The sequence below is a fragment of the Odocoileus virginianus genome, chromosome 24, assembly GCF_023699985.2.
Source record: "Odocoileus virginianus isolate 20LAN1187 ecotype Illinois chromosome 24, Ovbor_1.2, whole genome shotgun sequence".
Lineage (NCBI taxonomy): Eukaryota > Metazoa > Chordata > Mammalia > Artiodactyla > Cervidae > Odocoileus > Odocoileus virginianus.
Window position 1 is genome coordinate 21,717,136 of NC_069697.1, and position 72,089 is coordinate 21,789,224.

A 72,089-nucleotide genomic window follows, 5' to 3' on the forward strand; every position below is an offset into this window, starting at 1 on the left:
TTAGTAGGTACAGCTTGATAAGACTGTAATCAAGGTGCCCTGCTCTGCCTCAGCTGTGGAGCAGGCGTGTGACCTATGCCACTCTTTTCAAACAGCAGTGGTTCCCTGGTAAGAAAGGTAGGTGTTCTTGACACCATAAAGATCTAGAAGGTTGCTCTGGTGACAAACTTGGTTTTCCAGTCATTTCTGAATTTGGTTCTAAGAGTCTATTCTTTTTTGCTATTTCATGTCCTTCCCCCAAAATCTCCATTTTTGCTTAAGTTGCCAAGAGTCAGTTTCTGTTGCTCGTAACCGAAGACTCCTGACTGATAGAGATTCATGTAACTGAAGTTTCCACCACTACAAAGATGTTCAAAGGAACGGAGATTATTAGTAAACCCAGCAATCTGATTACATCTATGTATTTTACAAGGCTCTGTACAACAAGTCTTCTCTTCCTTACTATTCCTGCCTTGGAGTTTCTCTTCTGATTAATTTATTTCAAATATTTTATCAGCTATTACTCATGGTATGATAAACGATCAGTGAGTCATCTGAAACCTTGCTTATTCACAAATATCTTTCACCCTGACAGGTCTTATGGGGTGGGGGTGGGGTTTGTGGTCTTCTGTTTCTTGTATGAGTTATGTATTCAACTATCAGTGTGTAAAAAGAAAGGTAATCACTTGTGGAATAAAAAAATACTGTAAAATACCCAAAAATAATGGAGAAAAGGAAACAAATAATAATCAGATATTGAATTAAAGACACCATCAGTTGTCAGAAACGCTTATTTTACGTACCACTAAGAAAAAAAAAGTTGCTGATCAGTTTCAGGCACACTATCCCAACTTCAGAGATGTTGCAATACATGCGAAAAAAAGTGTGTTTTAAAGTGGTGAAATTTCGTAAGAAAGATGATAGCTAAATATACGGAACCCTTAGATAAATCTTGGATAAACTGTTAGTCGCTCAGTCATGTCTGACTCTTTGAGACCCCATGGACTGTAGCCCACCAGGCTCCTCTGTCCATGGCAAGAATACTGGAGTGGGTTGCCATTTCCTTCTCCAGGGGATCTTCCCGACCTAGGGATCAAACACGGGTCTCCTGCATTTCAGGCAGATTCTTTATCATCTGAGATACCAGGGAAGTCCACCTACATGATAAGTCCTGTTCTAAATGTTTCACATGTATTCATTTATTTAATTCTAACAATCTGAGGTAGTATGATGTAGTGTTAACACACTAACATCCACAGGTATAACTGAAAGTGGGGATCCAGCTGCTCACAGCTCAAAAGCCTTTATTAGAGGCCAAGTTGGTGGAAAGGAAAGTTTGCATTATTTTGAATGCCAGCAACTGGGGGTGGTGGGGTGGGGAGGGCAGCTTCCTGTCCAGAGGCTAAATCTTCCCTCACTGACAATCAGTGGGCAAGAGCTTTTACAGGCTGTGGGAAGGGGCTACATGCAGAAATAACACAGTCGTCTCTGATAGTCATCTTGAAATTGGTCATCCGTGGTCTGACCAGCATCATCTTGATTGTTTTGAGTACCGTTAGCCCTTAGTTCCAGGAGGGTTTGTTTCCATTTCTCTGAGGCCAGTTCTCAGAATTGTGGCAGCTTATGTCATGACTATAGTCTGGTCACCATGTAGCCAGCTTCTCCCACCTGGCAGGGCTTTCAGTGTCTGCAAAACAGCTCACAGGGAATGGCTCAGAATATTACCTGTATCCCTTGAGAAGGAACTAGAGGTCCTTGACTTTGCTTAATGACTAAACTATTATTATTTGGTCTCCTTTGACTGTTTTCCTTTATTTCTGCATTTTCTCACTTCTCTGGTTTAACTTATTCTTTGGCTAGTTTTTCAACAGACAAAAGGCAGGCAGAGGGCATGGGAGTCAAGGATCACAGGGTTCTGCTCCATTTCATAGGTAGCCAAACAGGTGACTTGAACATGTTAGTTGCTCAGTCGTGTCCGACTCTCTGTGACCCCATGGACTGCAGCACACCAGGCTCCTCTGTCCATGGAATTCTCCAGACAAGAATAGACTGGAGTGGGTTGCCATTCCCTTCTCCAGGGGATCTTCCTGACCTCGGGATTGAACCCAGGTCTCCTGCATTGCGGGCAGATTCTTTACCATCTGAGGCCTAATGTAAATTCAAATGAAAGATTTTATCTTAACTGACAATTTTATGTTTTAATCAAAGCAACAAGTAAAATTGTGTGAGAAAGTATTGCTCTGATGTTTTGTTTCAGGAGACTAATTTCTAAAATGCAACCTTCTCTTGGGCTCAAAACTTCATTTTTAGTTTTGTTTCAGTCCTTACCATTTAAAAAAGAAAGTCATTCTTTTTAATCTTTATTCTATAAAACTTATAAAGACCTTGAGTCAAAAGCTATAAATATTTTAATTCTCTACCTCCGTTGCTGGTTGTGTGCATTGAAAAGCAGTGTTACTCAGCAGTTCTCTAAAGATATTACTGGTGTGGAGGGGCTCTGCCGTAACCTGAATAAACCCCAGGGTTCCTGTGTCCAGTCTAAACACAGTGAGCATTCAAGAAACGCAGTCCAATGATGAGGTGTGATTGCTGTCTTTCTCCTTCTTGCCTTTCTCAAAAAGCATTGAAATCTGATTCACAGTTTCAGAAAATTATTTCTTAAATTTTTATTTTCCTCATTCTTCTTCTCCAAAAACTGACTCATATCTCAAAGCTTCCCAAGTCCTCTCCTCTCCCATTCTTTATATTCTGCTCCTCTCTTGGTCTTCACTTTTCTTCCCCTCCTCCTATATTTCCATTATTTTAAGTTTCTTTCAAGAAAGTTCTAGCCCTGATGGCAATCATTTCTTCCAGTTACTGAGTCTTCCACTCTTATGAGTAGTTTGATTTATGTAGGAAGAACCATGAGGTGCAAATATCAAATTAAGGGAGAGATGCTGAATAAACTTAGTAAGGTTTTCATAGAGGTGACAGGTCAGGAAAGAGGCAAGACATTTCCTTCTGTATTAATGATATTTTGCTTCTTCCTAAAAAAATGTAATGGGGTCATTTATATTGATAAACACTAGGTACCTCTTCAAGATTACAATACATTAGCATATTAAAGACACTGAGAAGACTTGCAATAAGGAGTTTTATTTATCTTTGATTAATCTATTATTTTGCAAATGTATATAAAAATGAATCTTTTTAAAGATTCACTCCACTTCCTCCCAAATACACATATAGTAATCCATGAAATGCCATTTGGATAAAGTAGCCTTAAATTACAAAAGCTATAACAAAAGTAATCAGAGGCAGACTTGGGACATCAACGTAGAATTGTAGAATGGGTGTTTCCCCGAGGACAGCCATTGTTTGCATGTGACCTGCACCTTTCACACGGCATGGAAAGCAGTGTCACCTTGCCTCTCATCTTGCCATTACAATGAGATAACTTAGCCGGAATAGCCACTGACTGACTTTGTCTGGTCAATATTTACTTAGGCACTAACTGGTTCTGCAGAGCAGTTGTCCTTGACTCTGATTTTGCCAAGATGTTCTGTGTTATTACCTCCCTGGGTATCTTGATTTACCTTGGATGCTAGCCAGACCCTAGAGCTAATGTTGGATATTAGCTCATTAGCTATTAAATAAATTTAGTGTCCCCAGGTGTGGAATGTATGATTAGATTGTAGATGGGTTTGTCCTTTGCTAGAGGTAATATGTACCTGGGTGTCTGAGCAAGTTTCCATGTGGGATTGTCTGGAAAGGATTGGGAAACAGCACCTGAAGCCACGTGCACTCACTTAGGCATCCAAAGCATGGTATAGATTCAGAAGTAGGGGCAACAGCTGATGGATAATTTACAAACTGGTGAAGTTTTTGCTGGATCTGATCACATTGGAAATCTTATACAAAGGTGTAGAGGATTCATTGTTAATTAAAAAGAAAACAATAGATAATTCTTAGGCAATCTAAGAAGCAGATTTGAATAATATGATTCTTATTGCCTACTTTCCTTGGAACTATTATAATTTAGAGCACTGCTAGAGGCCAAGATCCACTCCCATAACACTGCTTGGGGCTTCTAATTTGTTTGAGATTTGCACCAAGTCAGTATACATGACTGTATTCACTAACATTCTCATCTGAAATTCTTTGGAAGTCATTGGCTATCTTAAAGAAATTCACATCCAAGAAGTTATTCAACTTAGGCAAAATTTGGAAAAAACATGTGTCCAAAAATAGGGTACTGTACTGGTTTACTATGTTATATCAATTTATGGTAATCATTAGTGCTATCCACAAAATGTTTCCAGTTTTTCTTCCGTACACATGGCAGGATTATGGTTCTTGTTAAGTGAGGCCTTGTGACTAGCTTTAGCCAAGGAAATGTAAACAACAAAGATGCAAGTAGCATGACGCTTCCAGGCAGAAATTTTAAAGATCATTGTGTAGTTTTCCATGGTCACTTTTCCTTCTGCCTGGTCATGGCGTGGGAACAATATGAAACACAGCCCCTGGATGACCCACAATAGACACACAGAGTGAGCAAGAAATTAAAAATTGTTGTGTTAAGTCACTGAGCGTTAGGGAGTGTTTGTTACTGCCTCTTAACTTGGCCTATTCTGGCTGATACCATGCAATGGAACACTAAACAGTTCATGGAAGTAAATGGAACTAAACAGTTCATGAAAAATCATAGAGTATAAAAATTTTAGATTATAGGAAAATATACAGGTGATATATTAAGTAAAATATTAATTTTAACAAACTTTTGTTCAATTATTGCAAAATACATATGAGATAGGGATTCCTGGGATAGATTTGATCTTCAGGGTTTGAAGTTGGAAAATATTCCATTAAAATGGTGCCTTTGTGGGTGGAGACTAAAAGGTGACCTTTGCATTCAGCTGCCTCTTTGGGAACATTTAGATTTGGATCTCCAAGGCAAATATTCCTTTTCCCTAGAAAAAACAAATAATGCCCTCTTTCTAGGATCAGGAGAGGGCACTGGACCTCTCCTCCAAGGTGTGGTGAAGCTGATGATTCTTCGTACTGGGGAATGAGCCCACAGAGGGGTCATCTGGTGACCAGACAGGAACCATTCTGGCCACGGCCTCTGAACACAGACCTCAAGCTGAGACTCTAACCAGTGCCGGCTGACCTGGGAATTGGAGGGCCTGTCTTGCAGTTTGAAGGAAACAGCCAAGGAATGAGTGTTTCCCTTCCTTAGGCTCCCTGTAGACTTGTAAAATCAGTCAACTACAAAGGCTATCTGGCTGCAGCAGGCCCACCAAGGGAGAGGTCAGTCCCAGAAAAAAAAGAATGGGGGACCCTCAGCAAGGGTCATGTTCAAAGTAATTGAGAAGTCCGTGAAGATACCGGCAACACTTAACATCTGATGGAGGTGCATTCATCCCTTTCTCGGGGGCAAATTCTCAGCTCTCAGATTGCTCTGAGACTGTTGTCACGGTGACAAGGCAGGAGGAAGCAGGTGTGTGGCTGGGCTGCACCCTGGCTCACATTTTTGCTCTCTCTGAAGACAGAAGAGGATGACAAATAAGAAGGGCTCACCACAGGATGCTCTTTTCTGAGAACATGAGCAGTCCCAACAGGGTACAAGAGAAAATAGTTATCTGGAAAGGCTGCAATTAATAATGTCAGATGTAACCTTTGTTCTGATATGAAATGTCTGCACGAAGACACCACCTAAGACCTAGTGCTGTCTCTACAAGAAAGCCTTTGTCCTCAGAGGCAAAAGTCACCACTTACTCCATCGTCTCAGAGGACAGTGATCCTTCTAAGCCAGCCTGTCAGGGATCCCCAGTTTAAGCAGGGGGTCTCCAGGTTCAGTCTCCCAGCTATTAACAAATGAGCCCTTTCTGTATTGCTCCCCAAAAACCTACTGCCATGCTGACACAAATGCCACTTCTGGTCAAATTAAAATGTCATTAAAAATGTCAAATAATTACTTCAAAGCTGCGGCTATGAAGCAAAAGTAAAACACAGGTCGGAGAATTTGTGTGAATAAAATGTTCACGTGAATAGTGGAGGTGAAGAACATGTACACATATGCATGTGTGTGCTTAATAGAGAAGTTTCCACCTGAGAGGGCATTGACAGTAGCTCTAACAGCTTATATATGGCAGTGGGAGTGGAAATTCACATTTTCGTGGGTTTTTTTTTTTATCCTTCTTCACAAATGCCATTTTTTTTTCAAACATCCGTGAGCAAAAAGGGGAGGGGCATACATCACTGTTAAGCGCTTGGAAGAGGAATCATGGAGAAACACTACCCATTTCACTGATCTCGGCTCTGTGAGAGATTACACAAAGGGTTTGGACTACTTCTGGCCACACCTGGGTATGAACGTGGGAGTGGAGTCCTTAACTGGACTGGGCATTTATGTGTTCGAAAATTTGCCGTAAGTCAGAAAGTCTAGACTCCCCCTCCCCTCTGGAAATATGAGAAATATAGCACATTATGACAAACTTCAGGACTCTTTTGAAACAGGAAAAATGAAGTCATTTGGGTGACCCCTGAAGCAAGTGGGCCCGGAGGTCTTGATTAAGGCACCTAAAGCAAAGGGAAGGTGTGGTGGTTCGGCATGTGGTTCCACAGTGCCCAGGCGTCCCTGGTGGCTGAGACAGTAAAGAATTTGCCTGCAATGCAAGAGACCTGGGTTGGATCCCTGGGTTGGGAAGATCCCCTGGGGAAGGGAACAGTTACCAGCTCCAGTATTCTGGCCTGGAGAATACTCATGGCAAGCTACAGCCCATGGGTTCACAAAGAGTCGGACATGACTGAGCGAGTTTCACTTTTACTTCCACAGTGCCTGGGTCTCACCTGGCTGGGCAAAGGCAGCCTCAACTGGCAGGGAGTTCAGGACTTCAGCTAGATCTGAGTACCACCAATTTCCTACCTGAGAACAGTCATTTAATCTGTCTTTGCCTTAGCCCCTTCATCTAGTAAGCAGACATAATCATTTTAACAGCCAGAATAGCTCATAGGTACTGACTGTCTCTGTGCCTGGCCCCAGAATGAACACTTGATTCATTCCCTCTTCTTGGCAACCAATGAGGCAGGTAGTATTGGTATGTTTCACTGATTTCTAAGATGTTTATTTTTTCTTTCATGTTTTAATATTACCTGTTATTGGGATGCATCACATAATTGATAAGAGAGCATACATTTCATGGCTTAATTTATATTTTTAATTCTTTCTTACTTGCAGGGACATTGGTGGTATCCTGGATTCTTTGAGGAAACTGAGGCCCAGATAGTATAAATAACTCACCTAAGATCCCAAGCTAGAAAGTGTAGAGCTAGGGGCTTCCCGGGTGGTGCTAGTGGTAAATAACCCACCTGCCAATGCAGGAGACTTAAGAGATGCTGGTTCAATCTCTGGGTTAGGAAGATCCCCTGGCGGAGGGCATGGCAACCCACTCCAGTATTCTTGCCTGGAGAATTCCATAGACAGAGGAGCCTGGTGGGCTAAGGTCCATTGGGTTGCACAAAGTCAGACACGAAAGAAGCAACTTAGCACACACACAGCACAGGACTTGAATCCAGGCTGTTTCTAGAGTTGACTTTCCTGTAAGGAGCTGGAGATCCTGGTTTCTCCACTTACGCACTGTGTGATCTTGGGCAAGGTCTTAACCTCTCTGTACCTCAAGTTTTTCATCTGTAAAATGGTGATAATAATAATAGTGATGCTTCATAGGATTGTAATGATGATATATACATAAAGCTCTTAAATTAGTGCTTGATGTGGTAAGTTTTCAATAAAATTTAGCTATTATTAGCTTTATTTTAAAGCAAAAACTAGCATTACTTGTTAGGAATAGAGGCAATTAGAAAAAAGAAGGATGTAACTAGTAAAAGAATAGCATGTTTTTTGGCGTGTTCCTAAAATCCTCTCGGATAGACATGTTTACTATAACTGGGGAAATGCATTTGTGTTCTCTCTAAAACTGAGAGAGCAAGTAAAAGTGAAATGGGAGAATGGGTTGAGGGGGCTGGTCCTTAGAGGTGAGGGAGAAGGGGGAGGTAAGACAGACGGTTTGCCTGTGGAGTGGGAATGGTATCAGGGCTCAAGCCGGGCATGGGCACTGCCATTTGCAGGGAACTGTGTGTGCCACTCGAAGCAGTGACTGAACCCCTGACCAGAACAAAAAAAAGTGTTTTCAATCTACAAATTACTATTCACTAGAAGTCAGAGATTCCCTGTGGTGAGTCTCAACCCACATGTTCAGAAATGCAAGAAACAGGAAGGGAAGTGGACACAAGGAAAGGCAAGGTATCATGTGTAATCACAATAGGCACTGGTTTAGAGACTTGGATTTCACTTAAGAAGGAATAGGTGTGTAATGTGTTCTCATGTAAAACGTATTTCTCTCTGTGGGTCTCATTTCAAACATTTGAAAGCTACCAGACTAAAGGATATGAGATTAGATGTTGGCTGAAAAAGAAATACATAGAATATGTTTAGTGTGTTTTATATTAACAACCAAGAACCCTGCTCCTTCTGAAAGCACTCAGGGATTCCAATATACCCTGAGGCCCCTATAAAAGAGTCCCCGGCTTTGCGTCTCTGCCTTGAGGAACCTCACCACCCCTCTCCCATCCTGGAGCTGACTCTGCCTCTCCTCTGTTCAGACTTTGGGCTTTAGACCCAGTTCCTGCCTCTGCTTCCCACATCCTTTCCCATGTCATACTCCAAACCTAAACCTTCCCCAGGACAAAGCCATCTCTTGTTGATCCATGGAGCCCAGGACCTCCACACAGGATGCTTGGTCACCATGGGAGGCTAAGCTGCACCCTTTTAAATTTTTTGTTAGTGTTATTGACATGTAAACAGCAAAGAATTGGAAAAGTCACACTCCCCAGGAGTGATATTAACTTAGACCCCCTGGGGGCCCCAGTCTGATCAGCTTGATTTAGCATTCACATCAAGGGGTAGAAGGGAGTGGATCCTTAACCAAGACTCATCTCTTAGATTAGAACCAGGTAAAGAAGCTGAAACTCCAATACTTTGGCCAACTGATGCAAATAACTGACTCATTTGAAAAGACCCTGATGCTGGGAAAGATTGAAGGCAGGAGGAGAAGGGGACGACAGAGGATGAGATGGTTGGATGGCATCACCAACTAAATGGACATGAGTTTGAGTAAACTCTGGGAGTTGGTGATGGACAGGGAGGCCTGGTGTGCTGTAGTTCATGACGTTGCAGAGTCGGACACGACTGAGTGACTGCACTGAACTGAAAGCAGCTATGGAAGCATAGATCTAGCCTAATTTATACTAAACAGTGACCAATGACAAGTAATAAAGTTTTCTTCTGCCACAGGAATTAAATTAACATTGTTTTAAATGTACACATGCAAAGTTCAGAATAACATGGGATGAAAAGGCCTGTTAATATTTTGGGAGGCTCTTTTACTGGAACATAGCACAAGGCCAAGTGCAAATGGTGTGAAGCTACTGTCAACAAGATACAGGGCATGGAATCAGCCATTCCCTCCTTCCTTCTTAAGGCCACTATTCAAGCTACAAGAATTTGTGTGTTTTCTAAATTATTTTTACCTACCAGGTAAAACAATTACTGGAAATTACCAGTCAACCTCATCGGGAGGTCCCATAAGAAAAAGCAATGAAAACTTGTCTGTGTAAAATTGGAAGTTGTCAGACTGTCTTTAAAAAGGTGAGTGAAATATAGGTATTGGTAGAGTCAGATTAGTTCATTAAAATCCTCCCAAAATTAAAGAAAGTGCAAAACATGGACATCACTTCCAAAACATGGACAAAGACTTCACATGTAAGAATTCCCAAGTGGAGGCATTTAACAGGCAGCCATTGTTTGTAAGTTTACGTTGTCTGTGACTTAATTAGACATTATTATTAATGATGTCTTTTTGGTCACTCTTATACAATTAACCTTTTTCCATTAACTGTTTATTCTTCCAATTAATATGAAACAGGAAAAAACTTCTAGAACATATCCCTTGCCTTTTATTAAGAGAAAATTGTTTCTTAGATTAAGTATTTACAAGTTTACCTATGCATATAGGAACCTAACTATGGTGCATACTGAGAAATTATTGTATTGCTTCTTAAGTCTTAACAGAAATCCAGGTAGAAGTTCGCAGCAGGCAGGAGAAAAGTATGGCTAAATCCCTGGGTTCTTAAGGTATAAAGGGCAAGCTGGTCCAGCCTGAGGCGTTGAGCTGGGAGGAGACTCATGTTCCTTCATGAACATTCCTCAGAAGTGTTTCTGGAACTCCTCATTTGGAAGCTGCTTTATTTTTTTTCTTTGATTTTATTTTATTATTATTATTATTTATATTGTAGTGGTTTTTGCTATACATTGACATGAATCAGCCATGCATTTACATGTGTTCCCCTTCCCGATTCCCCCTCCCGCCTCCCTCTCCATCCCATCCCTCTGGGTCTTCCCAGTGCACCAGCCCTGAGCACTTGTCTCATGCATCCAACCTGGGCTGGTGATCTGTTTCACCCTTGCTAGTATACTTGTTTCAATGCTATTCTCTCAGAACATCCCACCCTCGCCTTCTCCCACAGAGTCTAAAAGTCTGTTCTGTATATCTGTGTCTCTTTTTCTGTTTTGCATACAGGGTTATGGTTACCATCTTTTTAAATTCCATATATATGCATTAGTATACTGTATATTGGTCTTTATCTTTCTGGCTTACTTCACTCTGTATAATGAATTCCAGTTTCATCCATCTCATTAGAACTGATTCAAGTGAATTCTTTTTAATGGCTGAGTAATATTCCATGGTGTATATGTACCACAGCTTTCTTATCCATTTGTCTGCTGATGGGCATCTAGGTTGCTTCCATGTCCTGGCTATTATAAACAGTGCTGTGATGAACATGGGGGTACACGTGTCTCTTTTAGATCTGGTTTCCTCAGTGTGTATGCCCAGGAGTGGGATTGCTGGGTCATATGGCAGTTCTGTTTCCAGTTTTTTAAGGAATCTCCACACTCTTCTCCATAGCAGCTGTACTAGTTTGCATTCCCACCAACAGTGTAAGAGGGTTCCCTTTTCTCCACACCCTCTCCAGCATTTATTGCTTGTAGACTTTTGGATAGCAGCCATTCTGACTGGCGTGTAATGGTACCTCATTGAGCTTTTGATTTGCATTTCTCTGATAATGAGTGATGTTGAGCATCTTTTCATGTGTTTGTTAGCCATCTGTATGTCTTCTTTAGAGAAATGTCTGTTTAGATCTTTGGCCCATTTTTTGATTGGGTTGTTTATTTTTCTCGAATTGAGCTGCAGGAGTTGCTTGTCTATTTTTGAGATTAATCCTTTGTCTGTTTCTTCATTTGCTATTATTATCTCCCATTCTGAAGGCTGTCTTTTCACCTTGCTTGTAGTTTCCTTTGTTGTGCAAAAGCTTTTAAGTTTCATTTGGTCCCATTTGTTTATTTTTGCTTTTATTTCCAATATTCTGGAAGGTGGATCATAGAGGATCTTGCTGTGATTTATGTTGGAGAGTGTTTTGCCTATGTTCTCCTCTAGGAGTTTTATAGTTTCTGGTCTTACATTTAGATCTTTAATCCGTTTTGAGTTTATTTTTGTGTATGGTGTTAGAAAGTGTTCTAGTTTCATTCTTTTACAAGTGGTTGACCAGTTTTCCCAGCACCACTTGTTAAAGAGGTTGTCTTTTTTTCATTGTATATTCTTGCCTTCCTTTGTTGAAGATAAGGTGTCTGTAGGTTCGTGGATTTATCTCTGGGCTTTCTATTCTGTTCCATTGATCTGTATGTCTGTCTTTGTGCCAGTACCATACTGTCTTGATGACTGTGGCTTTGTAGTAGAGTCTGAAGTCAGGCAGGTTGATTCCTCCACTTCCCTTCTTCTTTCTCAAGATTGCTTTGGCTATTCGAGGTTTTTTGTATTTCCATACAAATTGTGAAATTATTTGTTCTAGTTCTGTGAAGAATACCATTGGTAGCTTGATAGGGATTGCATTGAATCTATAGATTGCTTTGGGTAGTATACTCATTTTCACAATATTGATTCTTCCAATCCATGAACACAGTATATTTCTCCATCTATTTGTGTCCTCTTTGATTTCTTTCATCAAGGTTTTATAGTTTTCTATGTATAGGTCTTTTGTTTCTTTAGGCAGATATACTCCTAAGTATTTTATTCTTTTTGTTGCAATGGTGAATGGTATTGTTTCCTTAATTTCTCTTTCTGTTTTCTCATTGTTAGTGTATAGGAATGCAAGGGATTTCTGTGTGTTAATTTTATATCCTGCAACTTTACTATACTCATTGATTAGCTCTAGTAATTTTCTGGTAGAGTCTTTAGAGTTTTCTATATAGAGGATCGTGTAATCTGCAAACAGTGAGAGTTTCACTTCTTCTTTTCCTATCTTGATTCCTTTTATTTCTTTTTCTGCTCTGATTGCTGTGGCCAAACTTCCAAAACTATGTTGAATAGTAGTGGTGAGAGTGGGCACCCTTGTCTTGTTCCTGATTTTAGGGGAAATGCTTTCAGTTTTTCACCATTGAGGATAATGTTTGCTGTGGGTTTGTCATATATAACTTTTATTATGTTGAGGCATGTTCCTTCTATTCCTGCTTTCTGGAGAGTTTTTATCATAAATGGATGTTGAATTTTGTCAAAGGCTTTTTCTGCATCTATTGAGATAATCATATGGTTTTTATCTTTCAATTTGTTAATGTGGTGTATTACATTGATTGATTTGTGGATATTAAAGAATCCTTGCATTCCTGGGATAAAGCCCACTTGGTCATGGTGTATGATTTTTTTTAATATGTTGTTGGATTCTGTTTGCTAGAATTTTGTTAAGGATTTTTGCATCTATGTTCATCAGTGATATTGGCCTGTAGTTTTCTGTTTTTGTGGCATCTTTGTCTGGTTTTGGAATTAGGGTGATGGTGGCCTCATTGAATGAGTTTGGAAGTTTACCTTCTTCTACAATTTTCTGGAAGAGTTTGAGTAAGATAAGTGTTAGCTCTTCTGTAAATTTTTGGTAGAATTCAGCTGTGAAGCCATCTGGTCCTGGGCTTTTGTTTGCTGGAAGATTTCTGATTACAGTTTCGATTTCCTTGCTTGTGATGGGTCTGTTATGTTAAGATCTTCTATTTCTTTCTGGTTCAGTTTTGGAAAGTTATACTTTTCTAAGAATTTGTCCATTTCTTCCAAGTTGTCCATTTTATTGGCATAGAGCTGCTGGTAGTAATCTTTTATGATCCTTTGTATTTCAATGTTGCCTGTTGTGATCTCTCCATTTCATTTCTGATTTTGTTGATTTGGTTCTTCTCCCTTTGTTTCTTAATGAGTCTTGCTAATGGGACCAGCTAGACCTAATTGATATCTATAGGACATTTCACCCCAAAACAATCAGTTTCACCTTTTTCTCAAGTGCACACGGAACCTTCTCCAGAATAGATCACATCCTGGGCCATAAATCTAGCCTTGGTAAATTCAAAAAAATTGAAATCATTCCAGTCATCTTTTCTGACCACAATGCAGTAAGACTAGATCTCAATTGCAGGAAAAAAAAAAAAAAACTATTAAAAATTCAAACATATGGAGGCTAAATAACATGCTTCTGAATAACCAACAAATCATAGAAGAAATCAAAAAAGAAACCAAAATGTGCATATAAATGAATGAAAATGAAAACACAACAACCCAAAACCTATGGGACACTGTAAAAGCAGTGCTAGAGGGAAGGTTCATAGCATTACAGGCTTACCTCAAGAAACAAGAAAAAAGTCAAATAAATAACCTAGCTCTACATCTAAAGCAACTAGAGAAGGAAGAAATGAAGAACCCCAGGGTTAGTAGAAGGAAAGAAATCTTTAAAATTAGGGCAGAAATAAATGCAAAAGAAACAAAAGAGACCATAGCAAAACTCAACAAAGCTAAAAGCTGGTTTTTTGAAAAGATAAACAAAATTGTAAGCTGCTTTAGAACCTGCAGCTCCCCTGGTGGCTCCAATGGTAAAGAATCTGCCTGAAATGCAGAAGACCTGGGTTCAATCCCTGGGTCAAGAATTTCCCCTGGAGAAGGGAATGATAACCCACTGGGAGCTTGGCAGGTTACCCAGTTCATAGGGTTGCAAAGAGCTGGACACCACTGAGTGACCAACGCTTTCACTTTAGAACTTGTAGCATATTTGGGGGAATTTCTTTGGAGGTGATCAAACTTCATCCTTTAAGGATGGGTTTAATTTTCTGAAATGGCAGGAGTCAGTTGGAGTCAGAGTGACAAACCAGATCAGATAGGTAAAACAAGCTACCGCTTCAAAGTAACAAAATCTGTCCTTCTCATCTAGTTTATAAACAAACCCTGTGGGAAGGAATGTATGCTCAGTAGCTCAGTCCTGTCCCAACTCTTTACTACAGTCCACCATGCTCCTCTGTCCACGTAATTTTTCAGGCAAGAATACTGGAGCCGGTTGCCACTTCCTACTCTAGGGGCTCTTCCTGATGCAGGGATCAAGCCCCATCTCTTATGCCTTCTGCATTGGCAGGTGGATTCTTTACCCCTATGCTACTTGGGAAGCCCATTCAAGTAGGAAGGAACACACCAGTTCAGTAAGATACATGGAAAATGGCCTGAGGGGAGGAGGAGGAAATAACCAAGAAAAATATTAATTTTAGTGGCATACAGCCATGGTGAGAGAAAATAAAATAAATGTCATATTTTCATGTCTGACTTTAAAGTTTAACAGCAAGGGGGAAAATGAAGATAAGGACTACATTCTGTCTCTCTAATGAGCACTAAGTTCCAGGGCAATCAAAGATTCTAGAACTGAGAGTCAGAAAACTCTCCCCCAAATTTTCTATTCTGTGGGTAGTTCTTCTTCTTCCTCAGGACTGAGAAGTGACCAGCTCAAATTGGGGAAGGACGATGAGAAGAGAGAAGCAAAGTTCAGCACTTTCTTTGTTGGCATAAGCGTATATGATATGATAGGGAACACTGGGAAACAGAGAGAAAAAATAAAAGCCTAGCACCAAAGGATTAAACCCTGTTAATATGTTTTGGTATATCTCCTTCAAAATGTGTATGTATAATTTGTAAGTATAAATACACATTTATATAGATATAAGTAAACATATACACATAAAATGTTATTTTCTTCCAAAATGGCACACCATAGGTACTTTTTAGTAGTTTGCTTTTTCATTAACAATAGAACATGAGTATTTTACATGTCAACATAATTTTATAGGACCACTTTGCAGACTTTTCTCCAATGGAGCATAATTTGTTTAACCAAATCCTAATTTAAGACATTTACAGGTTTTTACTGCTTATGAATAATAAATGAGGTTTCCCTACTTAGGCATACAGCTTTAAGCACTTGTATAATTTCTGCCTCCCCACAGTGAAGAAAAGTTTACTGTATTTTCCTTCTAATATAAATTGAACATATTCATGACTAAAAACAACAATAAAAATATCAAACAATGCCTTGAGGAGAAAAGTAAAAGTTGCCTGAAATTCACCTTTCTGAGAAAGAAACATTTCAATGACCATCCTTTCCCATAACTCCTCGTGTATTATGTACACATAGGTACATTTATGTAAACACACACATAATCCATAAGTTTTAAGAGGGCATTTTTAAGGGGTTGGTGATATACAATTCTCTGTATCTTAAAAGCATATAATGGAAATTTCCCAGGTCAAGTAGTATAGATCATTAATTTTTAATTCTTGCATAATATCCTACTGTACAGATTTTCACAGTTCATTCAACTATTCTTTTATTAATGGACTTTTAATTTGCTACCAGCTTTTTATTATTAAAAATAATGCTGCAATAATTGTCCTCAAATATACATATGTATATACTAGGGCATTTATTTCTATACTCTAGAATCCCAGGAGTGGGATCGCTGGGTTGAACTGTATCTGCATTTAAACTTTCAATACAGATCCTGAATTGCATTGCCTTTCCTCGTTCCCATCAGTGATGGGTGAGATCGCCCTGCCTTGCCCCCTATCTCACTAATAAGAGGAGCTATTACAAGTTTATGTTTGCCACTCTGATGGAAGCATCATGGCAATTCAAATTTTCCTTTCTCTGTCTAATGTGGGAAGGTTGAACATTTTAGTGTACTTGCTTTTCTGTCAATTGCCTATTCATATCCCCAACCCCAATTTTGCTATTGGGTTAATTGTCTTTATCTTGTTAAATTGTGATTGAACTTTCTGTATAGCATTCAGTTCAGTTCAGTCACTCAGTCGTGTCCGACTCTTTGCAACCCCATGGAACACAGCATGCCAGGCCTCCCTGTCCATCACCAACTCCCAGAGTTTACCCAAACTCATGTCCACTGAGTCAGTGATGCCGTCTAACCATCTCATCCTCTGTTGTCCCCTTCTACTCCTGCCCCCAATCCTTCCCAGCATCAGGGTCTTTTCCAATGAGTCAATTCTTCCCATCAGGTGACCAAAGTATTGGAGTTTCAGCTTCAGCATCAGTCCTTCCAATGAACACTCAAGACTGATCTTCTTTAGGATGGACTGGTTGGATCTCCTTGCAGTCCAAGGAACTCTCAAGAGTCTTCTCCAACAACACAGTTTAAAAGCATCAATTCTTCTGTGCTCAGCTTTCTTTATAGTCCAACCCTCACATCCATACATGACTACTGGAAATACCATAGCCTTGACTAGACGGACCTTTGTTGGCAAAGTAATGTCTCTGCTTTTTAATATGCTGTCTAGGTTGTTCATAACTTTCCTTCCAAGGAGTAAGTGTCTTTTAATTTCATGGCTGCAATCACCATCTGCAGTGATTTTTGGAGCCCAAAAAAATAAAGCCTGTCACTGTTTCCAATGTTTCCCCATCTATTTGCCAGGAAATGATGGGACCGGATGCCATGATCTTAGTTTTCTGAATGTTGAGCTTTAAGCCAAATTTTCCACTGTCCTCTTTCACTTTCATCAAGAGGCTCTTTAGTTCTTCTTCACTTTCTGCCATAAGGGTAGTGTCATCTGCATATCTGAGATTATTGATATTTCTCCTGGTAATCTTGATTCCAGCTTCTGCTTCATCCAGACCAGCATTTCTCATGATGTACTCTGCATATCAGTTAAATAAGCAGGGTGACAATATACAGCCTTGACGTACTGCTTTTCCTATTTGGAATCAGTCTATTGTTCCATGTCCAGTTCTAACTGTTGCTTCCTAGCCTGCATACAGGTTTCTCAAGAGGCAGGTCAGGTGTTTTGGTATTCCTATCTCTTTCAGAATTTTCCACAGTTTGCTGTGATCCACACAGTCAAAGGCTTTGGCATAGTCAATAAAGCAGAAGTAGGTGTTTTTCCGGAACTCTCTTGCTTTTTCAATGATCCAGTGAATGTTGGCAATTTGATCTCTGGTTCCTCTGCCTTTTCTAAAACCAGGTTGAACATCTGGAAGTTCATGGTTCATGTATTGCTGAAACCTGGCTTGGAGAATTTTGAGCATTACTTTACTAGCATGTGAGATGAGTGCAATGGTGCAGTAGCTTGAGCATTCTTTGGCATTGCCTTTCTTTGGGATTGGTATGAAAACTGACCTTTTCCAGTCCTGTGGCCACTGCTGAGTTTTCCAAATTTGCTGGCATATTGAGTGCAGCACTTTCATAGCATCATCTTTCAGGATTTGAAATAGCTCAACTGGAATTCCATCACCTGCACTATCTTTGTTTGTAGTGATGCTTCCCAAGGCCCACTTGAATTCACATTCCAGGATGTCTGGCTCTAGGTGAGTGATCACACCATCATGGTTATCTGGGTCATGAAGATCTTTTTTGTACAGTTCTTCTGTGTATTCTTGCCACCTTTTCTTAATATCTTCTGCTTCGGTTAGGTCCATACCATTTCTGTCCTTTATCGAACACATCTTTGCATGAAATGTTCCCTTGGTATCTCTAATTTTCTTGAAGAGATCTCTAGTGTTTCCCATTCTATTGTTTTCCTCCATTTCTTTGGGTCGATCGCTATGGAAGGCTTTCTTATCTCTCCTTGCTATTCTTTGGAACTCTGCATACAAATGGGTATATCTTTCCTTTTCTCCTTTGTCTTTTGCTTCTGTTCTTTTCACAGCTATTTGTAAGGCCTCCTCAGGCAGCCATTTTGCTTTTTTGCATTTCTTTTTCTTGGGGATGGTCTTGATCCCTGTCTCCTGTACAATGTCATGAACCCCTGTCCATAGTTCACCAGGCACTGTCTGTCAGATCTAATCCCTTGAATCTATTTCTCACTTCCACTGCATAATTGTAAGGGATTTGATTTAGGTCATACCTGAATGGTCTAGTGGTTTTCCCTACTTTCTTCTATTTAAATCTGAATATGGCAATAAGCAGTTCATGATCTGAGCCACAGTCAGCTCCCAGTCTTGTTTTTTCTGACTGTATAGGGCTTCTCCATCTTTGGCTGCAAAGAATATGATCAGTCTGATTTCAGTGTTGGCCATCTGGTGATGTACATGTGTAGAGTTTTCTCTTGTGTTGTTGGAAGAGGGTGCTTGCTATGACCAGTGCGTTTCTTGGCAAATCTCTATTAGCCTTTGCCCTGCTTCATTCTGTACTCCATGGCCAAATTTGCCTGTTACAGCTGGTGTTTCTTGACTTCCTACTTTTGCATTCTAGTCTGCTATAATGAAAAGGACATCTTTCTTGGGTGTTAGTTCTAGAAGGTCTTGTTGGTCTTCATAGAAGTGTTCAACTTCAGCTTCTTCCATGTTACTGGTCGGGGCATAGACTTGGTTTACCGTGATATTGAATGGTTTGCCTTGGAAACAAGCAGAGATCATTCTGTCATTTTTGAGATTTCATCCAGGTACTGCATTTCAGACTCTTTTGTTGACTTTAATGGGTACTCCATTTCTTCTAAGGGATTCCTGCCCATAGTAGTAGCATAGATAGGGATTTTTTTAACCTAGCATTTGAATTTAAAATATCTCCCCTAAATTGTTGCCTAGTGACTTTGATTTTGGATCTCTTGTACCAGAAATACTCAAAATTTGATGTGTGTGCAATATTAATGTGTGTATGTGTACTTGACATATTCCTGTCTTGGAAAAATTTCTCCAATGCATATGTTACTGAAGGTACTATTGTTTTTTCCTAAACTCATTATTATTTATTTTTACTTTATCCTCTTTAACACATCAGGAAATTACTTTTGGAATTAATGTAAACTAGGGGCCCCAAACTAATTTTCTTCTAGGAGTATATCCAATTGGATGAGACTGTTAATTAAATTTCTCTACCATAAACCACACACAGACATATCTGCATTCTATACAAATTTTACTGACTTTTTGGTACAGTTCTATGCCACAGTTGTAACTTTTTTATTATTATTATTGCTTTTTAAGTAGTTTTAATTTAGGGTTTTAATACCACTGTTCTTTATTCATTAATTTAAGAATATTTTGTCCAATTAAAAATAACATTATACCAAATTTATATCTGTTTGGGAGAATAGATTTCTTTTTGTATAATAATAAGCATTCCTTTCCAAGAACACAGTGTAGACTTCTATTCATTCAGATCAAATTTTTGCCCTCCAGTAGGATTTTATTTTTTACATAGATCTGGTTTCTTTCTTGCATAATTTCTGTCTATTTTGTAATTTTTGTCACTATTATGAGTGGATTCTTTTCCTCATTTCCATTTTTGTATGGCTGTTGCTTATATAGAAAAAGCTAATTATCTTATATCTTTATCTTGTATCCACCCAGTTTATTGAATTCTTTATTACTTCTACTTGTTTTTTCATTAGAGTTTCTTGTTGATAGAAGTATGAAGTGATATTATCAGCAAATTCTTCCCATATTTATATAGTGAATTTATGCTTATTGCATTTGCTAGACTTTCCAAACAGTATTAAATAATAATAGTGACAGTAGGCATTCCCGTCTTGTTCTTGATTTTAATGGAGACAACTTTAACCATATAAAATCAAGTGCATTTGCCCCATATTATTAGTTAATTATGCTGCAGTAACAAAACAACTCTAAAATATCAGGGCCTCATAACAACACAAGCTTATTTTTAACTCACATAACATATTGGGTGCTAGTTGGTTGTGGTTCTGTGGCATGAGTCTTTTTTTCAGCAGCGGGGGGTGGAGAGAATATAAATGAAAGATAGAGTATATATCTGGGATCCTTCTTTCTGTAACAGAAAGAAAAGAGCAATGCCATACCATGAAATAGTTCTTTTTAAAAAATTTTTTAATCGAAGGATAATTGCTTTACAATGTTGTGTTGGTTTCTGCTATAAAACAATGTGTGTGTGTGTGTGTGTACATATATACATGTATATATATACATACACACACACACACACACCCATATACTGTGTTTAGTTGCTCTGTCGTGTCTGACTCTTTGTGACCCCATGGACTGTAGCCTGCCAGGCTCCTCTGTCCATGAGGATTCTCCAGGCAAGAATACTGGAGTGGGTTGCCATGTCCTCCTCCCGGGGATCTTCCCAACCCAGGGATCAAACCCAGGTCTCCCACATTGCAGGCAGATTCTTTACTGCCTGGGCCACCGGGGAAGTCTACGCAGACAGACAGACAGACAGACAGACAGACACACACACACACACACACACACACACACACACACACACTCCTCTTGAGCCTCCCTCCCACCTACCCACCATTCCACCCCTCTAGGTCATCACAGAGTGCCAGGCCTGACTCCCTGGGTTATATAGAAGCTTCCCACTAGCTATCTGTTTACACATGATAGTGTATATATGTGAGTGCTACTCTCTCAATACGTCCTAGCATCTCTCTCTCTGCTGTGTCCACAAGTCCATTCTCTATGTCTGCGACTCTATTCCTGCCCTGCAAATAGTTCATCAATACCATTTTTCTAAATTCCGTTTGCTCGTGCTCAGTCATGTCCAACTCTTTGCAACTCTGTGGACTATAGCCTGCCAGGCTCCTCTATTCATGGGATTTTCTAGGCAGGAATACTTGAGTGTGTTGCCATCTCCTGGTCCAGGGGATCTTCCCAATCCAGGGACAGAATCCCTATCTCCTGTGTCTCCTGCATTGGCGCAGGTGGATTCTTTACCATATGCATTGAAAGAAAGTGGAAGTTGCTCAGTTGTGTCTGACTCTTTGCAACCCCATGGACTGTAGTCCATGAAATTTCCCAGGCCAGAATACTGGAGTGGGTACCCTTTCCCTTCTCCAGGGGATCTTCCCAACTCAGGAATTGAACCCTGGTCTCCTGCATGGCAGGTGCGTTCTTTACCAGCTGAGCCACGAGGGAAGCCCAAGAATACTGGAGTGGGTAGCCTATCCCTTCTCCAGTGGATCTTCCCCACCCAGGAATCAAGCTGAGGTCTTCTGCATTGCAGGTGGATTCTTTACCAACTGAGGTATCAGGGAAGCCCACCATATGCATTAATATACAATATTTGTTTTCCTCTATCTTACTTCATTCCATATTATAGGCTCTAGGTTCATCCACCTCAGTTCAAATGACTCATATTTAATGAAACCATCCTTAATATTTCTGCTCAGAAGTGACATATATCATTTCTACTCACCTTCACAGACCACAGAAAGTCACACGATCCAGCTTAATGTCAATGTCATGAAAAAGAATAATCTAAACAGGGAAAGCAGCAAATAATTGGAAACAATAGTACAGTCTACCATATCTACCCCAGGTCCAGAATATTCTCTTTCCTTCCTTTTGTTCACAAAATAAACATGTCCATTCTTCCCCCAAAGTCCTATATAATTATGAGTGATAAGTCTATTCATGATTTTATAGTAGTATCTATATCATATTTGGATGTGACTACTCTTGATCTTGAAGCCTAGAAACTATTAAAAAAAAATTCCCTCTCTCTCTCCATATATATATATGTGTGTGTGTGTACCCTTAATGCCTCCAACATACAACAGTAGAAACATACATGGTACACCTTCTATTTACACTCCCATTGAAAGGTAGAAAGATACATCAGTCACTGATCATAGCAGTTCTGAAATCTCACCCAGGAAATGCTGTCAGGACCTCAAATCCTGGGTAAAGGAAAAATTCTTTTTTTAAAAAAAAAATTTTTTTTATTGAATGGAAGATTCTTTAAATTCTTCAAATTAGTGTTTTCATCAGAAAATTACCCAGAAGTAGAATTACTGAATCATATGGTAGTTCTGTATAAAAAGCTCATATTTTCCATAGTGGTTACACTAATTTTTGGAGAAGGAAATGCAACCATTCCAGTATTCTTGTCTGGGAAATTCCATGAACCTTGCAGGCTGCAGTCCATAGAGTCACAAGTAAGTTGGACATGACTTAGCAACAGAATTTCACTTTCACACCAATTTATATTTCCCCCAACTTTTCTCCTCACCCTTGCCAACACTTGCTATATTGTGGTCTTTTTTATAATAGCCATTCTGAGAGATGTGGGTAATATCTCATTATAGTTTTGATTTGCATTTCCCTGATAAGTGATGTTGAGCATCTTTGCATGAGTCTGTTGGCCATCTATATGTCTTCTTTGGGAAAATATCCATTCAGGTACTCTGATCATTTTCTAATCAAGTAGTTTGTTTTTTGTTTTTGTTTTTAATGTTTAGCTGTACAAGTTCTTTGTATATTTGGATACTAATCTCTTTTTGAATGTGTTATTTGCAAATGTTTTCCTCCCATTTAGAAAGTTGCCTTTTTGTTTTGATGATTCTTGCCTCCTGTGTCATAGATTAATTGACCGTATATGTATGTGTTCATTTTGGGCCTCTTATTCTGTCCCATTGATCTATGTTTCCAGTTTTGTGCTAGTACCATACTGTTTTGATTATTCTAGCTTTATAGTTTAGTTTGAGGTCAGGAAATATGTTACCTTTAGCTTTGTTCTTCTTCCTCAAAATTGTTTTGGCTATTTAGGGTCTTTTGTTCTTTCATGCAAATTTTATAATTATTTGTTCTAATTTTGTGAAAAATGCCATTGGTATTTTGATAGGAATTGCATTGATTCTGTACATTGCCTTAGGTAGTAAGGTAATTTTAAAAATATTCTTCCTACCTATGTAGATGAGATGTCTTTCCATTTGTTTGCATCATCTTCAATTTCTTTTGTCAATGTTTTATAGTTTTTCAACTTTAGGTCTTAATCTTCTTGATTGGATTTATTCCTAGATATTTTTTCCTTTTGACACAATCATAAATGGTTTTGTTTCTTATTTTTTCTTTCTATGAAATACTTTGCTGTTAATGTACAGAAATGCAACAGATTTCTTTGTTTTAACTGTATCCTAACACTTCATTGAATTTATTTATTAGTTTTTAAATTTTATTGGTGGAGTATTTAGATTTCTCTATATATAATATTATATCTGCAAACAGTAAGTTTTACTTCTTCCTTTCCTATTTATATTCCTTTTATTTGTTTTTTGTTTCTGATTTCTGTGGCTAGGATTTCTAATGTTGAATATGTTGAATAAAGGCTGTGAAGGTGGCATCCTCATCTTGTTCCTTATCTTAGAGGGAATGCTGTCATCTTTTCATCAGGAGCATAATGTTGACTGTAGGTCTGCCATATGTGGCCTTTATTATGTTGAGGCCACCAGACTTCTATGCTCCAGGTGTGCTCCTTACATTGGCTTCCTGGGCCCTTCTGTTGTGGTGGAGCTGACTGCTGTGGACACAGTAAGTAGGGCTGGCTCCGTCCAGATTGGCGACCAGGCTGAATCTTGTGTGGTGGCTGCTGTTCTGCTGGCAAACTGGGCCAGGTCCTGGGGGGAGACCTAGTGCCAACCTGCTGGTGGGCAGGTAAGCCCGCGGGGCTGACAGGCTAGAGGGAGGATTACAGAATAGCACTTGCCATCATCACTGTCCTTGTAGTAAATTGCGCTCCCCCAAATAGCTACCACCCCTGTCTGTATCCCCGGGGAGAGTCCTAGTTGCTTCCTGTCTCTCCAGGAGGTTGTCCAAGTTAAGCCAGAGATTCTGACTCAGACTTCTTTCAAATTACGGCCTCTACTCTCTACTCAGAGCATGTGAGATTTTGTGCACACCCTTTGAGAGGAGAGTCTTTGTTTCCTACAGCTCTCTGGCTCTCCCATACATGAGCCCTGCTGGATTTCAAAGCTAGATGTTCAGGGGGCTCATCTTCTTGATGTAGGACCCCCAAGCTGGAGAAATGGATGTGGGCCCAGACCCTCACTCTTGGAGTGCAAATTCTTGGGAGAACTTAGGTAATTGTGATAATCCTTCCATTTGTGGGTTGCCTACTCAGGACATGGGTCTTGCATCTCCACCTCTCCTACCCATCTCATTGTGGTTCTTTCTTTATATTTTTAGTTGTGGAAAATCTTTTGTGCTGGTTTTCAGGTCATCCTCATAGATAGTTTCTCTGTAAATAGTTGTAATTTTGGAGTGCCCACGAGGCAAGGTAAGCTCAGGGTCTTCCTACTCCATTATCTTGGCCACACTTCCATTTTCATTACTTTCCTGGCAGTTTATTAATATCCATTTATTACTGTCTCATTTTTATCTGAAAGCATACTAAAATTAAATATTTTCTTTTTTTCGTCACATACTCTCATGATTTAGCCTCTACTTTTAAACTGAAGGCTTCTCCATTTCCCTTCAGGTTCAGATATTCAATGTATCTCGTGGATACAACTAGCTCAGTGTGCTTGAACATGTTAGCATTTCTCTCAATCAATAATAACTGTATTTTTCTCAATTATTTGTACAATTCCCCTACCCCATGTAGATGCTCAAGCTAGAAAATTAGGATTAATTCCTGACTCCTACCTCCTCCTCACACACATATCCAATCAAACACCAAATCCTGATTATTATACCTTCTAAAGTAGGTTTACCTTCCTTTCATCTTCTTCATTGCTGCTGTTGCTGCCCCAGTTTTACTTTCATCATCTATAGCAGATTATTACAAAGACTTTATATGCAAGACTTTCCTTTCTTTTCCCTGCTTCAAGCCCCATTCCACCTGAAATATATCCCACAAAACCTCGAGGCTGATTTATCTAAAAAGAAAATCTCACCACATGGTGTCCTTACTTAAAAATCTTTCAGTGCTCCTATTTTAAACACAACTTTGACATAGTCTATTAGGACTTTTATATCCCCTCCTGAAGAGGAAAGCAGCTAACAGCATTAATAAATGAGTGTGAAACATTTAATGAGTTATTCTGTTACTGTGTCTTTGTACTTACAGATAGATAGAAAGCATTGGGAGAGAAAAGGTCTAACATGTATTCTCTGTCTACTGTGAACCAAGTCCTATGCTAGGGTTTTATCATTTCATTTAATCATTATAACATGGTTGTGAGATAGGCATGTAGGAAACATTTTCAGTTATGAGAATCAGAATATCTCACTGATGGTAGTTTAAACCTCAAAGACAGTCAATTCTCTCATATTACAATAAATGTAGAAGTTGGCATTTCATCAGTTCAATGATGCCATCAAAGACTCTTAGAGTCTTTCTACTTTTCCATTCTGCTATACCTAGCAAATTGCCTTTTCATTCTTATTCATGTTTCTTCATAGTGCAAGATGGCTAATGAAGCCCCAGATTTCAGAGAAAAGAAAGAAAAGAGGTAATACCAATGAGATCTCTTTTGGAGCTTTAGAAGGAAGCTGAAGTTCTCTCAGAAGCCCCCAACAGGTTTCCATGTACCTCTCATTGGCCAGAACTGGGTCAGTGGCTACCCCTATCTGCAAAGAAGATGAAAGAGCAAGAACTTCGGGTCTTCCAGCCACTATGGTGAATTGCAATAAGGGCTAAGGAGACTAGGAGTGACTGGAAAGTGGACCCAGGAGGATGACTTCACAGATCTCATTATCTCCAATTTATAGATAAGGTCAAGGTTGCCTAAAGTTCTACTGCTGGTAAGTGATAAGTCCTAGGTTTTGGATTGAGTTTCGTTTCCAAAGCTTGTACTGTCTTCTTTATATTACTGCAATCTTTCCATATACTCTTAAGAGTAGAATTTCAGATATTTACATATGATTAAGGGACATTTCTTGGCACCATTTTCCCCAAAGTCACATCACACCATATTCTCAGGCATCGGATGGAATCACTTAGAATATTCCAAAGATGAAGCCACCCTCTTGCCTCTTTGATGAAGTCACATGTAAATTGTGTTCCTTTTGTAAATGGAAACTTTAGGGACTATATTAAACCTGTATTAGATGGGCTTTGAATTATAATCTTAAAAAGAAATTGCATTCAAAGTATTTAAACCCCTACAGTATGCATTCTCTAATCTTCCTGATCCCCAACTGAGAATCCTTGTCAAAATTCATCATTTAGTTGTGAATAAGACTTGAGTCATAGTCATCCTGACCTTTGTACATTTCTCTTAGCCTAATGAATAGCCTGTAACTTATTTAACAAAGATAGTTAAACCTCCTCTAATATGTCAAAGAAAAAATTTTAAATATTCTCCCTAGGAACAGGTTCATTTCAACATAGAATTTCTAAGGAGAGAACATCTCATATGAAATTTTATGTCTTAACTTTCTTTCATCCTTGCTTTCGTAAAATGGGAATCCACAGGGCAGGAATCTAGTTTTTGGCTACTGAATAACAAGAATTCAAACTTTTTAGTTTTTAGTTATTGTGCTGTGATTATGACATCACAATGGGAAGATTATGACTTCAGGTCATAAGGGGAAGAAGTGAATATATACAGAAAAACATAAAATGTGTATAAATTCTGACTCCCCTGGAAATCACTCATCTCTGAGAGTAATTTTCAGTTCTACCTGCTGAAAACCAATTTTCTATAAAAATGAAACTACAACTTAACATTTAGGGTTACAAAAAAAGTTCTCAGGAACATGTAGATGGAAATTTTTTTATATATATATCTCAAATCTTTTTCTTCTGAAGCACACCAATCTCAGCCATTAAAATGAACTAAAGAGTCCTGCATCCATCATCAAATCCTGGATAATCAAGAACCTTCATGTCACTCTCTGAGTACCATTGGGTTAAAAACTACTGCATTGTTTCCAGCCTAATGGTTTTAATGATGTCTTCATTTTTTCTTTCAAAGTTAGACAGTCAATTTTCCTATAATGAAAGCATATTACTATTGTAGAAATAAAATACCTTGCATAGAAATTTACAGCTTTGAATGAGGAATAGTCATTTCTTCATACAGTTCTTTCTCGCAAAACCCTTTGATAGATTTGAGTTTCTATTATGTGAGTTTTCCCGTGGGAATAATGTTAGAAAATACAATTAAAGCAGGCATATATATAATATAAAAAATCTTGAGACTCTAATAGATGGTACAGAGATAAAAGGAACACATTACAGAAGCAAACCCTGAAGCATTCTTCAAACTTGGTTTATGCCACAACAAAATGTTGCTATAGAAACATGAAATCCTCAACAGAATTCCTGGAAGTTAAAAAATCTGCCTGCAGACTTGCTTCCAGATGCTGACTGGCTGGCTTGTTAAATAAAACTTGGCATTTATTGTATGGGAGATTTTATCTCAAAACATACTATGAAAACTACCTGGTACTTTAAGTGCAGTGCTCACAATGGGGAGAAAAATATTAATACAGTGAGAATGTCTAGTCTGGTAGATATGTCAGGATTTTGGATTCAGTGCCTGTCAGCCTGATGGTTTCCTCTTCTTCCCTCATCAACACTCTATAAAGAAGTAGCTCTAAAATAGGATTAACCCTTCCTAACCAGGTGGTGGGAAATCACTCTGTTAATGCAATTGTTCATCCCTATTAAGCAGGTTAAGTCGTTCTCACTACTAGTGAGAAAACCAAGTTTTCCTATAGATAGTTTGGGGCTCTCTTTAAGAGTAATTTTCCTGTAGTAATTATACAGCAGTTTGATCTCAGAAAACAGACTGATTAATTAGGAAGCAGCTAAATGAGTTCTTTTAACAAGTCTAAAGATATCCCTGCTTCTTTTCTTATCCTCTTCAATCAAACTGACAGCTTTTTAAAAACCCCCTTAAATAGTGAATGCATAACAATTATGTTGGAACTCAAAGAGTTATCACTGGCCTTAGTTTAAGAAGGGGTTTTACAGCCTATAGAAGAGGAGTACCCTATTCATTTAAAGTTGCTCTGTCAGAAGTTTCCCATGGCAGACACCACCCACTTCTCTCGCTTCCTCTCATCCTATTGTTTTACTTCATTTGACTCCTTTGACCGCCACTGGAGAAAACGAGCTCATCTCCATTTGAACATTTGTCCTTAGGCTGGGAGCTCAGCCTTCCACTGAGATAACTTCTTTGCTTGCCACCTCTTGCTCACAATTACAGAATATCCAAATTTTAATAAATGTATATACATAGGGTAGAAAGTTATTATCTCTTGTGCCCTTAAAAAATGGGGATGGGGGAGCCCCATTCCTGAAGTGTGGGTTGTAAATAGTGATTTCCTTCCAAAAAGTACAGTATAGAAAAGGGTGGGGGGGCACAAAAGAGTGATCTTATAGTGGAGAAGCAGGATGGAATCTGCTTCAAGGCAGGTTGTCAAGGTCAACATCGATAGTCGTAAATCACATTAACTGTATGCACCATTATTGTGATATGATGAAAATGGCTCTTGTCTCTGTGATCCTCCTCCCCTAAAACTTCTAATGCTAAGCTAATCACGAGGAAAACTTCAGACCAATCCCAATAGTGGGGTATGCTGTAACATGACTAACCAGGACTCTTCGAAACCATCAAGGTCATCAAAAACAGGGAAACGATGACAACCTGTCCCAGCCCAGTGGAGCCTAAGAGGACATGATGACTAGTCATTAAGGAAATCTGAGGGAACCATGGACTTTGGTCAATAATAATGTATTGATATTCATTCATCCTTTGTAGCGAATGTGGCACACTAATGTAAGATGTTAACAGAAGGGAAACCGTGGGCTGGCTGGCAGCTCCGTGTACTCTCTGCCCAATTTTCTGTCAATCTAAAACTGTTCTGTAAATAAGCTCTATTAATGAAAATAAGGGAGAGAGGGGAAAGACTGGGGAGCATGGGTAGCTATCAAGGGATGGCAAGCCCAGTATTCGCCGTCATTGAATTTGGGGCCAAAGTGGGTCTCCAGGATGATGGGAGGCATCAGTCCCCCCTGAAGACTTGGCCAGGCTGAGATGCACTGGACGCAGGTGAGAATGAGAACCACGTGTTCTCCATCTCTGTGCCTCCAGTCCAGCACAAACCCTTCCACGTGAGCACTGATGTTCATTAAGTATCCGCTGTGGACGTGACACTGCGCTAAGCGCTTTAGGTACGTTGTCTCACATAGGTGTACATGGGAGGGAAACCCAGGCACAGAGAATTTAAGTCGCTTACCCAAGGACACACAGCTGGTAAATGGCAGAGCCAGGATTTGAACTCCGGCAGTTTGACTTCAGAGTCCCATACTGTGTGTCACCACTGGCAGATTCTCAATAATGCAGATAGTATGAAATGATTTTCTGTTGTCCATGTTACACTTCAGGTATGAATCTCTGGTTTTGAGCACTAAAATTCTCAAACTATGTTTGGCAGACCCAGTTGATCCTCAGCATCAATTTGTAGTCCTGAGGTTTGACTATGAAGACAGGTCACTAAGATCTGTGAGATATATCAATTTATGATATCACTGAGGCATGGACCAGAATCGCTCTGCTGTGAGGCTAGATGGTGGCATTCTGTTTAGCAGTCACTTGTTTGGGGCACTTTCAGATCTAATGCTTGTGGACCTGGATTCTCAGATGCAGCCTCTTTGGCTCCAGCATTCAGCAATTCCGCACACTGATGGAGGCTTCCTCCTCGGTGCATAGGCTCAGGAGTGATACTAATGACAAATGTGTACATGGATTTCTATCTTAATGCCTGATCGACAGTTCTCACAGCACCACTGCTTCCCAGGTGGTGCTAGTGGTAAAGAACCTGCCTGCCAGTGCAGGAGACATAAGGGACACAGGTTTGATCCCTTCCCTGTCAGGAAGCTCCCATGGAGGAGGGCATGACAACCCACTCCAGTATTCTTGCCTGGAGAATCCCATGAACAGAAGAGCCTGGTGAGCTACAGTCCACAGGGTCGCGAAGAGTCCGACAAGACTGAAGTGACTTAGCACACATGCACAGCACCAAAGCACAGGTCATTAAATAGATGTGAGTGTAATTGTGAGGGTAAGATGTGAGGGTAATTGAACACATGACCAAACACTTTTCCTGTATGCCTGGGTATCATGGTTTCCCCAGGACAATCCATCTTATGACTGTTATTTCCAGAGAATTATTAACAGTGCCCTCTTTAGTTTTCAAAATGTTCACATCTGAATGATAACTTACACAGCCACCATGTCTATAATACAAAGATAGATAATCTGCCACTCCTGAGCTAAAAGCTCTCGAGACCATGCCAACTGCCTTTGCAATATGTTGGTGACAGCTGGCCCTCTTATTCCTAGAGCTTTGGTAGAGTGAGTTCATCTGAACAAAAGTGATGTTGAAAAAGAAATCAGGGTTTTCAGGGGTATAATTATTTATTCATTCCACATAGATTAATGGTTTTGCAACTTTGTTCAATTTCAGCTATATTTCTTTAGCAGCCAAAGAGTGCAGCTATTGCAGCAAGCATATTTATTAAGAAAGAAATATATTTTGTCATCATCACCTAAGCTCCAAAACTAGATGGTTGCCCTTAAGTGACAGGTGACATCATCCTCTTTGAGGATGGTCAACGTGGTCAAGTGTGAAGCCACGCTGAGCACCAGGGCATCAACAGCTATCTTCTTAGAACAGGGCCAAAGGAAGGAACCTTGAATTCAAGCCCACCTGTCTTCTAACTTCAAGGTGTGGGCAGTTCTCATGCTTGACATACATCCCAAATTTCTTTTCTAGGCTCATATATCTTGTCTTACACTGTATACTTTTATTTATTTTTTACCAGGGCTCAAACCCTCATCCCCTGCATTGGAATCACAGAATCTTAACCACTGGATCGCCAAGGACGTCCCTGAGTATCCTAAAATTTGACCATGTTGCTGTATCACCCATCACCATGGACCTCTTCCCTATTTCTTTACTTTTCTCTTCTATCTAGGTCACCTTGCCATGTCCATCTCTTTATCATGTGCAAGATTAACAGATTTGATGAACACTATGGGTTTTCCCTGACAAAACCTTTTAATCTAAGTACCAGCTGTTAATTCCCATCATTTGCTTTCTCTCAAGAATTTTAAAACTTCTTGCAAAAGCCTCTTCTCACAAGGTGACATAGCAGCCTCCAAGAAATCCATGTACTCAATTCTAAGTGTCAGCTAAAGCTGTTGATAAAATGTCTTCTGTGTGGTAAAGGCCACCGTGGCTGATTCTAACTAATTGCAGTATAAATGTGAATCCAAACCCACATGCTAGCAAGTCTATTGTTACTAATTTTGAGGAGATGTTTTTACTCGCTCAGAACCTTGGTCAAGACAGACACATTTATTTCTCATCTCTCTTAGGGAGCAGTTGTTTTCTAGCCCATTCTTTCAGGGTCCCAGATTTATATCGTCATCTCATCCCCACCCCTGACTTTAGCAAGGCCAAGATCTTGTTTTTGTTCCCACAGAGCCACTGAAACTACGTTTCTTAGTTCTGAAATTGGCTAATACCGTCTGAGTTTGGGCTTTCAACTTCTTTGTTTTGGGTCCCCAAGGATTTCTCTTACTTTTTCTCATTCTCATTTTTGCATTTGAGAATATATTGATTATATTTTAACCATCTTTCCCAAGTATACTGTAGTGGAAGGAATTTCAAATTACCACCATATTATAAATAATGGAGGTTAATATTGATAATTCTATCAGGGAAGTACAGGAGTGTTTTTTTTTTTTTTATTGCTGCCTTTAATGAGGTTACCATCTTGTTGGGCATTTATTTGGAGATATCTTAGAAAGAAATAAAGAAATATCTTTTAACAGTAGACTCTCCCAGGCATGTGTCAGTTGTAACAAACACACTGGGTTCATGGCTCTTCCACCATATCCCAGCTTTGCAAGCAGGAGCTTTGTCATGGTTGCTTGGGTTAAGTAGATTTATCATCCAAGTGAGCAGTAAGAACTTAGTGAAATACATTTGAAAGTCAGGGCAAGAAAACCATCTAAGATAAAAAGTCTTTTGAATAATGAAGGAAAGATGTTCATTTATCACTGAGACCAGGATATATTCCTTCCCCAGTCAAAGTTGAGAAATCCTATAGAATCCTGGGCAGGGGCGTGAGGGTGCGGGGAGTGGGGGGGCATCATATGAGCAGTGTTTTTCATGGAGTGTCTGACCAATAGATATCAGAATCATCTCAAAAGTTTGTTTTTACAAGAAGAGTTGAGAACTCTACTCTCACCTGTTCTGATTCAGTAGACAGAAGCAAAATCTGGAAATTTGTATTTTTAGCAAGCACCTCTGGTAACTATTAAGTACAGTGAAGTGGGAGAAGCCATAGTGCTGACTGTGTTTGCATTTGCGAGAGTAGGTTGCCATCATTTCAGGAGCCCCGCTGATCCATTTAGCAGGAGTAGAAAGAGCCAAACAGTAGAAAATCCATTCGCGTCCTTGAGATTGAAAGTCTCCAAGTCTGTGCTGTGTTAAAACCTAAACTTAGCGCCATTACAGAGAAAAACAGACTCAGAGGCAAATGGACAGACAGACAGCCCTCTGTGGTTAGTTCAGCAGCCTTGATCCAAATATGTGCCCATCTGGATTCTCATGACATCAGACCTGGTCCACAGTAGAATGAAAAATGCTTAACAAGAGTCCAGAGAAATACACCCACAACCATGAAAGAAGAGCTGCTGGAGTAAGAACTAGACTGAATCCTCACTCCAGGCCCTCCTGGAGAGGATCTGTCCCCACTGTAATTGAGGAAGGGATTGGTCATTAGTGCCGAAACCACACACTATCTAAAGCCATGTGTCATTTACTGTCTATTTCATACAGCATATTTTCTTTAACCATTCCTTAACAATACATATATTTCCTCCCATTATGTGATTTTAATCCTCATCCCTAAGTTAGGTCTTTATAAAACATAAGCTAAAAGAATATCTCTGGACAATTTACATAGCAACACCCAGAATCCCTATCCTGCTGCCATCTACTGAAATGGTGACCAAACAGGGACTCCTGGAGCACTAGTAGGAAAGAAAATGCTGCAGATTATATGAAGTGTGGGAAGAGAGGAGGGACCCAAAATCAATGGATTAGGCAGGTGATTAGGTCTATTAAAAAAAAAATTGTGAATGCAATGGTCCTTTAAGGAATGTTGTTAAAATAACTGTTTTAAAGAGTGCCATCCATTTGGAATTGTTTGGGGGAAAAGTTAAGAGGAATTTCTAATGAAGAACCTTGCTATGATTGTTGCCTTAGGCACCATTTTTGGTTTACAAATTACATGCCATTTTACAGACAACTAAAGAAACACAGTCCAAATGTATTATTCTGTTACCCCGTGTTTTAACAGTTCCATATGGTTATCATCACTCGGCTGATTTCTTCAGAAACAATTAAAAATCTTGTTAGACGCAGGAAGAAACCACGTGAGCATGTTTTTCTGTTGCTAGTGACACTGCATCTCCTCCGCATCCCTTTAGTCCGTAACAAATTACTCAGCCTGCTGGAGCAGGTCCCTCAAAGGCTGGGAAATGACATCCCTTGTCTGAGACATCCCCTCTAACCACAACTAAAATCGGGCCTTTAGGCAAACAATAACACAGAAAGAGATCTGTTTTATTTCTGTGGCACCAAATGGCAGTATTAAGAAATGAAGCCAGTGTGAAGAACAATGTAAAAACCAGCTTGAAATGCAGTACCATTCAAGGTAAAGAAATTGACAATAAATCAGTAATACGTAGACCTATCTGAAAGGACGTATCGGCCAGATAGGCTAGATTTTGCTGTAGTAGCATCCATCCCCAAATCCCACTGAGATGATTACAAGGGTTTGCTTCTCACTGATGCTATCAGTCAGGGTAGGGGTGAATCCAAGTTATTGACAGGTCATTACTCTGAGCCTCAGGCTGACAAAGAAGGAATTATCTGGAAAGTCATTAATTGGCATGGCAGAGGGAAAAACAATGTGCTAGGTTTGTTACCTTTATTGTCTTGTTCAACCTACCTGCCATCCAATGAGATAGGTAGTAATATTTCTATTTTGTAGATGAGGAAATAAGTTTAGAACACTCAAAGAACTTATTCAGAATGAGTGACAAAAGGAAAATTCAATTCTAGGTCTGTCTGAATGTGGCAGGCAGGCTCTAAGATGGCCCTCAAAATCCTCACACCTTGAGATTCATGTCCTTGGGTAAGTGCCTCCCCTTGAACATGGGCTGAACCTAGTACGTGCTTGCAACGAATAGCATATGCCAAAGGTGACAGACTGTTGCTTCCAGTTTAGGCTCTAAGAAATAGTCACTTCCACCTTACTGACAGACTCTCTTAGCTTTCCCTTGCCAGCTTTGATGAAACAAGTGGCCAGGTTGGCTAATTCCACTTGGCAAAAGCTGAGGAAAACCTCTGTCCGACAGCCCTGAAGGAACTGAATCCTGACAATGTCCATGTAACTGAGATTGGTTGAATCTTCAAGTGAGACCTCAGTCCTGTTCAATGCCTTAATTGCAGCCTTATGAGAGTCCCTAAATTGGAGAATCCAGCTAAGCCATGTGCAGATTCCTAACCACAAAAACTCTGAAATAATAAGCGTGTGCTGTTTTAAGCCACTACGTTTGTGGTGACTTCTCATACGGCAATAAGGAGACAATGCTCTTTCTACGGCACGAATTAGCCTCTTTTTGGCAGAGTATCCCACCCAAGCCTGTTCTTCTTACAGCCTTTGTTTTGGTTGATAACATTCTATCCGTTTGGTCTCCTAAGTCATAAACTTGAGAGTCCCCCTAGATTCTACCTACTCCCTCACTCTTCACATATTTTCAGCAAGTTTTGTATACACTAGATTCTATGCATCTAAAAAGATGTTTCCTGTTCGATTCCACAGTTCAAGTCAGGGTATAAAATCACCTCTTACCAAGACTTTCCCATAATGGGGACACCTGCAACCAGACTTGCTCCCCTCGAATTCATCCTCTAACCTATCGCTGGCTCCTACATTTCTTCTAGAATAAGTCTACGCTTTACAGCATCCTAATAACATGGTAGTGCAATGATACTTTGCTACAGACTTCATGTTACCTTCAGAAGCTTTCTCGCATCAAGGTCCCAGGGGAAAAAATGTTATCTGTACTGTTTCAGGGAAGGATTGTGAGATGGGAACAGGGAAACAAATTCAGCAAAACCCTGGCTTTAAGAATTTGGGCCAAAATCTTGAAGGACTCAGGGCATGTATCTTATACCATGTAGTTTTTAAAGAATACATGATCAGTCCCAATTCGTTTTTCCCATCCCAGACTAGATAACGGTTCTGGAGACTGAGGCAAAGGAAGGATGCAGGGAAAGCATGAAAACCTTAAGTTGTCTGTGTTGCTTCCTGACTCACTGTCCCCATCCCAGTCCCAGGGAGAGGAATCATAGTGTTTGGGGAATCAGAGAACAGAGAGACCTGCATCAGGCTTCTTGGGCTAGAAGGAGGGGGCAAACCAAGGGCAAGCCTGACAGAGTTCCCTGGCACCAAGCCTTGCCTATGAGCTCTAGAGACACAGCTGAGTGTGGTGTCTAGACAGACGGACAAGTGGCCATCTGAGTAGACTCTTAATAGGAGGCCAGATAGGAAGGAGGGAATATTGGTGGATGCCAGAATAGGCAGATGGAGAAGAAAGACAGTCATTTTCCCTCTCCCTGTCCTCCATCCATTTTTTTTTTTTTTTTAGCACTTTGGTAGTCCCCAAACTTCGACCCAACCTAGGGATTGGGGGAAGTTCCCCAATTATGATTTAGCATCCACACCTGGGCAGGAAAGAGATTTGAAACATAGATTTCACCCTCTCGCCAAGATTCTTCTAAAATGCTTCCTGTTTCTCCCCCTACTTGGAAAGAAAGCATTTAGAAACCAGGTGTTATCCTAAAAGTTTGACACTTTGGGTAGGAATTTTATTCTTGAGTACTGTGGGATGATGTGAGAAGACCCCAGAAAAAGAATTACCCAAAGGCTCAGCCCCAGACGCTTGACCCCGTCATCCTTCCCAGAGTTGTCTCCACCACATTGCTTCCTTGTCTGCCCCTCATTTGTCCTCAAGGCCTTTCCTCAGGAAATCTACTCCCCTCCATCTACAGAGACCCAGGAAGAATCACATCCATGAAAACCACTGCAGGCCCCACTCCAGTTGTCTCTTCTGTCTGGTGCGAGGACCAGGGAGAGAAGAGGACACTCAGGTTCCTTCTATTTCTTTTTTTTAATTCCTCACCACAAAACTCTCTATTGCCCAAACTATGACCAGCAAGCAAGACCTTTCCTTGTAAGCAACCTCAACTCTTGAGCTCCCACTGGACTTTTATAAGAATCTAACGGCCTTGGGGGGCCCGGGGTGGAATTTTTGGGATTTGAAAAGAAGTTGGAATTACAGACCTTGGGGAGTAGGTCCATCACTATTTGAGTGTGATGAAATGTTCAGAGCCCAGGGACAGAGAGGCTTATGGGCTATTAGAAAAGAGGAAGAAAGCAAACCAGATAATTATTCACTTAGAAGTCACTTCCTGATGCTGCTAACCACTCCATCCAATGACCTTCCCATGAGAGAGAATGATGGAATCACTTATCCTGTACAACGTAATCAACAAGCACAGTTTCAGGGAGATATTTCATGCTTGGTCCTTTGGTCGGGTCTTAGCACATATTTAGATGTTTGTGTGTTTATAAACCTGCGACCTTAAAGCAAACAGTGGAGAAGGTGTGTTGCCATTGGTATGTGCATATGTGTGCATGTATGTGTCATCCCTGTTAATTGAAGAAAGCTGACAGCAACGTCCGCCTCGGTACAGGATAACTCGCTGCTGTTTCTGCTTCCTCCTGTTCCATGGACCTGATTCCCCTACCTCCCCAATCTTCTCATCTGCTTTTAACCTGCATTGCTCCTCCACCTCAAGGCAAATCCAAGGTCTTCCCAACCACCATTTTCACTCACTTCTAGTCTCTTCATCCCATTTTGGGACATGATACGACCCTTCCTCCCTCCTCTCCTGTCCTCTCCCTAACAGGTATCTGCTCTGTAGCCAACCAGCTCTGCCTTTCAGAGAAGCTCTCTGTGGAGCCAAAATTGCTGCCTTCATTTCCAATATCTACTGTACCAGGGGGCTTAAAAGCAACAGAAACTTGTTCCCAACCAGGGGGCTTCAAAACAGCAGACATTTATTGTCTCACAGTTCTGGAGGCTGGAACTCAAAAATTAAGGTGTCAGCAGGGCCATGCACTTCAGCACCTCTGAAGGCTCCAGGGGAGACTCATTCCTTGCCGCTTCCAGCCTCTGATGATAACTGTCGGTCCTTGGTCCGCAGCTTCATCACTCCAAACTCTGTGTCTGTCATCCCCTGCGGTTGGCCCTGCATCTCTGTGTCTTCAGGCAGCAACCTCCTCTGTGTGTGTGTCTGTGTCTAAACGTCCCTCTTCTTCTAAGAAAACCAGTTATATTGGATTAGGGCTGACCCTAATGATCTCATTTTAACTTGACATGTTATAGGGTTATATCTACAAATACCCTATTTCCAAATAAGGTTACATTCACAGATACCGAGATTTAGAACTTCAACATGTTTAGGGAGGTACAATTCAACCCTCACTGATCCCATATCCATCTCTGAATTAAATTAAAAGCAAACAGAGTTTGATTCAGGAGGCCAAATCAAGAGCAGAATCTATGCAGGCCCAGGCAGGAAGCTGGAAGTCTTTGGTCAGGGGATGCTAGGAAGAACCCCAAGGGTGGTCCAGAGGGGGAGGAGTCTAGGCTGTAGATGGGCACAGCCTCTCACCCCATAGGCACTGCCCCCTGTAAAGATGAGCGTGAAGGGGAGAGGGTCTGCACAGGGCCCTCCAAGGAATGACCAGCCAAGGTACGTTCCTAGGAGGGCTTCATCAGCATTACCCAGGAGCTCCTTAGAAATGCAGAATCCTGGTCCCCACACCCAACCAACTGAATCCGAATCTTTGGAAGTGAAGGACGGGGTGGCAAGTATCTGGGTGTTCCCCAAGTTCTCCTATGATTCGTATGCATGCTAGAGCTTGAGAGCTGCTGCTTGGGAGCTTGGGTCCCAAGACAGAGTCCATCTTGTCCCTCTAAGGGTCTGTGGGCATCACCAACAAAAGATATACACCCTCTGCTAGTCATTCAAATGATACAGATATCATTATGTAAAAAGGCAGCCCAATTCTTTGGTGAAAACATCTCTAGAGACAAAACTCCATTTCTTGTGTTGAGCAAAAATCTGCATCTCTGTAGTTTCCACCTCTGGTGAATGTTATTCTCTGGAACTCCAAATGAAATTCATTCTCTTTTCTGAAAAGAACAGGTTGAAGGTATTAAAAAATAGCTGTTGTGTCCTCAGTTTTCCCTTCCGAAGTCCACCTTTCTAGACTCATGTTTTTTAATGTAGTGGAGGAAAGTGAAAGAAGTGAAAGTCACTCAGTCGTGTCCGACCCTTTGCAACCCCATGGACTATACAGTCAGTGGAATTCTCTAAGCCAGAATACTGGAGTGGGTAGCCTTTCCCTTCTCCAGGGGATCTTCCCAACCCAGGGATTGAACCCAGGTCCCCCGCATTGCAGGCGAATTCTTTTTTTTTTTTCCATTTATTTTTATTAGTTGGAGGCTAATTACTTTACAATATTGTCATGGCTTTTGCCATACATTGACATGAATCAGCCATGGATTTACATGTGTTCCCCATCCCCCCTCCCACCTCCCTCCCCACCCCATCCCTCTGGGTCTTCCCAGTGCACCAGCCCTGAGCACTTGTCTCATGCATCCAACCTGGGCTGGTGATCTGTTTCACCCTTGATAGTAAACTTGTTTCAATGCTGTTCTCTCTGAACATCCCACCCTCTTGCAGGCGAATTCTTTACCAGCTGAGCCACAAGTTGAGGAGGAAGGTATGACATAAAGGGGATGCCAGGACTGAGTGCAGGACATTGTTGAGTTTATTTTTGGTGAAGTCATTTGACTTGAAGCCTTAAATGATGTTAAAGGAGAATATGAAGTATTTTTTTAATGTTTTTCAAAAAGAACCATATGTTAGAAATTACCTTCTCAGTTAGATGACAGGAAGGATAAGGATCCCAACCAACTTTTTTTCCCAGGTGCCTGCTCATAAAGGCAAAAAAATTCTAAGACTCACTCAAATTCCTACCTACAAAGATGGGAAATATTGGAGAGAAAAATGTGGGAGATTTTGAAAAAGGTAAAAAGGGATTACTGGATATCTTTTATGTGGAGCGTCAATGGCCATCAGATTTCATAAATGTGCACACTTTTGTCTTTGACTAGACTGTTTACAACCCTGCAGAAATAGAAGTTAACTTGTAGAGAACAGATAGTAATGCATATAATGCTTGCTGTAGAAATGCTAACTGTGTCCAGGAGAATACAACTGATGTTACTCTCTGGATATTGCCCCATTCTGCTAGTCCTAACATTATAAATTCATTTCCCAAATTCCTCATCTGTCCATATATACGTGGTGTATCTGAAAGAGAGTTTGTAATACTGTCCTGATTCCCTCATTGATTAGTGCGTTAAATAAAATCTTAAGACACTTGTTTTTTATTTGGATAAAAGTCACCACTGTACCTTATTTTGAAAATTAACATTCAGCAATAGTTTTCTTTATAATTAACTCATCTCTCCATCCATCTTTTGGCTTTTTAAATTGCTCACACGTTGTAGATACAGTAGCACCTAAAATTCCAATACTCTTACTGTTATAGTAATATAAGGGGGACCTCTTCCAGGGCCTGAGAGTGGGCTCTTGTCTAACATTCAGAAATGAATTATCTGAGGAGACATGCATGCTGTACTGACAAAGCAAAAGACCTTATTGGGAAGGGGCGCCTGGGCAGAGGACAGCAGAGTAAGGGAACCCAAGAGAGCTTCTTTGCCACGTGGCTCAGAGTCTCAGGTCTCACTGTAATGGGTTTAATGTTGCAGATTGTCTCTGGCCAGTCACCTTACTTGTGCCCATGTTTGGTCCAACTCCTGGCAGTGGGTGCCCCTCTCAGGCAAGGTGGTTTCTAGCGCAAGGGTTTCTTGGAGGTCCGCAGTACATATTATGGGTTGGCATCTCCTCCCCGCTTTGGCCCCTCCCAAATTCTTCTGGCTGGCCAGAGCTTTTCGGTTCTGTGTTCCTTCGTGGGACCTCCCAGTGTGACGTAACTCACATAAGCAGTTATAATCCTGCATGGCCGGGGACAGACACTTTCAGTCAGTGGTTCTCTAATACCAGCATGAGCTTGGAAACTGGGCTGGCCGAGCCAGAACCCAAGTCAAGTTACTCGACCTCTCTGTTCCTCGGTTTCCTCCCAGGGTTTTGTGATGAATACATGAGTTACATAACTAACGTATCTAGAAAAGTGCGTGGTACATTTAAAAAAGAAAAAGTCTGTTACTTTTTTCTCCTTCGGGTTGCAAGGAGAAAGAATTTCTCTTTCACCGAGGACCCACTCCTCCTTACGGGTCTTAAAGCCATAGCCAGTTCGTCTGCTGCTTCTGTAAATAAAAACCAATTTCTAACAGGAACCTTTTGGTATCACTACTTTCTAATTCTTTCCTCTATATTAGTGTCAAGTAAGGATTTATATCACAATTTTTATTTGAGGGAACTCAATCTTTTTTTCAACAATGATTTAACAAATCACCAGTCACCCTTATAACAGCCCATCAGATGGATCAGGTACATTTACTACATTTACTTATTCTAAACGTCGAATTGTAGCAGCTTCCAGGAGCCTGCGCTGAAGCTGGGTGGAAACATCAGTCAGCCCAGTAAAACTGAAAAGACTGTGCTGTCTTTTAGGTGTAAGATTAGGGAACCTACCTGAATGGTCCCTTTCGGGCAACAAGGAAGATGGGTTTGTTTTAGCTTCCTTAATCTGTTTCTGAGCTGCGGAACTCTTTCTTCAGAACTGAGCTCTTATATTCAAGCTTTCTAGCAAAGGTTGTTCCTGGAATACTATTTAAGTCTCTGGTCCCAGCTTTACCAGTCAGGATGGGCTTGGCTTTGTTACCGTTACAACAACAACAACAACAACAACTAACCATTCTCAGTGCCTTGAACAAGAAAGTTTTCTTTCTAGCTAACGCTACATATTTACTTTGCCAACAAAGGTCCATCTAGTCAAGGCTGTGGTTTTTCCAGTGGTCATGTATGGATGTGAGAGTTGGACTGTGAAGAAAGCTGAGCACTGAAAAATTGATGCTTTTGAACTGTGGTGTTGGAGAAGACTCTTGAGAGTCCCTTGGACTGCAAGGAGATCCAACCAGTCCATCCTAAAGGAGATTAGTCCTGGGTGTTCATTGGAAGGACTGATGCTGAAGCTGAAACTCCAATACTTTTGCCACCTCATGCGAAGATTTGACTCACTGGAAAAGACCCTGATGCTGGGAGGGATTGGGGACAGGAGAAGGGGATGACAGAGGATAAGATGGCTGGATGGCATCACCGACTCAATGGACATGAGTTTGAGTAAACTCCGGGAGTTGGTGATGGACAGGGAGGCCTGGCGTGCTGTGATTCATGGGATCGCAAAGAGTTGGACACAACTGAGTGACTGAACTGAACTGAACTGAACGCTGCATATACAGCATATATTGATAGTGATCTCTGCTCCATGCCACCCCCGAGTCCAGAGCCCAGGCTGACAGAAGCTCTCCCATCTGGGTTTCTCCAGACTCAAAGCAAAATGAAGAGAACTTGGAATCTCACAAAATGGCTCTTCAGTACTTCTGTACCAAATTGACCAATGTTATCTCTGCTCATCTTTCAGGGCCATGCCTAGTTTCAAGTGTGGGCAATGTGCCTCTCCCCTGTGCTGAGAATGGAGGGGAACTGGATATTACTGAAGGACATAGGAATGTTCACCACACTAGTTATGGCTCCCCAGTCTTGACTGCATTATTGCTCTTCTCCCGATTTATTTGCTTCACTCTCAGCATTCAGAATAGGATGTAATTGCAATTCACTTGGCCTGACTTCTAATATAACATCCCTAATATTATCTGAAATCTGTAGGGAGAAACGAAGCTTGCACCTTCAAACTTCAAGTGTTCTCTAGTAGGCGCCTTTGATATTGTTGAGAGAGAAAGTATGCTTGTTTTTCCAAGTTCTGCCTCACCCAGCCCCCACCTGGGTCTAATTGTAAAGTGCATCTGCATGTTTTAAAAGCTCATTATGTAAATGTATCACAGTCCATATCCATCAACAGATAATTAAGAGACTATATACATATGTATGAGTTGGCTTAATATTGCTTTAATGAGGAGGTTTACTAGAAATACCAAATCAAGGAGGCAAGAAGAAAAATGATCATAATAAAAATGAGTACAAGTTTCCAGCAGTTCCTGGTAGTCCTGAGAGTTGCAGGAACACCCAAAGGGCACCTCACATTTCCTACTTGCCCACCATAAATGGGAGGAAGAAGCTTGGAAAGAAGTAGAAGTGTTGCTCAACACATCTTTGAAAATAAGGTTATACTTTTTAATTTATTCCAAATTAAAGATTTTAGAGGAGCCAGAGTCTCATGTTTTCACCACCTGTAAAAGCAAGGTCATGGCAGGGAAGTGGTCAGAAGTCTGACATGGCAACCCCCAGTCGATGCCAAAACTGCAGAGATGGAGCCACCAGACTAGCCCATGCGGCTCCTCTGCATAAATTAGAAAGGCGTCTCCTAGGAGAGGAGGAAAACCAGTGGGAAACCCTTGGCTCCCTCTAGCAGGCAAAGCCCTCCAGGTCCACGGCTCAGTGAGGAGGTGACGCTTTATGTAGAGACATACGCGACCTTGTCCCAGGTGGACACAGCCTAGTAGTGCCAGGACACGTGGCTAGGTGAGCAGAGCATGAGCTAGGATTTTTAGCCTTTACTTACTCTCTCAGCAAGGCTTCTTGTCCAGCACATAATCCATACAACTGCAACAGCAGTCCTTTCTAGAAAACTCCAAAGGAGTGACTCCCACCAAGAACTGGCCCGAGTTCATAGGAGCAGAGGACCCTTCCCCATTCTACCTACCAACTTGTCCCTTTGGTTTACTCAACGGTGGCTCAGCCCCACCTTTGGGACCCTTCCACCCCACCTCTCTTCTCCGCTCATACACAGTTCATTGGCCAAGATTCAGTCAGGTGGTTCTACTGAGTTACAGAGGAAGCTGGGCATTGTGGTCTTGCTGGGTGACCAGATGTGGCTCACTGTGATCTGGTGACTAGGGAATTCGAAGGCAAGTCATTTTGTCCCATTTCCCACACATCGGAGGAGTAGGGACAAGAAACTACTCCCCTTCAGTAAAGAGAATGATGCAAAAGGCACTCCTTGACCACAGCAGTCCTGTTTTCTTGACTTGATCTAATTCTAGCCTCTGGAAAACACTGCCTTGTCTATCATCCCCCTGGCACATCTGAACTAGATGCTGACAAGTGTGGTCTCCTAGGAGGCTCCACTGCTTCGGAATTCCAAGTCCTCCTGGGTGAGTTTTGAGGCCTGAGATTGTTTTACAACTTCAACAAAGACTTTTACTTTTTTTTGAAACTCAGGTTTGTGGTTTGTCTGACAAATGTAGTAGCTCTTCTCTTCTATTTGCATTTACTCAGTATTATAGGGCAGGGACTACATCCATGTCCTTCCTAGACATACTTCTCTAACCTGATGTATGTCTTTGCTTCCTTATATCTCCCAGTCTGTCTGTCCCTCTGTCTCCCGAGTGAAAGACACATGTCACATCCTCCCACATTTGCTCACTCCCTTGGCCACAACTCATTCACATGGTCCATGTAACCGCAACAGAGCCTGCAAAATAAGGAGTCACTGTGTCCCCAAAAGGAAACAAAACGGGATTTGAATCCATGTCATTACTTCCTCCTCATCTGGCCTGGGTGGTAAGTTATCCTGATTGGCAATCTCTGCTCAAAGCGTGTATTTAAAGTGAGTAAGGCTTCTCTGAGATAAGAAGGGCATTGTTTCTAAAAGAAAATGGGATTAAAAGTAGATAAACAGATTCCAACCTGGATAGAGGTTAAATGTTTTGAAAGGACAACAAACCTCGGATGGAATCTTGACTGCAACATTTATGAGCCTTGGGTGTCTGGAAGAAAGTTACAAGAATTTCTGGGCTTCAGCTGCCTCATTTGTAAAGTGCAGGTAATAACAGTACTTCTTTCATAGACTGTTGTAGGCTTATGTAAATGCTTGTTACATACTTGCACCATGCAAGAGGAAACATAAGGATATGAGAGTGTAGAGGGTATAAGCCTCAGTCTATATATTCAGTTGTGCAAGAAATTTTACTCTATTTTCCTGTATCTGAACCTAATGTCTGTGTTAAATCTCCCTTTCTTTCTGAAAATGATGGAGGCTTCATCTCAGTCGATTCATGGCTTCTCCCTGGGCTCTGAGGAAGTTCCAGGGAGCTGATGTGGGCTCGAGATGGCAGGTCTAGATGGTAGGCATCTCTCCTTCTATGTTGTTGCTTCTTCCCAGCTACCAAGCACCTGCAGATCTGCCAAGTCCCTGAGTCATGTCTGGATTGCTCTACCATGCTGGGTGCCATGGCCATATATTGCCCACAGCATCCTGGGACCCCAGAAACCCCTTGGGGTTGCCTTGGACCTGTCTGTCTTGACACATTGCACAGATACACCTTCTGCTCTCGTGTCTTATTGGCTTAGGGACGTTCAGAGTCTTCCCACTCCCAGCAATGAGGCTCAGATCCACTCTGCTCTCGGTTTCCCAGTCTTATCCAGAGGATCCATCATTCAGCTTCAACAACTCCCTTGCTCCCATGACTCTGTTCAGCGGAAAGGGCCCAGCTGTATCTAAGACCAAGGTGTGCAGCACTAGCTACATGTGATCATTCAAATGAAAACTGGGTAACATGCCAGATTAGCAATGCTAACCACATCTTGAGTGGTCAACACTGGTCTAGGATCTGTGCCTTATATCTGGTCCTAACCCTGTCCGGCGCCATCTCAGAACCTGTATCTAAACTGGGCTGGAAGCTTTGCCCTTTGTACATGATCATACAGTCTCATGCCCATCCTGCCTCATACCTAGGTCTATGCTAGGGAGGCCAAGAACTGGCTCTTTTGTTCTCCTTGTTCTACTGTATCATCTCTCTTCTGAGGCACAGAGGATGAGATGCTCATATTACCATCAGAGCAAGCAATTTGTCTAGTTTGCTGGGATTGAGAGAATTCCTGGGACATGAAACTTTCAGTTTGAAAACCAGGAAAGTCCCAAACAATCCAGGATAATTTGGTTACCTCGATTCCAGAGAACCACTGGTTACCAAGGAATGCAGGAAAGAATACAAGTCTTTATATCTCAAAGTTGCTTCAACCTTGTAGCTGATATTAATCTGGTGAGGATTTCATTTCACCCTTCAAAGTTAGATTTGGATATTATATTTCTTCTCTTTCTAGAAGCTTTTCTGACTCCCACTCTCCTGCCTCTCTCCCTTCCTTGCCCCGTGACTCTCACGGATTTCATTGGTTCCACCTGGTATTTACTAAATACACATCTTCAGATCACCTTTCCCCTTACCTGCCTCCCTAGGAAGACTGTTTGAGTATCTGATATTTTGCCCTTTCTGGAAAACTATTGATCCTGAGGGTCATGGAAAGAGTGAGCCACATAGAAGACTTCTGTAGGGCGTGCAGAAAGAGCCAGCTCCGAAGAGCCCCCTTGGACATTAAAGTAAGACCTTCAGTGGATTGTTAATAGCTACCTTTTGGCCCATTTCTAACTCACATAATGATAGTTTCCAACACAGAAGCTATTACAGAGCTCAGTTCTAAGAGAAGAGACTGCCAGGAACTGCCGTCACTCACCTGCCTTATCCCCCTCCGTCTTCTCCCTGACATTTTCCTGCCCTGGCTTATTGGGTTGTGTGAACTGTCTAAAAATACCTTGATAGCAGAAGCTCAGAGGGTCAAAAAAGGAAAATGAGTCACTGGGTAAGACCACGAATGTTCTTCTTTCACCCAGTTCCTTCCCTCAGCCAGATTCAGACTTGGGGAAACACCAGCTGATATTCTATCAGACACTTTGACCTGTGAATATGATTTGTTCTGTTTTCTATTCCTGCAAAGTTTTTCTCCCTGCATTAACCTTAACCTGTATGGTCCACTCCAAGTACAACCTCATCCAGGAAGCTGTTCATGATTTACCCTAGCCAAACTGTTTGTCTCAACTGCCAGTATAACAGAAGACTAGAAAAATAAGGCTTATTGTATAAACTCACCCCAAACTTGAATCAAAATCTTAAGAAGAGGGTACAGAAAATGTGCAATAAAAATGTTTTTATACTGGGATATAGTTGATTTACACTTTGTATTTCAGGTATACAGAAAATTGACTCACTTATACATATCCATATGTCTATTCTTTTTCAGATTCTTTTCATATATAGGTTATTAGAGAGTATTGAATAGAGTTCTATGTGCTATACAATAGGCCCTTGTTGATTATCTACTTTTATATAGAGAGCTGTGTATATGTTAATCCCAACCTCCTAATTTATCCCTCTCCTCCACCTCTCCCCTTTGGTAACCCATAAGTTTGTTTGCTAAGTCTCTGCCTCTGTTTTGTAAATAAGTTCATTTATATCATTTGTATCATTTTTTAAGAATCCACATATAAGTGATATCATGATGTTTATCTTTCTGTGTTTGACTTCACTTAGTACGATAATCTCTAGGTCCGTCCATGTTGCTACAAATGGCATTATTCTTTTTATGGCTAAGTAACATTCCATTGTACATATTCTTTATCCATTTATGTGTTGATGCACATTTAGGTTTCTTCCGTGGCTTGGCTATTGTAAACAGTGCTGCATTGAACATTGGGCTGCATGTATCTTTTCAAATTATGGTATTCTCTCAATATATGCCCAGGAATGGGACTGTTGGATCACACAGTAGCTCTATTTTCAGTTTCTTAAGATATCTCCACACTGTTCTCCATAGTGGCTATACCAATTTACATTCTCACTAGCAGTGTAGAAGCATTCCCTTTTCTCCATACCCACTCCAGAATTGATGCATTTATTGTTTGTAGGTTTTTTGATGATGGCTATTCTGATTTCTATGAGGTGAGACCTTTCTGTAGTTTTGATTTGCAGTTTTCTAATAATTAGCAACAGTAAGCATCTTTTCTTATGTTCTTTGGCCATCTGTATGTCTTCTTTGGAGAAATTTAGATCTTCTACCCATTTTTTTTTTTTGTTTTTTTTTTTAATTGAGCTACATGAGCTGTTTGTATATTTTAGAGTTTAATCCCTTGTCAGTTGCATCATTTACAAATATTCTCTCCAATTCTGTGGGTTGTCTTTTCTTTTTTTTTTTTTTATTATTTCCTTTGCTATGAAAAAGCTTTTAATTATGTCCCATTTATTTTTGTTGTTATTGCTATATAAGGTGGATCCAAAGAGACATTGCTAAGATTTATGTCAGAGTTCTAAGAATTTTATAGCATCTGGTCTTACCTTTTAGTCTTTAATCGATTTTGAGTTTATTTTTGTTTGTGGTGTTAGAGAATGCTCTAATTTCCTTCTTTTACATGTGGCTGTCCCCTTTTCAGCAACACTTACTAAAGAGACTGTCTTTTCTCCAATGTACACTCTTGCCTCCTTTATCACAGATTAACTGACCATAGGTATGTGAGTTTATTTCCAGGCTTTCTATCCTGTTCCATTGATCTATAAGTCTATCTTTATGCCAGTACCATACTGTTTTGTTTACTGTAGCTTTAATCCCTATCAAATTATCAATGGCATTTTCTGCAGATATAAAACAAAAAAAATCTTAAAATTTGTGTTGTACCACACAAGATCCTGAATAGCCAAAGCAATCTTGAGAAAGAAAAACAGAGCTGGAGAAGTCAAGCTTACTGACTTCAAAAAACATGCATTTTAAACAAACACTCCAGGTACTTCTCTTTTAAAAATTTACTGATATAGTCATGTGCCGTCAAATTCACCCATTTAAAGTACACAATTCAATGGCCTTGAGTATATACAACCATTACCACAATCAATTCTAAAACACTTTTATTATCCCCCAAAGAAACCCCATATCCTTTAGCTGCCACTCCCCAATTCCTACTCCCCTGTCCCAAGTGTGACAGTCACTGGTGATAGTCACTGGTCTATTTCTGTTTCTATAAATTGACCCATACTGGACATTTCATGTTAAGGCGGTCATACAATACGTGGTCCTCTGTGATCAACTTCTTTCACTTAGTGTTTTTAAGATTCTTCAATGTTGTAGCGTGCATCAGTACTTCATTTCTTTTTATGCCTGAACAATGTCCTTTGGTGTGGATATATCATATTTTATTTTCCCACTCATCAGTTAATGAATATTTGAGTCATCATGCCACATATGGTGTTGCCTATTATAAATGATATTACTATCGACATTCAGATACAAGTTTTTGAGTGGAGCTGCATCTTCATTTCTCCTGGTTTTGCATCTAGGAATGTAATTTCTAAGTCATGGGGTAATTTTATGCCTAACTTTCTGAGAAACTGTCAGGCTGTTTTCTACAGTAGCTGCCAACATTTACATTTTCACCTGCAAAGAATGAGAGTTCAGATTTCTTCTCAACCTCACCACATCCTTACCTGCCTTTTAAAATTCTAATCATCCTAGTGGGTATGAAATGGTGTCTCATTTTTGCTTTGATGTGCATTTCCCTAATGGCTAACACAGGTGCTTCTTACAAAGTTTGAAAAGCTTTGGTACACTGCCCCATAATACGTGATGGAGTTACCTGTCTATGGTCCCTGTGTGTGTGTGCGTGCATACTAAGTCATATCTGACTTATGACACTTCAGTCTTATCTGACTCCTTGTGACCCTGTGGACCATAGCCCACCAGGCTCCTCTGTCCAAGGGGATTCTCCAGGCAAGAACACTGGAGTGGGTTGCTGTGTCCTCCTCCAGGGGATCTTCCTGACCTAGGAATCAAACCTACATCTCTTATGTCTACCTGCACTGGCAGGCGGATCTTTACCACTAGCACCACCTGGGAAGCCCCCTTATGGTCCCTGCTAGACAGTAAACTTGCAGAAGGCCTGGAGTGCACTGCCTGGCTGCCTAGATCCCCTTCAGCGTTGCCCAGAGCCTGTCACATTATAGATGCTGCATAAACAGGAGGGAACTTCTATTAAGGGCCTGTACTGTGTCAGGCATAGATTATACAAATTAACTCATTTAATCATCACAACAACCATTTGAGGGAGGATCATCATTACTGCTGTCTTACAGATGAAGAAACTGAGGCACAGAAAAGTTAAATAACTTGCTTGTATTTGAACTCAGGTTGCATGATGCCAGACTGAACTGCCTCCCTCAGTAAGTACCTCTTGAATAAATGAATGCATTTCAAACTCTGAAAAAAGGAGGAGACTGCAGACTGCAGAGGCAGGGCTCACTCCACTATCCATTCACCTGAACAGCCATCTTTCTGGAAGAACAGCACTGGGAATTTGAACTGCCTTGCTCCTGTGAGTGACATCAGGACCCTTCACCTCAGTTCCTGGTGAAGGACATGGACAGTGGCACTGGCTTGCATTTTTTAAAGCAGATAGATGCTAATCCTGATCCCAAGCCCTTCCAGGAAGTATCCATGATGGAGAATGGAAACAGACTTGAATTCTAGATGTGCACTGGCAGTGAGGTTGAAAGGTGAAAAGAAGTCTCTATAGCTCTGAATTCAACTATTTTATACCAAATGTCTCCTCTTGAAAATAGGCATGCTACAGATCAGCTCTGAATAGCCAACATGATTTTCTGCATCCTGTACAGGGTAAATCCTTCAACATATCCTACCAAGTATCACAATTTTTGGCAACTTAGAAAATGATACTCTTTCAGTCCAAGCCAGGATGCATGGGTTAGTAAGCTGAGCATGGGTTAGATTTCAGCTCACACTAGCCCACTTAGCTGGGCATCCTTGTGCAGTGCCCAACCTGATCATCCATATATGGTTTATAACACCTTATTAGGGAGTTTCACCCTGGTAAATATGGGAATCTTGACAGTTAGGAAATAACTTGTTGTTGTTCAGTTGTTAAGCTGTGTCCAACTCTTTGTGACCTCATGAACTGTAGCATGCCAGGCTTCCCTGTCCTTTACTACCTTCCAGAATTTGCTCAAACTCATGTCCTTTGAGTCAGTGATGTAATCTCACTATCACATCCCCTGCCCCTCCCTTCTCCTCTTGCCCTCAATCTTTTCCAGCATCAGGATCTTTTCCAGTGAGTCAGCTCTTTGCATCAGGTGGCTAAAGACTGGAGCTTCAGCTTCAGCATCAGTCCTTCCAATGAATATTCAGGGTTGTTGTCCTTTAGGATTGACTGGTTTGTCCCCTTGCTGTACAATGATCTCTCAGGAGTCTTCTCCAGCACCACAATTCAAAAGCATCAATTGTTTGACTTATGGTAGGTTAAGGAAATTATTAAATCAGTCAATTATTTGACTTACAGTAAGTCAAGAAAATAACGTACTGTAAGTCAAATAATGGATTGATCAAACCTCACAGCTCTTTATAACCCAGATGAAAGAAATCAGCAACAAATGACTGACAGAGACTTTGTCTGACATATGGGCTATCAGTTCAGTTCAGTCACTCAGTCGTGTCCGACTCTCTAAGACCCCATGAATCGCAGCACGCCAGGCCTCCCTGTCCATCACCAACTCCCGGAGTTTACTCTAACTCATGTCCATTGAGTCGGTGATGCCATCCAGCCATCTTATCCTCTGTCGTCCCCTCCTCCTCCTGCCCACAATCCCTCCAAGCATCAGGGTCTTTTCCAATGAGTCAACTCTTCGTATGAGGTGGCCAAAGTACTGGAGTTTCAGCTTCAGCATCAGTCCTTCCAATGACCACCCAGGACTGATCTCCTTTAGGATGGACTAATTGGATCTCCTTGCAGTCCAAGAGACTCTCAAGAGTCTTCTCCAACACCATAGTTCAAAAGCATCAATTTCTCGATGCTCAGCTTTCCTCAAAGTCCACTCTCACATAGAAGCTGATAAATCCAGGCAGACAGAATCCAAGCCAAAGCTACAATTTGAAGCCAGCCTCATTCATCTTGACTTCAGTACCTAATCCAGAAAGCCTGGTTACCCTTGGAATCCTGAAAGATAGAATACCAGTGAAGAGCTGAAGACTTGCAGTTCAGGACTGCAGGCAGCCTACTCACCAAGGAGCCAGACTAACTTCCAGAACACAGCTCGTTTCCCAGGCAACTGACGGAGCCATCTACGACACAGACATTTTGAGGTAGCACCACTAAGGTTCTAATCAGTAGCCAACCACACCACCACATTTGCCTCCTGGAAGCAGCTCCAGGAAGCTGGCCACGGGAAGTGGGAGTAGGTGAGAGGCTGTAAAAGTACCCGAGCATCTGTGAGAGGAAATGATGACACAGAATGACATCCACTGTTATTTGTGTCTCTCCAAATGCCTGAGCCCACTGACACGCACTCCAAATGACATGGCATAGTTGTGGCTTGCTGAGGGACTGGTTACAGATGGAATAGAAGTGTTCAGAGAGATGAAGAGAAAGACTGGCAGACTCAGCATGGACAGAGAGGAAGAACCACATACTGTAGCGGGCAGTATGCAAATGCAGACACAAATCTAATAACAAGAATAATTATTTATGATAAATAATAAAATTATTAATAAGTTGCTGGACCTGTTCTATACCCTTTATTCATGTTATCTCACTTGTATTTTAAGGCACATCACAGTCCGAAGAAGTGATTATTATTTGTAAGCTTCTTTTAAGTGAGGACACTGAAGCACCAAGAGGGTAAATAACTTACCTAAGATCACACAGCTTGTAAGTAGTGGAGCCTGAATATGGGACAAAAGACCCAATCAGCTGAGCCCTGCCCAAATCTCTGACTCACAGAATCATGAGAAACAATAAATTACTGGTTTCAAGCCATTGAGTTTTAGGGTTGTTTGTCATAGATCAATATAAAACTGCCCTGATGGAACTTATAATTTAGTAACAGTAACAAACAAGTGAAAAAACACATAGATGTGTACTTACGCATTTAATACATAGTAAAGGAGAAAGAACAGAATTGTTCCTTCATTGCATTTTGTTGTTGCTTTTCAGTCACCAAATTGTGTCCCAATTCTTTGTGACCCCATGGACTGCAGCACGCCAGGCCTCCCTGTCCCTCACCATCTCCCAGAGTTTGCCCAAGATCATGTCCATTGAAACAGTGATGCCATCCAACCTTCTCATCCTCTGTCACCCTCGTCTTCTTCTGCCTTCAATTTTTCCCAGTTTCAGGGCCTTTTCCAATGAGTCAGCTCTTTGCATCACGTGGCCAAAGTACTGGAGCTTCACCTTCAGCATCAGTCCTTCCAAAGAGTATTCAGGGTTGATTTCCTTTAGGACTGACTGGTTTGCCCTCCCTGTAGTCCAAGGAACTCTCAAGAGTCTTTCTCCAGCACCACAGTTCCAAAGCATCAGTTCTTTGGTACTCTGCTTCCTTATGTTCCAACTCTCATATCCATATATGACTACTGGAAAGACCATAGCCTTGACTATATAGATATTTGTCGCAAAATGACATCTTTGCTTTTTAATGTCCTGTCTAGGTTTGTCATAGCTTTCCTGCCAAGAAGCAATCATCTTCTAACTTCATGACTGCAGTCACCATTCACAGTGATTGTAGAGCCCAGGAAGAGGAAAGCTGTCACTGCTTCTGCCTTTTCCCCTTCTATTTGCCATGAAGTGATGGGATCCAGGTGCCATAATCTTAGTTTTTTTAATATTGAGTTGTAAGCTGGCTTTTTCACTATCCTCTTTAACCCCCATCAAGAGGCTCTTTAATTCATTTTCACTTTCTGCCGTTAGAGTGGTATCATCTGCATATCTGAGGTTGTTGATATTTCTCCTGGCAATCTTGATTCCAGCTTGTAATTAATCCAGCCCAGCGTGTTGCATGATGTGCTCCGCATGTAAGTTAAATAGACAGGGTGACAATATACAGCCTGTCATACTCCTTTCTCAATTTTGAACCAGTCTGTTGTTCCATGTCCAGTTCTAACTGTTGCTTCTTGACCTGCATACAGGTTTCTCAGGAGACTGGTAAGATGGTCTAGTATTCCTATCTCTCTAAGAGGTTTCTACAGTTCGTTATGGTGCGCACATTTAAAGGCTTTAACGTAGTCAATGAAACAGAAGGAAGTGTTTTTCTGGAATCCCTTGCTTTCTCTATGATCCAATGATGTTGGTGATTTGATCTTTGGTTTCGCTGCCTTTTCTAAACCGAGTTTGTGCATCTGGAAGTTCTCAATTCAATTACTGCTGAAGCCTAGCTTGAAAGATTTTTAGCATAACGTCACCAACATGGAAAGTGAGTGCAGTTGTCATTGCATTTATTTCATATGTAATAAGTATAACTTTCATGGTCATTCAGAGCACTGGTAACACGATTATCCTTTTTCCATTCTTCGAGTCTACCGTGCCTACCTTGCAGGTAGGCAAATTACTACCTTTCTGGGCCTTGGTTTCTCCATCTGTGAAATGGGCATGGTAGCATTCATCCTGTCTGCTTCATAGGCTCCTCTGAGGATGAAATGAGACAAGAAACAAAAGTGCTATGATTGCTGAAAAGTCCTCAACAAACTGCATCATAACAAGATAAATGTTCCCTTGTGCTAAAAGTGCTTAACTGCTTTATAATTTATTCTCTGAAATGGAAACATCTGGCCAAGGAAACTTGAAAGAAGCAGAAACCTTTCTGACCAAAGCAATTGCATCTAATAGCTGGTCTCTGGAGTCTCCTCCTTCGGCTCTGATTTGCCCATTACTTTGAGTTGTATTTTGAAATATGTCAGCCTTGCTTTTTTGCACATCTGCTTTTTCTATTTTTACTCTAGACCAGAATAGAGAAAGAAACCATTATAAATGGTAAATATCCATTCTTGGGCATTCCATCATATATATATATATATATATATATATATATATATATATATATATAAATCTCTCCATGAATTTATTCATCAATATATCTTCTAATTGTAGAAACTGGAGTGAAGCAGAATTATAGAGGGATTTTATAAGGAACCTCAGCAAGGTGTAATTATTATATGGGTAAATGAGCTTTCCACCTGGGTTATGAAACAGTGAACCCAGGAGCCAAATCCAGTCATGTCTTCTCCCTGTTTAAAAATCCCTTACTGATTTCCCAATGCCCTCTACATAAAGACCAAGCTCCTTGACATGGCACTGAAGTCCAGCCATGATTTTGCTCTTGCTTACTACCTACCCCACCCAGCCTTGCCTCTCACCACTCATGCTCTTGGGCTTATGACCTGTTGATGCAGGTGTCTCATCCCCAGGTTTGACATAAACTATTTCCTTCGCCCTAGTACACCACCCTCTTCCATCTTTGCCTCATCTACCCTTCACTTTTCATGTCTAACTTTAGATGATCTGAGAAGTCTTCCCTAAACCCCTAAGACTGTTTGGTGTTGCTCATCTGGGACCCCTTAACCCCTTTTCTCTAAGGTAGTTTCACATTGTAATTTCCAGAAGGTAAATGACACAGCTCTCACAAACATACATCATGAGCCTATGTCAAATATTCATTTAATTCATTAATAAGGGTGCTAGCAGGGTAATAAAGTTGAGTCAAAGGAACATAAAAGAAACTGATTTATATGTGGTAAGTAAAAGGAAGAATGTTGATATAAGACTGCTATCTTAGATCCAAATCTGGGCATACTACAATGTGCTATAGGCAATAAGGTGCATGGCACTTGGGTGCATGGGTGGTTCAGTGGTAGAATTCTCGCCTGCCATGCAGGAGACCCAGGTTTGCTTCCTGGCCCATGCAGCCACAGTGTCCCCTTTGTGGGCTTCCCCGGTAGCTCAGACAGTAAAGAATTTGCCAGCAGTGCAGGAGACCTGGGTTTAATCCCTGGGTTAGGAAGATCCCCTGGAGAAGGAAATGGCAACCCACTCCAGTATTTTTGCCTGGAGAATTCCATGGACAAAGGAGCCTGGTGGGCTACAGTCCATGGGGTCGCAAAGAGTCCAACACGACTGAGTGACTAACACACATAGGCAATAAAATCATAACCCTTAGAAGCTATCTTTTCCAATGAACAAAAATTATTTGCATCTTATCGATTTCTTGCCAGTTAAGATCTTACTTTTCAAGGACTTGATCTTAACTTGTGTAGTAGTAGTTAGCCAAATCAAGGCTGTCAGAAGACCTAGTATGACTTTGAAAAGATACACTGTCATCTTTCTGGAAAAAAATTTTTATTACCAGTAGCATTAAGACTCTGTTTTAAAATGACCTGTTATCTTATCTGAAATTCCCAGCAAATTGAAAAGCTTCTCAGGGATGAGATTCTGTTTTGGGTAGATCCTGTAGCCTCTGATCTTAGCTCAGTGCCTGGTATGGAGTAGACACTTATAATTCTTGTTGGATGAGTTAAAAGTTTTCTTCTTGCAGGGTTAAACTACCCCCTCCAAAGAGCTTATCAATTTCCCACAGATAGAGTTATGGGCGATAGAAATCTTTGCAGTGATCACAGCCCATGGATGTCTCCAATCCCCCCCAAGTGTGTCCGGTTGCCTGAAGCCCCTTAAGCATTTCTCTTGCCTCCCACTGCTGCACAAACCCAAACTGTCACCTCAATGGTCAGATGCAGAGGCAAGAAAAAGAAGCCCATCTCCTGTGTCTCCCGTGTCTCCATTTAAGAATCAGGAAGAATGGGGTCCTTCCCTGCCCAAGCCCCCTACCCATCCCCAAGCCCAGTGGGAAGGCTGGATACCACGGCCCTCCCTAGCTGCCTCACATCCTTGTGCTGGTTCTGGGAGCAGAAGGGCTCATTCTATTCCTGGATTCAACTCCCCAGGGACAGCTATTGGGGCTACAGGCACAGTACTCATCATTCTAATAGGCTAATGGGGCAGCCCAGTTTTCTCACAGATAATGAGCCTGTATAATTTAAATCAAGACTAATTTATGCATTTAAATACGTGTTGCTAGGATAGATAAATCACCCTACTTGTGACTTGTTTTTATTAGCACTGGAGGCAGGTAAAACATCATCCACTGATGGGAGAAGGGGCGGAGGCAGGCCTGATTTTCAGTTATTCATGGTCACGGAGTGTCCATAAAAAGGAAGGAGTAGGGGTGGGACGTGCTCCAAATAACTTCGAGTTTTGAGGGGTCAGTCTGGAGAAAAAATAGACTTGAAATAGCATGAATGAGAATGGCTATCACTTCACACAACGTCTTTGTTGATCTTGTGGAAATCTTGGAAAGAGGTCAGGAAAGGAGGGAGTTATCTGGGCAAGAGTTTGAGACTTTTGGACAAGAAGTGGGTTCCAATATGCCTAGGAACACTGGTGGAAGGTAGATTGGGACCCTGTGAAAGGAGAGAAAGCAGAGAAAGAACAAAACCACAGCAACGAAGGCCTTGTATCTCTTAGAAGCAGAGTAGATCACTGAAAAATCTAGGGGATGGATGAGTCTGCCATTAGAGCACCTGGTTTCTCATTTCTGGGCCCTTCCCTGCCCTGCAGAAACCATCCCACCCCATGTGCTCTCTCCTACACTCTCCCAGAACCCTAGCCATTTTGCCCCTTCACTGTGACCTGAAGGCTGTGTTCTCCTCTTGCAGTGATACTCACCTTTCAGCTTTTTCTCTCTGAAAAAGGAATCAAGTGGCCAGAGAATTCCTCAGCCATCCAGGAGTATTTTTAGCATCCCCTAAAATTGCACCAGAACAATAGGAATAAACCAGAACTGTCCTAGAAGAGCCCTGGGCAAACCAGACCTAAGGTCATCCTGGAAACACAAGGCCTTGTCTCCCGTTTGAAGAATTATGGGCACCACTGTGCAGGTGGAGAGAGTTCCCTGATTCTTTCCCAAGGAGAGGGTAATGGAAGGGAGCAGAGATACATTAGGATGCTCCCGACTGCACATAGTGGAGTATTCAGGTATTATGGGCCTATGTTAAACGAACTTAATTTTTTCACATAACAAGTGATCTAGAGGAGGATGATTTCAAGGAAGATCAGTGTTTCAACAATGTTAGGGCTTCTCTGAGGCTCTCTTGGCACTCTCTCCCTCATTATTACAAAATGGCTGCTAAGGCTCCATACATCATGTCTTAACAAAAACACTTTCAAAGAAGAAGGAGATGTAGTTTTTCCTCTTACCTCTTTTCTTACATAGATTTTATCTTGCCGAGAATTCCTCCAGCAGAGTTCCCCTGTTATCAGTTTAATTGGCTGATATTGGGTCACATGAATATTGCCAGAGTTGAAAGGGCAGGTGTAAAAGTAAGGACCTACATTTTCTTTCTTTCTTTTTAAAAATGTATTTATTTGGCTGCTTGAGGTCTTAGTTGTGGCGCTTGGGATCTTTGCTACTTCCTGGGGGATCTTCAGTTTCAGCACATGGACTCTCTATTGAGGAGTGCAGGCTTAGTTGCTCCATAGCATGTGGGATCTTAGTTCCCCGACCATGGATCGAACCCATGTCTCCTGTATTGCAAGGCAGGTTCTTAACCCCTGGACCACAAAGGAAGTCCTGAGAACACACTTTTTCTGCCTCTCTGATACACAATGGATTCTGCTAGCCTGAAGGGTGAGCTAGCGACTGACAGTGTCTACAGAAGTGAGTTACTGGAGGTTCAAAAAGGAAAATCATAGAAAGCTCCCTGTATAGTTTTTGACATAAACCTGGATTCAATAAGTTTAGCAATTTATATCAATTTATACAGTCCTGGACAGAGAAATGTTTTAAAGAATGAGCAATAGGAATACAGATCTAAAGGCAGGTAACTTGGCTTTCCCTGCCTGTCCGTTTCCATTTTGCAACCGAGAAGACAGGCAAGATTTAGCCTGTACTCAGCTTTCATGCCCATCTCACTTCAAGACAACCTCAGGCTACGGAGTTGGAACTTTTATCTTTCACAGATACTAAATTTTCCATTTCAGCCTGCATAAACGGAGCATGAGAATACCCTACGGCCTGTATTTGCTACGTGTTTTCTATGGATGCCAGCAAAGCAAGACTTCTAGTAATGGGATCAGTAACCTGAGTAAGAGGACTGAAAAGGCAAGTCTGAATCTACCCCGCCTGTCATGTTCCAGCGAACAATGAAAGCACAGTAATGGGAAACATTGCCTTCTGACGTGTTCAAGCCAGTGTGTCCCTGCTAGGTACTATTATTAGCAGCAATATTAATAAATGTTTCTGACAGGCAGTAAAGGTTCAGACTGCTGGAGAGTCACAGAGCATGCCAGACACATAAACTTCCTGCCCCAGGCGGCTCATAAGCATGAAGGATACAAGACAAGGCCCTAATGGCAGAAAACACGATGACCGGGGAGGGGTTCCTGCTGATGAGGTGGGGAGATTTTTTTCAGAGCTGGGAATGAGAGAGACAGGCCTTGGCACCTGCTACCTGGCCAGCCACCGCATCAGAAGAGCTCTTTTGGGAAATCATGGGAGAGATGATAGCAGACAAGTGACAGTCCACTTCAGATGTCACCTCGACCAACTTGGAGCCTTGAGGGAAGCACCTGAGATGAGTCCAGCTCTCTTACTACCTGAGGCTAGGCTGGGGTAGAGCCTACAAATTGCTCCCTAGAATCTAGATTCTTTCTTCCTTTAAGAAACAGAGCTCTCTGCATTAGTTAGCAGGGAACTCTTGGAAGTTGGACTCTTCAAGTGATAGTTTGTCCTAGATGCTGTGGCAATAGGTGTGGTCACATGACTGACCTCCAGCCAGTGGGTTGAGGACAGAAGCCTTGCATGTACTTTGCAAACCATGGTTTTTTATACAGAAGCTCCAGGCCTCCACTCTTTCTTCCCCCTGCTGTCAGCTGCTGGGGAAGGTCACCTGCTGTCACCTGAACTACTGCTGCAGGTCCAGAGAAGGGGGTTGCCATCAAAGACGGCTGCTCTGTCTCACCGTCATCCAACCTTCCCAGCTCTCGACCTCTCACCCTCCTCCTCTCCCCTGGATGGGAGAAAGAGCTTCTGCCCTACTTAAGCCACTGTATGTTTCGGTCTTTTCCTTATAGTAGCTTACCCCATACAACATTCCCAGGCTTGGTTCTGAACTCAAGGAAGAAAGCAAAGCCTCATGTTCACAGGGGGTTAATAGTTTACACACATCACCTTCAGCCAATGCCCATCTCTCCCTCACTCAGTGGACTCCCCTGAACAGAATGCATTTCTCTTCCATGATTCATTCACTTCTTTCCCATCTTAGAGCTCCTTCCCATTGGATTAGTCTGCTGTTGGCTGTGGTAAAAAAGGATCACAGACTGGGAGGCTTAAATTACAGAACTCTTATTGTCTCACAGTTCTAGAGGCTGCAAGTCCAAAGTTAAGGTGTCGGCAAAGTTGGTTCTGTCCCAGACCCTCAGACCTCTCTCCTTGACATGTAGATGCCATCTTCTCCCTGTGTCTCTGCATATTGCCTTTCCTCTATGTGTGCCTGTGCTCACATTTCCCCGGTTTAAAAGGACACCAACCATATTGGGTTAGGCCCACCCTACTGACCTTATTTTTGCTTAAATACCTCTGTAAAGATTCTCCAAATAAGGTCTCATTTTGAGGTACTTGGGGGTTAGGACTTACAACATATGAATTGAGGGAAGGATACAGTTCAGACCATAGCAACCCTTACTTTATTTTGTTAAATTTACTTATTTTTCTTGTGCTGGGTCTTCATTGCTGTGCACAGGCTTTCTCTAGTTGCCGCGAGCAGGGGCTACTCTTCATTTCTGTATGCGGGTTTTTTATTGTGGTGGCTTCTCTTGCTGTGGAACACACTCTCTAGACACACAGGCTTCAGTAGTTGCGGCACTTGGGCTCAGCACTTGTGGCTTGCGAGCTCTAGAGCGTAGGTTCAGTGGATGTGGCACACAGGCTTAGCTGCTCCATGGTATGTGGAATCTTCCCGGACCGGGGGTTGAACCCATGTCCCCTGCATAGACAGGTAGATTTTCACCACCTGGGAAGGCTGCAACTCTTCCTTTAGAACATGAACTTCATTCACTGGTACAGAGAAGGCACTCATTAATCTTTATTGAATGATTCAATATATAAATATTCATCATTTTTATTGTCCCAACATCATGATCATTTTCAATTAGAAAACTTTAACTGGCATATCTACTTCAGTAGTTGATGTTAATTCATATATACTTGGCAAATAATAATTAATGTGAATAATAGTGTCCTGGAATTATTGAAAGATCCCAAAATGTAATTTGAGTAATTGGACAGAGATTACACTAACCTCACTATAATTTTAACATTGATTGTATTTTATAAATATAAAATTTGGTCATTCATCAGTTCAGTTCAGTTGCTCAGTTGTGTCCAACTTTTTGCAACCCCATGGACTGCAGCATGCCAGGCCATCCTGTCCATCACCAACTCCAAGAATTTACTCAAACTCATGTCCAATGAGTCAGTGATGCCCTCCGACCATCTCATCCTCTGTTGTTCTCTTCTCCACCCACCTTCAGTCTTTCCCAGCATCAGGGTCTTTTCCAATGAGTCAGTTCTTCCCCTCAGGTGAACAAAGTATTGGAGTTTCAGCTTCAATATCAATCCTTCCAATGAACACCCAGGACTGATTTCCTTTTGGGTGGACTGCTTGGATCTCCTTGCTGTCTAAGGGACTCTCAAGAGTCTTCTCCAACACCACAGTTCAAAAGTATCAATTCTTCTGCACTCAGCTTTCTTTATAGTCCAACTCTCACATCCATACATGACTACTGGAAAAACCATAGCTCTGACTAGATGGACCTTTGTTGGCAAAGTAATGTCTCTGCTTTTTAATATGCTGTCTAGGTTGATCAAACTTTTCTTCCAAGGAGGAAGCATCTTTTAATTCCATGGCTGCAGTCACCATCTGCAGTGATTTTGGAGCCCAAAAAACTAAAGTCTGACACTGTTTCCCCATCTATTTGCCATGAAGTGATGGGACCAGATACCATGATCTTCATTTTCTGAAATGTTGAGCTTTAAGCCAACTTTTTCTCTCTCCTCTTTCACTTTCATCAAGAGGCTCCTCATCAAGAATACAGAAGTGGTTTGCCATTCCCTTCTCCAGTGGACTACGTTTTGTCAGAACTCTCCACCATGACCCGTCTGTCTTGGGTGGCTCTAAACAGCCTGGCTTATAGTTTCATTGAGTTAGATAAGGCTGTGGTCCATGTGATCAGATTGGTTAGTTTCCTGTGATTGTGGTTTTCAGTCTGCCTGCCCTCTGATAGAGAAGGATAAGAGGCTTATGGGAGCTTCCTGATAGGAGAGACTGACTGAGGGGGAAATTGGGTCTTGCTCTAATGGGCAAGGCAATGTTCAGTAAATCTTTAATCCAATTTTCTGTTGATGGGAGGGGCTGTGTCCCCTCCCTGTTATTTAAGAGCCAAACTATGGTGGAGGTAATGAAGATAATGGTGACCTCCTTTAAAGGTCCCATGCATGCACTGCTACACCAGTGCCCCCAGCCTTGCAGCAGGTCACCATCAACCCACGCCTCCATCAGAGACTCCTGGACTCTTATGGGCAAGTCTGGGTCAGTCTCTTGTGGGGTCACTGCTCCTTTCTCCTGGGTCCTGGTGCGCACAAGTTTCCGTTTGTGCCCTCCAAGAGCTTCTTTCCCAGTCCTGGGTAAGTTCTGGCGGCTCTGTGGTGGGGTTAATGGTGACGTCCTGTATAGGTGGTTTTACAATAATTACCAAATATCAATAATTTTTGTTTTTACTCTAATCTAAAAAAACCTGATTCAAGGGATTCAAATAGATTCAAGAGATTAGATCTGATAGAGTGCCTGAAGAACTATGGGTGGAGGTTCATGACATTGTACAGGAGGCAGTGATCAAGACCATTCCCAAGAAAAAGATATGGAAAAAGGCAAAATGGTTGTCTGAGGAGGCCTTACAAATAGCTATGGAAAGAAGAGAAGCTAAAGGCAAAGGAGAAAAGGAAAGATACGCCCATCTGAATGCAGACTTCCAAAGAATAGCAAGGAGAGATAAGAAAGCCTTCCTCAGTGATCAGTGCAAAGAAATAGAGGAAAACAATAGGAAGTAAAAGACTAGAGATCTGGTCAAGAAAATTAGAGTGAACATTTCATGCAAAGATGGGCACAATAGAGGACAGAAATGGTATGAACCTAACAGAAGCAGAAGATATTAAGAAGGAGGTGGCAAGAATACCCAGAAGAATTATACAAACAAGATTTTCATAACCCAGGTAACCACGATGGTGTGATCACTCACCTGGAGCCAGACATCCTGAAATGCAAAGTCAAGTGGGCCTTAGGAAGCATCACTACAAACAAAGCTAGTGGAGGTGATGGAATTCCAGTTCAGCTATTTCAAATCCTAAAAGATGATGCTGTGAAAGTGCTGCACTCAATATGCCAGCAAATTTGGAAAACTCAGCAGTGGCCACAGGACTGGAAAAGGGCAGTTTTCATTCCAATCCCAAAGAAAGGCAATGCCAAAGAATGCTCAAACTACTGCACAATTGCACTCATCTCACATGCTAGCAAAGTAATGCTCAAAATTCTCCAAGCCAGGCTTGAACAGTATGTGAACCATGAACTTCCAGATGTTCAAGCTGGATTTAGAAAAGGCAGAGGAACCAAATATCAAATTGCCAACATCCACTGAATCATCAAAAAAGCAAGAAAGTGTCAGAAAAACATCTACTTCTGCTTTATTGACTATGCTAAAACCTTTGTGTGGATCACAACAAACTGTGGAAAATTCTTCAAGAGATGAAGAATTGTATCTCTTGAAATTCTGGTGGTCTGGCAGCCAGACTACCTGACCTGCCTCCTGAGAAATCTGTATGCAGGTCAGGAAGCAACAGTTAGAACTGGACATGGAACAACAGACTTGTTTCAAATAGGGAAAGGAGTACATCAATGCTGTATATTGTCACCCTGCTTATTTAGCTTATATGCAGAGCAAATCATGAGAAATGCTGGGCTGGATGAAGCACCAGCTTGAGTTGATTGCCAGGAGAAATATCAGTAACCTCAAGTATGCCGATGACACCACCCTTATGACAGAAAGCGAAGAACTAAAGAGCCTCTTGATGAAAGTGAAAGAGGAGAGTGAAAAAATTGGCTTAAAACTCAACATTCAGAAAATGAAGATCATAGCATCTGGTCCCATAACTTCATGGCAAATAGACGAGGAAATAATGGAATCAGTGACAGACTTTAGTTTTGGGGGCTCCTAGACAGCATATTAAAAAGCAGAGACATTACTTTGCCAACAAAGGTCCATCTGGTCAAGGCTATGGTTTTTCCAGTGGTCATGTTTGGATGTGAGAGTTGGACTATAAAGAAAGCTGAGCACTGAAAAATTGATGCTTTTGAACTGTGGTGTTGGAGAAGATTCTTGAGAGTCCCTTGGACTGCAAGGAGATCCTAAAGGAGATCAGTCCTGGGTGTTCATTGGAAGGATTGATGCTGAAGCTGAAACTCCAATACTTTGTTCACCTGACGGGAAGAACTGACTCATTGGAAAAGACCCAGATGCTGGGAAAGATTGAGGGCAGGAGGAGAAGGGGATGACAGAGGATGAGATGGTTTGTTGGCATCACGGACTCAATGGACATGGGTTTGGGTGGACTCCAGGAGTTGGTGATAAACAGGGAGGCCTGGTGTGCTGCAGTTCATGGGGTCACCAAAAGTCAGACACGACTGAGCGACTGAAGTGAGCTGAACTGAAAATCACTGCAGATGGTGACTGCAGCCATGAAATTAAAAGATATTTGCTCCTTGTAAGAAAAGCTGTGACCAACCTAGACAGCATGTTAAAAAGCAGAGATATTACTTTGCAACAAAGGTCTGTCTATTCAAAGCTATAGTTTGTCCAGTAGTCACGTATGAATGTGAGAGTTGGACTATAAAGAAAGTTGAATGCCGAAGAATTGATGCTTTTGAACTGTGGTGTTGGAGAAGACTCTTGAGAGTCCTTTGGACAGCAAGGAGATCCAAGCAGTCTATCCTAAAGTAAATCAGTCCTGAATATTCATTGGAAGGACTGATGCTGAAGCTGAAACTCCAATACTTTGGCCACCTGATGTGAAGAACTGACCCATATGAAAAGACCTGATGCTGAGAAAGAGTGAAGGCGGGAGAAGGGGATAACAAAGGATGAAATAATTGGATGGCATCACCGACTCAATGGACATGAATTTGAGTAAGCCCCAGGAGTTGATGATGGACAGGGAAGCCCGGTGTGCTGCAGTCCATGGGATCGCAATGAGTCAGACACGACTGATCAACTGAACTGAACTGAAAAAAACTTGAGGGTTTAAGTAACATACCAAAAACAGGATTTCAATAAAATGAGAATAAAAACAGATAAAGTTGGATTAAGCTAAAAAAAAAGAGCAAGTGTTCTGACTATTTGAGTCATTATAATTGCTCTACTAATATGTGGAATCTAAGATAAGAGACAAATGAACATATCTATGAAACAGAAACAGAATCACGGAGACAGACCAGATGGGTAGTTGCCAAGGAGGAGGAGATTGGGTGAAGAGATGGAGTAGAAGTTGGAGTTGGCAGATGTAAGCTTTTATATATAGAAAGAATAAATAACAAGGTCCTACTGTATAGCACAGAGAACTATATTCAACATCCTATGATAAACCATAATGGAAAAGAATATTTTAAAAAGGAATATGTATACATTTATATATATTAACCACTTTTCTGTACAGCAGAAATAAATTGCTACATTGGAAGTCATCTATACTTCAATAAGTAAATAAATTGCTCTACTAGAGCATAAAGTCATATTCAAAATTTTGAACAGCACAGCAGCAGATACAAACAATACCCGAGAGGCAGTTTTATAGCAGTTCTTCAGGAAACAGAAGATGTTTACCTTGTAAAAAACTCAAGAGAAATTTCTGCAGGGGCCGATCTAGAGGGCACAGCTGTCCCCTGCCCACCAGTTTCACCCAGAATTCAGAAGGGGAACATAAGCTGTTTCTTGTACCCATCATTAAATCAAGCAACAACATGAAAACAATTTAGTGAAGGTAGCTTTTGAAGTGCATGGTGCAGATATGAAAACTTCTACCCAAGAGTACCACTTTGAAATACACAGAAGAGTAGCTGTGACCACATGCCTCCAATTCTCTCTCCTAAATCTCTGATTTCCATTCAACCAGGCTCTTGGCAGGAACAGGGCTCATATTGCAATCCTTGTGGGAGTCGGACATCTGCATTGGAATCTAGGCTCCACTGCTTCTGAGCTGGGTGACCTTAGATAAGTTACCAATGTATAAAATGAGAATGATTATAATACTTATTTTACATGTAAATCCTATTTTACAAGATTAAATTAGATAACAGACATGAAACTCTTATTACAATACTTAGCACACCACTCAGTAATGTTAGTAGCGATCAATAGTAACCTATGCTTGGATCACAGGAACATAAGTATACTTTGGAAACCACTTGGGTCAGTGGTAGAGTTCACATTCCCTTATGAAAGTGCTCCAATGTATTCCGGCCTGGACGGAAGATTTCATGGTCATATAAAGAAGGGTACTGGAGAAATTGTTCTTTCACTAGAACACCTTGTTCTCTGATAGAAAACAGTGTATTCACTCCACTGACAGCTTTCCAGCAGTAATGCCCTCATTATAATCCTGGTTTCATTTCTTGGCATTAATTCACTTGATTAAGTAGAAAGCAAAGAGACTTTAATTTGCCCAAGTCTAATTAAACACAAGCATACACACACTTTTGTATAGATAACCCATCTGTTGTACAACAAAGCATTTGACTTGCCTTTGTCCCTGGTTCCTGGGAGGGAAGCTGAGGGGGAATTCCCTTCCTATTAGGCATGTCTTTGTTATTCATGAGCCTTTTGGATGACTCTTGAGTTTCAACACTGAGGTGACTAAGGCTGGAAGCTGAAAGATCAGAAAGGTCTGTGATTGGGAGCTTGAGGCTCTGAGCTCTTTCTGTGGGTGGGAAAGGTGTGTCTGTTTCATAATCGCTATTGACTGGGTGTTATACTTAACAATTTTGTTCACAGTCCTCTGATAAGAACTAGTTGTGTGGCCTCATCTGGATTCAGGTTAGGCTGGGAAATGTCACTGTGGTCTGGGCTGCTCTTCCCAGACAGGGTCCTATAATTTGGAAGAGAGGGCATAAATTTTGGTAGCCTGCCATCAGAAATTGGCTAGAGGGTAGACCCATGACATGACCCAAACGACCAATCAGAGGACGCCTGTGGGATTGATATTAGAAAGCTAGGAGGAAAAGAGAGCTTTTGGGGTGGGGGGGCAGAGATCTGAATTTGGACTTATGTTGCCACATTCTCTGTCACAAGGTCAGAACTTCTGCAAAATAAAAACAGGTGGGGAAAAAGAGAAATTCAGAGGAGGAGAGAGAGACAGAATTTGAAAGCAAGTGAGTCCCAGTAGCCACAGGAGAACTGGGGCTGTGTCAGTGACCAAATTAGTGGCCTTGAACAAATCACTGTTCTTTTTTCGCTAAAACACCTCGTTCTCTGATAGAAAACAGTGTATTTCACTAGACCGACAACCTTCCAACTGTAATGTCCACATTATAACCCCTAGTTTCATCTCTTGACATTATTTCACTTGAGATCTGAGATCCACTGAGATCTGTTGATACCAGTTTTTCTTGTTTCAATATCTCATTCGCCTTTTGTATTCTGCTGGGTCCTTTTCAATGTCCATGTGCGTAAGTAATGTGTGTTTCGTTCATCATGACTCCAGTTCTAAGTTGGAGCCCAACTGAGAACTACAAATATATTTTTATTTCAACATTGCCTTCTTATTGCAGAGTATGCACAACAGGTATTATTGTGTTTTCCTTGCACCCCCAGTTCATGGAGAGCATGATCCTTCTGTGTGACTCAGTCACTCAGGCGCCCCCTAGAATGTGCGGAGTTTGGCCCCCCACATCACATGGTCTCAGAGTACTGTGCTCTGAGGTCGGACCTGTCTCTGGCAGTGCTGCCCATTCCCTCTGCCACCGTCATTTCTAGCTGCTGCTAATCTCTCTAATGAAGACTCAGTTGCTTAGATCAAGGTCCAAGAATGTGTCCTTGTCTGTCCTCCCTTCGAGTAAAGTACAACTATTTCCCCTGAGACCCTTTCCATTGACTTCAGAGTTAAGTTCTAGGTGCTTGGTGACCAGCATTCCTAGAAATCTGATCTCAGAAAATCAGGGCATTATTGAAATGCCTGCCTGTTTACCTATTTAGCAAAAATACGGCACACAAGTCATAAGACTGAGTTTATAAACCACTCTCCTCTTAAGCGATCAGGCAGCCAGAAATCTTTGGCCCCTGAAAGTTTTCCATGAACCTGGAGAGTCAATTAGAAGAGAGACGGATGCCTGTTAAAGACTTAATATTATATATTCTTCATCCTCAGTCAGGCCTGAAGGTCTTTCCCCTTGGGCCTCTCTGGAAAAAGTCCACACTCTTATGCTGTCAACAAGATCAAAACGAGCATCAGATCTCTTGGGGGATATTTAGAAATAGAGATCTGAGGATTAGAATGAGTCAAAGGAGGTGAAATAGCAAATGTTTATAGGGCAGTCCTCTCTCCCTGAGAAAGGGTGTGTAGCTGATGGGGAAATCGTGTTTAGTAAACAGCCAGACAGTAAATGTCTTTTTGGCATTGCATTCAATATACAATCTTGGTTGCATATTCTTCTACTTCCTCTTTCTTTGGGATGGGGGAGTTGAGGGGCTTTTTTGTTTTTAACAGTGCTTTAAAATTGTAAATACTATTAGCTCATGAGTATATCTTTCCTTTTCTCCTTTGCCTTTCACTTCTCTTACACAGCTATTTGTAAGGCCTCCTCAGGCAACCATTTTGCCTTTTTGCTTTTCTTTTCCTTGGGGATGGTCTTGATCCCTGCTTCCTGTACAATGTCATGAACCTCCATCCATAGTTCTTCAGGCACTCTGTCTATCAGATCTAATCCCTTGAATCTATTTGTTACTTCCACTGTATAATCATAAGGGATGTGATTTAGGTCATACCTGAATGGTCTCGTGGTTTTCCCTACTTTCTTCATTTTAAGTCTGAATTTGGCAACAAAGACTTCATGATCTGAGCTATAGTCAGCTCCCAGTCTTATTTTTGCTGACTGTATAGAGATTCATCATCTTTGGCTGCAAAGAATATAATCAATATGATTTTGGTATTAACCATCTGGTGATGTCCATGTGTAGAGTCTTCTCTTGTGTTATTGGAAGAGGGTGTATTTTTTTTCTATGACCAGTGCGTTCTCTTAGCAAAACGCTATTAGCCTTTGCCCTGCTTCATTCTGTACTCCAAGGCCAAATTTGCCAGTTACTCCAGGTATTTCTTGACTTCCTACTTTTGCATTCCAGTCCCCTATAATGAAAAGGACATCTTTTTTGGGTGCTAGTTCTAGAAGGTCTTGTAGGTCTTCATAGAACTGTTCAACTTCAGCTTCTTCAGCATTACTGGTTAGGGCATAGACTTGGATTACTGTGATATTGAATGGTTTGCCTTGGAAATGAACAGAGATTATTCTGTCATTTTTGAGACTGCACCCAAGTACTGCATTTTGGACTCTTGTTGACTGTGATGACTACTTTATTAACTATGCCAAAGCCTTTGACTGTGTGGATCACAACAAACTGTGGAAAATTCTTCAAGAGATGGGAATACCAGACCACCTGACCTGCCTCCTGAGAAATCTGTATGCAGGTGAAGAAGCAACAGTTAGAACTGGACATGGAAAAACAGACTGGTTCCAAATCAGAAAAGGAGTACGTCAAGGCTGTATATTGTCACCCTGCTTATTTAACTTGTATGCTGAGTACATCATGAGAAACACTGGGCTGGATGAAGCACAAGCTGGAATCAAGATTGCCAGAAGAAATATCAACAACCTCAGATATGCAGATGACACCACCCTCATTGCAGAAAGGAAAGAAGAACTAAAGAACCTCTTAATGAAAGTGAAAGAGGAGAGTGAAAAAGTTGGCTTAAAATTCAACATTTAGAAAACGAAGATCATGGCATCTGGTCCCATCACTTCATGGCAAATAGATGGGAAAACAATGGAAACAGTGACAGACTTTTGTTTTGGGGGGCTCCAAGATCACTGCAGATTGTGACTGCAGCCATGAAATTAAAAGACGCTTACTCCTTGGAAGAAAAGTTATGAACAACCTAGACAGCATATTAAAAAACAGAGACATTACTTTGCCAACAAAGGTCCATCTAGTTAAGGCTATGGTTTTTCCAGTAGTCATGTATGGATGTGAGAGTTGGGACTATAAAGAAAGCTGAGCACCAAAGAATTGATGCTTTTGAACTGTGGTGTTGGAGAAGACTCTTGAGAGTCCCTTGGACAGCAAGGAGATCCAGCCAGTCCATCCAAAAGGAAATCAGTCCTGAATATTCATTGGAAGGACTGATGCTGAAGCTGAAATTCCAATACTTGGTTCACCTGACGGGAAGAACTGACTCATTGGAAAAGACCCTGATGCTGGGAAAGACTGAAGGTGGGAGGAGAAGGGGACGACAGAGGATGAGATGGTCGGATGGCATCACCGATTCAATGGACATGAGTTTGAGTAAACTCCAGGAGTTGGCGATGGACAGGGAGGCCTGGCATGCTGCAGTCCATGGGGTTGCAAAGAGTTGGACATGACTGAGCGACTGAACTGAACTTTTAACTGATTAGTTCATGAGATGTATAGAAACAGGCCAGATACGTCCCACAATTCTGCTGACTCCTGTTGGTGGACTGAGATGTGAGTCCTGGTCCCACCACCACTGGCTGTATGTGCATACGCTTCCAAGCCCCAGTTTCAACGCTTGTAAAATGAGAGTGGGCTTCCCAGGTGGCTCGGTGGTAAAGAATCCGCCTGCCAATGCAGAAGCCTTGGGTTTGATCCCTGGGTTGGGAAGATCTCCTAGAGAAGGGAATGGCAACTCACTCTAGTGTTCTTACCTGGAGGATCCCATGGACAGAGGAGCCTTGAAGTCCACAGTCCATGGGTTGCAAAAAGTGGGACACGATTTAGTGACTAAACAACAGCAATATGAGAGTACCTCAGGCTCTTGGTTGGGATGCTCTCTCACAGTGCTCCGCACCTGATGGCACTTGGTCCATGAACAGTGGCCAGCATTGCTATTTCTTTATTCACCATAAAGTCTCATTTTAATGTGGTAAATCCACACAGTGGAATATTATTTGGCCTTGAAAAGGAAGTAAGTTCTGACATATGCTACAACATGGGTGAACTTTGAGGACATTAGGCTAAATAAAATCAGCTAGTCACAAAAAGGCAAATCTAGTATGATTCCACTTATATGATTTTATAGGAAGTACCTAGCATAGTCCAATTCATAGAAACAAAAAGAGGGAGGGGTGGTCACCATAGGCTGGTGGGGGTGGGGGATGGGAAGTTATTGTTTAATGGGGACAGAGTTTCAGTTTTGCAAGATGAGAAGAGTTTGGGAGATGTAAAGTGATGACTGCACAGCACTGCAAAGTTACTTAATGACACTTAGCTGTACACTTAAACGTGGTTGAGATGGTGTGTTTATTTTGTCACAGTTTCAAAAACACATAGGGGATATCAGATATGGAAAAATAAATAGGGGAGTAGGCAGTATTATGAGGGGTGTGAAGTTTTAAATAGGGTGATTGACTTCCCCGAGGTGGAGATGTTTGAGCAAAGACCTAAAGTGGGGAGGGGTGAAACCATGTGGGTTTGGTGGAGCAGAAGGATATTCTAGGTAATGTGTGTGTGTGTGTGTGTGTGTGTGTGTGTGTGCATGCTAAGTCGTTTCAGTTGTGTCTGACTCTTTGTGACCATGTGGACTATAGCCTGCCAGGCTCCTCTGTCCATGGGATTCTCCAGGCAAGAATACTGGAGTGGATTGCCATGCCCTCCTCCAGGGGATCTTCTGGACCTGGGGATCGAACCTGCATCTCTTATGTCTACCTGCATTGGCGAGTGGGTTCTGTACTCGCGCCTCTAGGTAAGCCCTCTAGGTTGTATAGTAAGTGTAAAGGCCCTGAGGTAAGTGAGTGCCTGTGGGGTCAGTGGGCTGGAGCAGAGCAAGCGAGGGGTAAATGAGATCCAAGAAGGAAGGGGAGAATCAAGTAGGAGGCTAAGAGACAAATCCATAGGACTTGGGCCACTAGAGGCACCTGTTATTCTCAGTGAAATGGTGTGTTATTGCAGGTTTTGAGCAGAGAAATAACCTATAATTTGTTTTTTTATTGAGGCACAACCCAGGTGGTGCAGTGGTAAAGAATTTGCTTGCCGATGCAGGAGATGCTAGAGACACGGGTTCGATCCCTGGGATGGGAAGATCCCCTGGAGTAGGAAATGGCAACCCACTCCAGTATTTTGCCTGGAGAATCCCATAGACAGAGGAGTCTGGTGGGCTACAGTCCACAGGGTCACAAAGACTTGGACACAACTGAGTGAACTGTGCACACGCACACACATAACTGGCACACCATATCATGTTAGTTTCAGGTGTACGTCATAGTGCTTCAATATCTATATGCATCTCTGAGTGAGTGCTGACCTGTATTTTAACAGAACCACTCTGGCTACTATGCTGTGAGAAGGCCTGGGGACCAAGGGTGAGGCTGAGAGACCAGCCAGGAGGTTAGAGCAATTATCCAAGCCAGGGAAGATGGAGGAATAGACGTGGTGATAGCGAAGGAGGGAATTGGTGGGATTAAGGATAAATTCTGAGATAGAGTTGACAAGATGTGCCAAAGGATTAGACGTGATGGATAAGACAAAGAGAGGAGCATGGATTGCTCCCAAGTTTGGGACCTGAGCCAAAATTTCTGTGGTTTACATGACACAT

The 72,089-nt window shown here is 41.4% G+C and overlaps 1 long non-coding RNA gene and 1 other non-coding gene across 2 annotated transcripts; one reads left to right on the forward strand and one right to left on the reverse strand.

Annotated features, from left to right (window-relative positions):
- Positions 1-20,002: 20,002 nt before the first annotated feature.
- LOC139030912 (uncharacterized) lies at positions 20,003-21,614 on the reverse strand. The gene is made up of 2 exons (XR_011483353.1): positions 21,551-21,614; positions 20,003-20,155 (listed from the first exon to the last, which is right to left on the reverse strand). It is a non-coding gene; the product is annotated as an uncharacterized lncRNA (long non-coding RNA).
- Positions 21,615-54,948: 33,334 nt separating this feature from the next.
- On the forward strand, positions 54,949-55,019 carry TRNAG-GCC (transfer RNA glycine (anticodon GCC)). Its single transcript has one exon. It is a non-coding gene; the product is annotated as a tRNA-Gly (tRNA).
- Positions 55,020-72,089: the final 17,070 nt, after the last annotated feature.